Here is a 72,089-nt window from a genome sequence, read left to right on the forward strand (position 1 = left end):
TCAGGCAGATCAAGTTTTCCATCTTAGCTTTGCTGGTCACTTTCAGATGTTAGGAGATGAAAAGACAATGATGGTAGCTACTAGCTCAAAGGTTTCCAAACTCAGCTACACATTAAAATTGCCTTGAAGCTTATAAAAATCCCATGTCCTGCTCTGGTTGCACCTTCACCAATTAAATCAGCATATCTGGGAGTGGAGGCCAGGCCTCAGCAGTTTTTAAAGATTCCCAGTGTACCACACAGAATGGGAACCAATGTTCTAAATGGTGCATTCCTCAAAGCAGTGCGTGACAGGCTCCTGGCTCAGCTGTTTGATAAACCCATATTTACCAACATGGAGTTTCTTTGCTTAAAGTGAGGCACATGTGTAAAGTATTTGATACCACTGCTAATTATCCTTTATGTATGCAAGAAAATGGAGAATCTGGGGCTCCCCCTCACAATTACTAGATCAGAATCTACAACTGAATAAGGTCCCCAGTTGATTCCCTTGGACGTTAAATTTGAGGTGCACCTGTCTGCTTTTCCCTCTCCAGGCTGTAACTCCTGAAAAGCCTGAATGAGACCAGACTATCTTTGCCTTGTGTCTTGTAGACTGAGAAGCTTAAGAACTGTTGACTGAACTGAGCTGAGAATGAGTAATAGTGTTGGTTTAAGGTTAAAGGACACAATGCTGAGGGCATTGTTAGCATCAAAGACGCATAAACATTCCTTAAATTGTTTCTCTAGAGGCCAGTCCTGCTTGGTGGCAGATTCCTTTGAGAATGTAATGAGAGCGAGAATCAGTTTTCTCTCCTTACAAATTCTGCATTTAATACTAGGTGGTTTGTAGAAGCCCAGAAGCCCTGGACTCTCTACGTCCATGACAGATAAAATTCGGGCCTAAGTAGTAACTAAAATCTGGAGGTGTATGTGAAACTTCCCTTGGTCTTCAGAGTGGACAGAGGACAGAAGAGGATTTTTCAAAAGTCCTGATGGAGACCATTGTGTCTCTGTCTCTGTCACCTTCTCTCCTCCCTGAGAGGGACCCACTTCTGTCTCCCTTTGGAAGTGCTCTAAACTTTCTCCTTGTTCTTTGTAAATAAAATCTCTTTGTTACCCTGAAACTCGTGCGGGTTACTTTTACTTTCTACCCACAGTGTCTGTGCAGCTCCAGTTTTCAGTGTCCACTCACTTTTGCTTTTTGGTTACCACTGTGCCTCGGTTGAACTTTCTAGCTCAGTTAAGTAATCAAACTAGGTCACCTGGTTTTGAGAACCAGTACCCCCAACCATGGCTACTGTTGGAGGTTAGACAATAAAAACCTATGGCCTAGTTGACAACAACAATAACAATAATAATAATAATAATAAATAAAAAGTCCTGATGACTGTTCAATTAAAAAGCTAACCTGAGGGCGGCGCCTGTGGCTCAAAGGAGTAGGGTGCCAGCCCCACATGTCTGAGGTGGAGGGTTCAAACCCAGCCCCAGCCAAAAACTGCAAAAAAAAAAAAAAAAAACTAACCTGAAAATATTTTACAAGGACATGGTAAAGATGTTTACTAAGGCCTTTAGACGCAATTCTCAAGGAAGTGTTTTGACTACCACTTCATTTTTCTTCTTTCCTTGTCCTGCGAATTTCTTTAGCAACTTTTTTTTTTTAAAAAAACTTTATCTGTGATCTAGAATGACCATGAACTTTAATAGAAGTAAAGAATCATGCATATTCCACAAATGCCCAGACCCGGTCTAAAATAGATCAGGCAGTCTATATAGAAAAAAGAAATGGAAAAGTTCACCTCTATGGGCTCTACCCTCAAGCAATTACTTCTGTTATTGAGACATAAAGCAAAAAGGGGGAAAGCATGCTGTCAAATGCTACTGTAATGTATGTGGCCTGAGAGTGGGACTGGCGACTGATACATTTGGTTTGGCCTCAAAATCCAATTTAATTAAGATTGGCAGTAAAAAATTTTTCTATGGTTTTGCTGCCTTTACTGATCTGAGTCACAATCCATTTACTACTTAGTATTTTGTCAATAATAATCTTATTTGTTTATTTACATCTTATTTTATGCCATAAAAATTATATAGTGGATTCTATGAATATATATGTGCAGAAAGAAGATGCTATTTTGAATAAAAGAATAAAGAATAAGCCAAAGGAAAATAAGTGGGAAAATGACGAAAAGTCAAAACTGCATGCTATAGGAACTGTATAGCTGACACGTGAGAGCCATTAATTTCTAAGACATGAGGGCTACTAGTTGGGCTGTTAAGTTTTATTATATGTGAGTTTGAGAGTTTATTTAAAGTTACCTAAAATACAAACAAGTCTATTATTCCTGTGACTAAGACTATAGAGAAAATGCCTCATGCATCCTCATAAAGAAGACCTTGTAAAAAATCGAAGAAAAAAAAAATTCTCAACATCTGGATAGCCAAGAGCTTTGTAGGATTATGGCATCAAGTCATCAAAGTATAAATTTCAAGAAAGGGCAACAGTACATGTTTATTTTCTCCACTGCAAACAGGCATTAAACTGCCATGACATGGACCCTCCCGACTCTGACTCTTGTGGGCACAGATTCTGGGTACACCTCAGTAAAGAGTGGTCCATAGCCATCTCGTGAAGCCAGCCCATAGCTGTGGCCTTGGCTATAAGAACCACAACTGTGTATTATTCCTAACATATTTTTCTACAAGTCAATAACAATAAAGATTCATAATGGAATAGCTGTCAGTTCCTTGCCTGTTCCTTGAGCAGACTCAGAAACCCAGACTGGCAATTTTTCAAGGCAAAAACTGTCTAATAGGACCATAATTTATGGAAGAGTTAAAGGTGTTATTTAAAAAAAAACAAAAAAAACTCTTCTACAGGAGAAGCCTTTCAGTGCTGGCAAAGTAAAATATGGGTGAGGATTAGAGCCTATCGTCTTTGATCTGCTCTGCTGGGGGGAAATCTCTGCCAGGTGTTATGTTGAGGTAGAGGTGAGATTTGCGGGGGTGGGGTGTATTGGTTTTTAAGTATTTCCCAGATTCCATTAGCATGTCACTTTTGTTATATTTACAAGCTTTACATACCACTTATACTGCTATTTACTTACTATTTTTTTCTCGACGTTGACTTTTAAATTTTAGTCATCCTAAGCAAAAACTTTTGTGATATCACCCTGGGTAAGATACCCTTTTCTAACACCACAAGCTATGTAAAATTCCCTCTCACATCACAGCCATAGAAATCACAACTTACAGAATATGAAGCAGTTTAGATAAGGCGTGACGGTGGTTTCAAACCACGGAGACTAGAAACAGACTGCCAGGGTTCAAATTCCAGCTCTGTTCCTTATCAGCTGTGAGATATTGAGCAAGTCCCTTAATCTTCTGTGCCTCGACACCCTCATCTGTAAAATGGGAGTAATATTATTAGTATTTCTGTCTTAAGGTTATTGTAAAACTTAAATTAGTTAATATATGTCAAGTGGTTCTATAAAGACTTGGCACATATGTAAATATGATACACCATGTGCCGTTAATATTAGAACACAGTAAATAAGATAGCCTTTGTTCTAGATAGGTGTAAGCTGTTGATTCTGTGGAGGGGAAAGTGAGATTTTTGGGTAGCCCCACGGCTACCAAAAATTCTTTTTTTTTTTTTTTTTGTAGAGACAGAGTCTCACTATGTTACCCTTGGTAGAGTGCTTTGGCATCACAGCTCACAGCAACCTACAACTCCTCGGCCTAGGCGATTCTCTTGCCTCAGCCTCTCGAGCAGCTGGGACTACAGACACCTGCCACAACAACCAGCTACTTTTTTGTTGCAGTTTGGCCAGGGCCAGGTTCGAACCCGCCACCCTTGGTATATGGGGCCGGCCCCCTACCACTGAGCCAAGGGCGCCGCCCTCCCACGAACTGATTCTTTCCCATTTCTCTCAATCAGCTCATACCTGAGATGACTAGAGCTAGGAGCTGTCTGTGGTATCCAATTTGACAGACAAATGCATGTCTTCACACATGGCTCTGTTATACCTACATTTTCTGAGTTAATAAAATACATGTGAGATTTAAAATTTTAATTTTCCCTTGCCGTTTGTTTTTAGTTATAAATTGGCAGATGTAAGGAGTATGGGAAAGGGAGCAAGGAAAAAATAACAATGGAAAGAAAGGCCCAAGGTGGGAGCAAATGGCCAGCCCTATGAACTTCAGGAAAATCTAGTCAGTAAGCTTCAAAAAGTTGTCACACAGGTAAAGTACAATGTGAAAGTGGCCCCACTGGGTGGTGGTAGGATGAATTTTATTTTCTTCTCTTTGTTTTCCAGAATGAAGACACATTGCTTTTATTATGAGGGAAAAAAAAGTTGGTTTTTTTTTTCTTTGTTTTTTTTTTTTATTGTTGGGGATTCATTGAGGGTACAATAAGCCAGTTACACTGATTGCAATTGTTAGGTAAAGTCCCTCTTGAAATCATGTCTTGCCCCTATAAAGTGTCACACACACTAAGGCCCCACCCTCCTCCCTCCATCCCTCTTTCTGCTTCCCCCCCCATAACCTTAATTGTCATTAATTGACCTCATATCAAGATTGAATACATAGGATTCATGCTTCTCCATTTTTGTGATGCTTTACTAAGAATAATGTCTTCCACTTCCATCCAGGTTAATACGAAGGATGTAAAGTCTCCATTTTTTTTAATGGCTTAATAGTATTCCAAGGTATACATATACCACAGCTTGTTAATCCATTCCTGGGTTGGTGGGCATGTAGGCTGTTTCCACATTTTGGCAATGGTAAATTGAGCTGCAATAAACAGTCTAGTACAAGTGTCCTTATGATAAAAGGATTTCTTTCCTTCTGGGTAGATGCCCAGTAATGGGATTGCAGGATCGAATGGGAGGTCTAGTTTGAGTGCTTTGAGGTTTCTCCATACTTCCTTCCAGAAAGGTTGTACTAGTTTGCAGTCCCACCAGCAGTGTAAAAGTGTTCCCTTCTCTCCACATCCACGCCAGCATCTGCAGTTTTGAGATTTTGTGATGTGGGCCATTCTCACTGGGGTTAGATGATATCTCAGGGTTGTTTTGATTTTCATTTCTCTAATATATAGAGATGATGAACATTTTTTCATGTGTTTGTTAGCCATTCGTCTGTCGTCTTTAGAGAAAGTTCTATTCATGTCTCTTGCCCATTGATATAAGGGATTGTTGGCTTTTTTCATGTGGATTAATTTGAGTTCTCTATAGATCCTAATTATCAAGCTTTTGTCTGATTGAAAATATGCAAATATCCTTTCCCATTGTGTAGGTTGTCTCTTTGCTTTCGTTATTGTGTCCTTAGCTGTACAGAAGCTTTTCAGTTTAATGAAGTCCCATTTGTTTATTTTTGTTGTTGTTGCAATTGCCATGGCAGTCTTCTTCATGAAGTCTTCCCCCAGGCCAATATCTTCCAGTGTTTTTCCTATGCTTTCTTGGAGGATTTTTATTGTTTCATGCCTTAAATTTAAGTCCTTTATCCATCTTGAATCAATTTTTGTGAGTGGGGAAAGGTGTGGGTCCAGTTTCAGTCTTTTACATGTGGATATCCAGTTCTCCCAACACCATTTATTGAATAGGGAGTCTTTCCCCTAAGGTAAGTTCTTGTTTGGTTTATCAAAGATTAGGTGGTTGTAAGATGTTAGTTTCATTTCTTGGCGTTCAATTCGATTCCAAGTGTCTATGTCTCTGTTTTTGTGCCAGTACCATGCTGTCTTGAGCACTATGGCTTTGTAGTACAGACTAAAATCTGGTATGCTGATGCCCCCAGCTTTATTTTTGTTACTAAGAACTGCCTTAGCTATATGGGTTTTTTGCCGGTTCCATACAAAACGCAGAATCATTTTTTCCAAATCTTGAAAGTACGATGTAGGTACTTTGATAGGAATGGCATTGAATAGGTAGATTGCTTTGGGAAGTATAGACATTTTAACAATGTTGATTGTTCCCATCCATGAGCATGGTATGTTCTTCCATTTGTTAATATCCTCTGCTATTTCCTTTCTGAGGAGTTCATAGTTTTCTTTATAGAGGTCCTTCACCTCCTTCGTTAGGTATTTCAATTCTTTGATTCTGTCGATATTTGTTTTGTGTCCCAGGATATGATCAATTTTGGAGAATGTTCCATGGGGTGATGAGAAGAATGTATATTCTTTATCTTTGGGGTGGAGTGTTCTATATGCGTCTATCAAGCATAGTTGTTCTAGGGTCTCATTTAAATCTCTTATATCTTTGTTTAATTTCTGTTTAGAGGATCTGTCCAGCTCTGTAAGAGGTGTGTTAAAGTGCCCTGTTATGATGGTATTATCAGATATCATATTGCTCAGACTGAGTAAGGTCTGCTTCAAGAATCTGGGAGCATTTAAATTGGGTGCATAAATATTTAGAATTGAAATGTCTTCTTGTTGTAGTTTTCCCTTGACCAATATAAAGTGACCATCTTTGTCTTTTTTGACTTTAGTTGCTTTAAATCCACATGTATCTGAAAATAAGATTGCAACTCCTCTTTTCTTCTGAATTCCATTTGCCTGAAACATTGTCTTCCAACCCTTGACTCAGAGCTTTAATTTGTCTTTTGAAGCCAGGTGTGTTTCTTGCAGACAGCAAATGGATGGCTTGTGTTTTTTAATCCAGTCAGCCAATCAATGTCTCTTCAGTGGGGAATTCAAGCCATTAACATTTATTGAGATAATTGATAAGTGTGGTAGTATTCTATTCATCTTATTTGGTGAGAGTCCATTGCTTAGTTTTATCTTTTGCATCAGTGTGGAGGTTAGGTTCTGTCCTTTGATTTCTGAGTTCTTACTGTGCAGCTGATCCATTGTGGTGGGCAGTGTGCAGAATAGGTTGAAGTATTTCCTGTAGAGCTGGTCTTGTTGTGGCGAATTTCCTCAATGTTTGTGTATCCGTAAATGATTTGATTTCTCCGTCAATTTTGAAGCTTAGCTTAGCAGGGTACAGAATTCTGGGCTGAAAATTGTTCTGTTTAAGTAGATTAAAGGTAGATGACCATTGTCTTCTTGCTTGGAAAGTTTCATTAGAGAAGTCTGCGGTAACTCTGATGGATTTGCCCCTGTAGGTCAACTGGCGTTTACTCCTGGCAGCTTGCAGAATCTTTTCTTTTGTCTTGACTTTGGACAGGTTCATCACAACGTGTCTTGGAGAAGCTTGGTTAGAGTTGAGGCGACCCGGGGTCCGATATCCCTCTGAAAGCAGTGTGTCAGAATCTTTGGTGATGTTTGGGAAATTTTCTTTTATAATATTCTCTAGTATGGCTTCCATTCCTCTGGGGCATTCTTCTTCCCCTTCTGGAATTCCTATAACTCGTATGTTGGAACGCTTCATAAAGTCCCATAATTCTGACAGTGAACGTTCTGCTTTCTCTCTCTTCTTTTCTGCCTCTTTTACTGTCTGAGTTATCTCAAGAACTTTGTCTTCTACCTCTGAAATTCTTTCTTCTGCATGGTCTAACCTGTTGCTGATACTTTCCATTGCATCTTTAAGTTCCCTAATTGACTGTTTCAGTTCCTTCAGCTCTGCTATATCCTTTTTATATTCTTCATATCGTTCATCTCTTATTTGATTCTGTTTTTGGATTTCCTTTTGGTTATTTTCCACTTTATTAGCAATTTCCTTCATTGTTTCCATCATTTCTTTCATTGTTTTCAACATGTGTATTCTAAATTCCCTTTCTGTCATTCCTAACATTTCTATACTAGTGGAATCCTCTGCAGTAGCTACCTCATGGTCCCTTGGTGGGGTTGTTCTAGACTGGTTCTTCATGTTGCCTGGAGTTTTCTGCTGATTCTTCCTCATGAGTGGTTTCTTTTGTCTGTTTCCTTGCCCTAATTTTCCTTTCACTTCCTCTTGCTCTTTAAGTTCTTGTGCCTGTGGACTAAGGGTTACAGGACCAGAGGGTGAGAAGGTTGAAGAGCAAAAAAAGGGGATGAAAGAAAGGAGGACCGAGTGATAAGAAAAAAAGAAAGATAGAGAAAGGAGAGGGGGTGGGTATAAGGAATATTGACAAAAAGAAGAGAGGCACAGAAAGGGGGAGACAGGGCAATATAGGTGTACAGTAGGGTACTTTGACACAAACTTAAAAAACCCCACCTTCTGGGGGTGCCCAGTTGCGTGGTTCCCTTGAGGTCAGCAGCTCTTTGCTAACCTGATCAGACACAGTACCCCACCTCCACCAAGTAGAGAGGAAAGACAAAAATGCTATAAATCAAACCAAAACAAGCAAACAGAAAACTTTATGGGGATAAAATTGGGTGAAAAACCAAATTATATCGGTAGAAACACTAGCAAAAATGAAGTTGTAGTTATTAAAAAAGGCAGCAATGGGAAATTATAATTAAACTAGGAAAATTGAGAAAGAAAAAGGGATCTGTATGGAAAAGATTGAAATTAAAAAAACAAAAGAACATCAGCAACGTCAAAATAAACAAACAAAAAAAACAACCAAAGAAAAAAATACACAACCAAAAACAAAACAGTTTGTATATGTTATTGAATATTGTCTGGGCAACACGTGGTCTTCTGGGGTATGAGATGTTAATCACAGTTCTGATACGACTGGAGGCTGCTGATTTCTCAAACCCCAGCAGGTAGACACCCTAAATCTCTCTTCAGCCTACTTAAAAGGCACTTTGAACTTGTAAACTTGCTGAGCAGAAGCTTTCCCAGGGAAGTGCTTGTCGCTGGAATCACTGCTGAAGTGGCTATCCACTTACCCAGTGTGCCAAAACTGGTCTCACTCTGCCCCTGAGGGTTAGGGCTGCAAGGCGGCTCAGACCCCACCCTTAGGCTACTTGGTTGCTGGGTTACCAGCTCCCACCCGTTTCTAGCTCTGCGACCCTGAGGGCGGAGCTTGCCGGGGCAGATCACTGACAATGGATCCATGTGACCCACCGCCAAACACTATTAGCTCCGTCTGGCTCAGCGGCTCAGACTGGGGCCCTAGACAACGGCCAAAGTTCTCCGCACTCCCACTCAGGCCTTCCCCAAGGCAGTTCAACTCAGTGCCAAGTCCAAGGACATCAAAACAGTTCACAGGTAAGGCCTTTCTGGTTTGCAGTCTCGCTGCTACTGTACTTACAGTTGTGGGCGGGTTTAGACGGATTAAACACACGCGACCACTTGCCGGTTTTCCACTGTTTTAGTCCTCCTCTTGGGGTCCAGAAGTCTCTCGCTGACTCCCTGTATCCTCATAGGAGTGATGATAGGCAGTTCCCACCAGCCAGAGATGCCTGGAGTCCTATCTCCCCAGACTCACGGTGCCCAGATGCAAGGAAGCTGTTACTCGGCTGCCATCTTGCTTAAGTTGGTTTTTTTTTTTTTAATTAATAAAATGTGTCATTGGAAAACTCCAAATAACAAGATGTTAGGGAATAAAGGAATTCAAATGAATAATAAATGAATATACAATAGAAGAGAAAAATTGTGACAGGGTAAAATTTTATGCTTTTTCACTTGCAAAAGACCACCAAGAACCTTAGGTGCCTAACTTAGTAAAAGTATTAGCATTAAAACAACTTTCTCAGAGTTTTCTACATTATCAACATTACTGTTATTTTAAAAGGAGGGATTCATCCCATGGAGATAGTTTAAAAAGTGAGAGACTGGGGTGTAAAACCCACAAATCTTGGCTCAGTGCCTGTAGCTCAGGAAGGTGGGGCGCCGGCCCCATATGCTGGAGGTGGCACGTTCAAGCTCAGCCTTGGCCAAAAACTGCAAAAAAAAAAAAAAAACTCTTGGCTCGGCGCTAGGGCACCAGCCACATACACCGGAGCTGGCAGATTCGAACCCAGCCCAGGCTTGCCAAACAGCAATGACAACTACAACCAAAAAATAGCTGGGCATTGAGAGGCTGAGGCGTAAGAGAATTACTTACGCCCAAGAGTTTGAGGTTGCTGTGAGCTGTGACACCACAGCGCTCTACCTAGGGTGACATACTGAGAGTCAGTCTCAAAAAAATAATAAAATAAAATAAAGACCACGAATCTTTAAAGATCCACGTTCTATTCTCATAGCATACATGTGGACTCTGACCAGCAGTGTTTAGTTCCCTTGGGAGACCTTTCTTGTAGAATGAGTTATGAGCCCTGCTCTCATGAATACCTGTACATGGGAGTCTCAGGTGCCATAGTTCGGAGACCTGACTTCTTTCAAACTAAGTTGTCATATCCCAAAAGGTGGTATGGTTATATTTTTTGGAATCCTGAAACCTGAATTTCCATAGAAACTATGTTATAATTATTTATTAGGATTCCAGGCTCCTTTAGGCTTTAAAAGATATTTTATATCCTTTTTCTCATTTGAGTCTGGCATAGACTTACTAATTTTTATTTTCTTGATCTCTCATCTTCAAAGAGAGGAGTACTGAAATCTTTTTATAAGCATCTAAGGAAGAATGTTAAAATCTCCCCCCTGTGGGATCAATTTTTTTCTCTCTAAATAACTTTCATGGCTCTGATACAAGGTACCTATAAGCACATGTTTGTTAGAGTTTCTTGGATTATTCCTATTATTATATATAATGTCTCTCTTTATTCCTTGTCTTACAGGCCCAGGGCAGTGCGAAGAAAAAGGGAAGTGAGATAAGGAAAAATGCAAGGCCCTGTAAGGCAGTACTGGCCACTGCTTCTCAACTAGCTCAGAAAGCACAGAACTGTGTTGAGCATAGTCCTATTCTCCACTTTAGGGATATTCCCTACAAGGGTTACGAGAGAAAGAAAGAGAGAGAGAGAGAGAAAGAACAGAGATGTTATCTGCCTGGCTCCCTTCTCTCTCTCACTTACCCTTTGTTGAGTTCCATCCCACTGGATTTAATTCCTGCACATCTCAGAGTGTGTCCTCCGGCCCGTTAGAGGTTCCCAGGAAGCAGCTCCAGAGTGGAGCATGGAAGGGGCAGCTGAGAGCATCGAGAGGGTAGAGGAGGCTCATGCCGGGCACATCCCTGAGGCCGTATGTTCTCGTTGGATAATAATGCCTGGACATCAGTACAGTACAAATGGAAACCTCAAGGGAAAGATGAACAAACTCAAAGTCAATTTACTAAACCTGTGTCAAGAGTACTTGCCATGTCCAGGTAACCGCACCAGGCTTTGGAGGGGAAAGTGACGTGCGAGGCTTGATTCTGGGCTTCCTGAGAGACAGGGAGCATCTGGAGGAAGGATTGGGGATTTAGACAAGCCCGGTTTTGAATTTCCTCTCTGTTCCTTATGCTTCGTGAACCTGAACAAAACATCTGACTTTCTAAACCTTCGTTTCCTGGGGGCTGTAATAGTGCTTGCCTCACAGGATCATTACAAGCTTGAAATAAAATAATTCTAAAGGAGACAATACATTTGAATAAAGCTGTACTGTTAATGATTATTAATCATTAATCATTATTTCCCCCTCGCCAGCTTAAATCAGTGAGTCAAGACAGGTAACTACGAAAACAACCACTGTGGGCAAAGGATGAACAAGGAGCCATGAAGCTCAGAGAAGGGAGGGATAACTCCAGACAAGGAAGCTCAGGGAAGACCTCCAGGTCTGTGGTGAGAGAGAAAAGGCCTTCCTTCCCTTTTCCTGGTGCACATTCCAAACTTATATGGCAAATTTGGTCATTGTCACTCTTGTTTCTTTGCGAACCCCTCTCCAGCCTCGTCACTTCTGTCCATTGTGTCCCTATGTGACTGTCACCCTGCCCACATTCCTTGACTTTGTCCCCCCACTCAACTCCCATTCCTGTGGGGTTCTGCATATGATTTGTTTGAAGGCAAACCCAATATGCTCATTCTAATCAAGTGTGAGTGACTGCTGGCTGTTACCCTCCTAACATTTTGTACTTGTGCCTAATTGGAGCTTACTTCACAAAGCCCAATCTCCAATCAGGTCATTCTCCATGAGAAGATTCTTGTTGAAATGGCTCCCTCAAGCTTTCCTGGCTGTTCAGAGTCTTCCTCTCTTTGTGCTCAGCCCATGCGCCCTCTGAAAGCTGCCAGTGTTTTCATAGCAGCTCTGCTGGAGGAGTTCCAGCCAGCTGAGAGTCACGGGTATCTTCTAGGTATTAGGTATTTACAACCCTAGGACTATTTTTGTTCAGAAACCACAGAGGAAGTAGAGTTTCCCTTCTGCCCTCTCTACATTTTTCCATCATTAAATTTCCTCTCTAGCTCCCTTTCCTTTCTTAGCATTTTCCTCTTTTTCTTAGCACATGTTCTACATATTAAATCCAGCAGCCACATGTCAATTATTTTTCTGGCTAAGAAGAGGCCTAGAACATAGCAGAGGTTTTAATTTCCTATTTAGAATATCATATTAGTCATGTAAGAAACACGTGAAAACAACCTCCTCACTTCATCAGATAAAAGGGTGAGGCATATCGAGAATCATTTTCCTTCAGTTAATCATTCCTTCTATTTCCCCAGCTCACCTGAGTGCTTCTCTACAGCGAATCCAGTGTGAAATAGCCCCTACCTTAATGTCCTTTTCATCTGATAGTTTAAGTCTATTGGTAGGGAGTGAGACTGCAAGCTGCACAAATCTTAGAGACTGCCCTAATTTATGTGGGCCTTCCAGAAATGCTATGGCCGGTTGCTAAATGACCCTTCTGTCCTGCCTTTTTGTGGTGCTGGCAGTGTTAGGAGTAAGCAGAGACCACGTGCCATCCTAGGAGAACCCGGGACTGGCTTTGGGGCAAGGTACGGGCTGAACCATTTGCTAGCTGGGTGATGCCACCAAGTTACTTAACTTGGTGAGGGTTCCACTTCCTCACATTTAAAAAGTTAGTGACAAAAACTATGTAATGAAATCATCAATCAATGAGGTCTTTGACTCATAAAACATTTGAATACCTGTGTGCCAGACACTGTGCTAAGCACTGGGGGTATGGATATGAGGAAGATAAATTGCCTGCCCTCAAGTCGTGCAGAATCGAGTAGAGTCAAATGTGTAAATGAATGTAGTAAGTATGATTGCAGAAGTGTATTCAGCAGCGGTTCATAAGAGGCGAGAGTATATCAGAACACATAGTGAGTTTTGCAAATTACACACAGCCACTCCTAGGAGCAGCACCCAAGACGCAATAATTCTTTCTTTAAAACTGCCATCAGGAAGATGGCAGCCGAGTAACAGCTTCCTTGCATCTGGGCACCGTGAGTCTGGGGAGATAGGACTCCAGGCATCTCTGGCTGCTGGGATCTGCCTATCATCATCCCTGAGAGGATACAAGGAGTCAGCGAGAGACTTCTGGACCCCAAGAGGAGGACTAAAACAGTGGAAAACCGGCAAGTGGTCAAGTGTGTTCAATCCGTCTAAACCCGCCCGCAACTGTAAGTTCAGTAGCAGCGAGACTGCAAACCAGAAAGGCCTTACCTGTGAACTGTTTTGGTGTCTTTGGACTTGGCACTCAGCTGAACTGCCTTGGGGAGAGCCTGAGCGGGAGTGCAGAGAACTTTGGCCTTTGTCTAGGGCCCCAGTCTGACCCGCTGAGCCAGACAGAGCTAATAGTGTTTGGCTCTGGGTCACAGGCGGCAGCCATTGTGAGCGATCTGCCCCGGCAAGCTCCGCCCTCAGGGTCGCAGAGCTAGAATTGGGTGGGAGTTGGTAACCCAGCAACCAAGTAGCCTAAGGGCAGGGTCTGAGCCCCCTTGCAGCCCTAACCCTCGGGGGCAGAGGGAGACCAGTTTTGGCACACAAGGTAAGTGGATAGCCACTTCAGCAGTGATTCCAGCGACAAGCACTTCCCTGGGAAAGCTTCTGCTCAGCAAGTGAACAAGTTCAAAGAGCCTTTTAAGTGGGCTGAAGAGAGATTTAGGGTGTCTACCTGCTGGGGCTTGAGAAACTAGCAGCCTCCAGTCGTATCAGAACTGTGATTAACATCTCATACCCCAGAAGACCACGTGTTGCCCAGACAATATTCAATAACATATACAAACTGCTTTGTTTTTGGTTGTGGTTTTTTTTTTGGTTCGGTTGTTTTTTTTTTTGTTTATTTTGATGTTGTAGATTGTCGTTTTGTTTTTTAAGTTCAACCTTTTCCATACAGATCCTTTTTCTTTCTCAATTTTTCTAGTTTAATTATAATTTCCCATTGCTGCCTATTTCAATAATTAGAACTTCATTTTTGTTAGGGTTTCTACCGCTATTATTTGGTTTTCCACCCAATTTTATCCCGTAAAGTTTTCTGTTTGCTTGTTTTGGTTTGATTTATAGCATTTTTGTCTTTCCTCTCTACTTGGTGGAGGTGGGGTACTGTGTCTGATCAGGTTAGCAAAGAGCTGCTGACCTCAAGGGAACCACCCAACTGGGCACCCCCAGAAGGTGGTTTTTTTTTTTTAAGATTGTATCAAAGTACCCTACTGTACACCTATATTGCTCCATCTCCCTCTTTCTGTGCCTCTCTTCTTTTTGTCAATATTCCTTTTACACACCCCCTCTCCTTTCTCTATTTTTCTTTTTTTTTTCTTATCACTCGGTCCTCCTTTCTTTCATCCCCCTTTTTTTGCTCTTCAACCTTCTCACCCTTCTGGTCCTATAACCCTTAGTCCACAGGCACAAGAACTTAAAGAGAAAGAGGAAGTGAAAGGAAAATTAGGGCAAGGAAACAGATAAAAGAAATCACTCATGAGGAAGAATCAGCAGAAAACTCCAGGCAACATGAAGAACCAGTCTAGAATAACCCCACCAAGGGACCATGAGGTAGCTACTGCAGAGGATTCCCCCAGTATAGAAATGTTAGGAATGACAGAAAGGGAATTTAGAATACACATGTTGAAAACAATGAAAGAAATGATGGAAACAATGAAGGAAATTGCTAATAAACTGGAAAATAACCAAAAGGAAATCCAAAAACAGAATCAAATAAGAGATGAACGATATGAAGAATATAAAAAGGATATAGCAGAGCTGAAGGAACTGAAACAGTCAATTAGGGAACTTAAAGATACAGTGGAAAGTATCAGCAACAGGTTAGACCATGCAGAAGAAAGAATTTCAGAGGTAGAAGACAAAATTCTTGAGATAACTCAGACAGTAAAAGAGGCAGAAAAGAAGAGAGAGAAAGCAGAACGTTCACTGTCAGAATTATGGGACTTTATGAAGCGTTCCAACATACGAGTTATAGGAATTCCAGAAGGGGAAGAAGAATGCCCCAGAGGAATGGAAGCCATACTAGAGAATATTATAAAAGAAAATTTCCCAAACATCACCAAAGAGTCTGACACACTGCTTTCAGAGGGATATCGGACCCCAGGTCAACTCAACTCTAACCGAGCTTCTCCAAGACACATTGTGATGAACCTGTCCAAAGTCAAGACAAAAGAAAAGATTCTGCAAGCTGCCAGGAGTAAGCGCCAGTTGACCTACAGGGGCAAATCCATCAGAGTGACCGCAGACTTCTCTAATGAAACTTTCCAAGCAAGAAGACAATGGTCATCTACCTTTAATCTACTTAAACAGAACAATTTTCAGCCCAGAATTCTGTACCCTGCTAAGCTAAGCTTCAGAATTGACGGAGAAATCAAATCATTTACGGATATACAAACATTGAGGAAATTCGCCACAACAAGACCAGCTCTACAGGAAATACTTCAACCTATTCTGCACACTGACCACCACAATGGATCAGCAGCAAAGTAAGAACTCAGAAATCAAAGGACAAAACCTAACCTCCACACTGATGCAAAAGATAAAACTAAGCAATGGACTCTCACCAAATAAGACGAATAGAATACTACCACACTTATCAATTATCTCAATAAATGTTAATGGCTTGAATTCCCCACTGAAGAGACATAGATTGGCTGACTGGATTAAAAAACACAAGCCATCCATTTGCTGTCTGCAAGAAACACACCTGGCCTCAAAAGACAAATTAAAGCTCCGAGTCAAGGGTTGGAAGACAATTTTTCAGGCAAACGGAATTCAGAAGAAAGCATAGGAAAAACATTGGAAGATATTGGCCTGGGGAAAGACTTCATGAAGAAGACTGCCATGGCAATTGCAACAACAACAAAAATAAACAAATGGGACTTCATTAAACTGAAAAGCTTCTGTACAGCTAAGGACACAATAACGAAAGCAAAGAGACAACCTACACAATGGGAAAGGATATTTGCATATTTTCAATCAGACAAAAGCTTGATAACTAGGATCTATAGAGAACTCAAATTAATCCACATGAAAAAAGCCAACAATCCCATATATCAATGGGCAAGAGACATGAATAGAACTTTCTCTAAAGACGACAGACGAATGGCTAACAAACACATGAAAAAATGTTCATCATCTCTATATATTAGAGAAATGCAAATCAAAACAACCCTGAGATATCATCTAACCCCAGTGAGAATGGCCCACATCACAAAATCTCAAAACTGCAGATGCTGGCGTGGATGTGGAGAGAAGGGAACACTTTTACACTGCTAGTGGGACTGCAAACTAGTACAACCTTTCTGGAAGGAAGTATGGAGAAACCTCAAAGCACTCAAGCTAGACCTCCCATTTGATCCTGCAATCCCATTACTGGGCATCTACCCAGAAGGAAAAAAATCCTTTTATCATAAGGACACTTGTACTAGAATGTTTATTGCAGCTCAATTTACAATCGCCAAAATGTGGAAACAGCCTAAATGCCCACCGACCCAGGAATGGATTAACAAGCTGTGGTATATGTATACCATGGAATACTATTCAGCCATTAAAAAAAATGGAGACTTTACATCCTTCGTATTAACCTGGATGGACGTGGACGACATTATTCTTAGTAAAGCATCACAAGAATGGAGAAGCATGAATCCTATGTACTCAATTTTGATATGAGGACAATTAATGACAATTATGGTTATGGGGGGGGAAAACAGAAAGAGGGAAGGAGGGAGGTGGGTGGGGCCTTGGTGTGTGTCACACTTTATGGGGGCAAGACATGACTGCAAGAGGGACTTTACCTAACAAATGCAATCAGTGTAACCTGGCTTATTGTACCCTCAATGAATCCCCAACAATAAAAAGAAAAAAGTTAAAAAAAAAAAAAAAAACTGCCATCAGGCATATTTAGAAATTGAAGGCATGTGGTTTAAGTCAACTCCCTGCCACTGTCAGAGAGGGAAACTCCCAGGTAACCCCCTTCCTACCTTAGCCCCCCAGAACCTCTGCTCCATATAATATCCTTGGGCAAAGTGGGTCACTTCTTTTCAATTCTACTTGCTTTTTCAGGACTCTGAAATCCATATCATCAATCCAGATTTCTCTGCTGAGCTCCAAAGCAACTGTCCACTGGCAGAAAGTTATCTTCTGGATGATCCACAAGTTCCTCATTTGCAATAAAAGCAGCACAGAACTCTGCTGACAGGCCCGGTCCTCCTATGTTCTCCATTGTAGTAAAAAGACGCACCATTCGTCCAAGCTAACTCTTTCAGTAATCTTGGGTTCCTTCCATCCTTTGCACCATTTCCAGTCAGCCACCAAATCCTGTAAGTACTATTTACAAAATACGTAGTATGTCTCTGACTCTTTATTCCCACTACCCTGATCCTAATTACATTCTATAATAGTCCCCCCTTCCCGGGACCATTATAATGACCTTCTTGTCTACTTTGAAATGTTGTTCTCTCTAAACTACTATGTTTCTTTCCCATAATGATGTGAACCCCAGCTAAAATTCTTCCAGTGGTTTCCTCTCCCTTCTCTTAACTTTAGCACCTGGAACTGTGTCTTACTCACCTTGGGTAGGTATTTTGTCACTGACTGATAATGTGTTGGAGAACCAGGACATATAGCATTAAGAATAAAGAATTCTTCTTATTTGACAATGTGAATGTTACTTCTTCGCATTATTATTATTATTGCTTAATATTTTGATGCAGCAATTGTCTGATTTCTTTTCTGAATGTATCTTTGTTCATTCTTTACAAGGTTTTTGTTTCTAGTCCTTATTGTTCCAATAACAATAACATTGTTATTGTTATTAAATTTTAAGGCAAAAAGTAGAAACCTAATATACACGTGTACATGTAAAACAAAAAAAAAAAAGAATAAAGAATTCTTCTATATAAAGAATTGTAGAAGAAGTTATCCTGCAGTTAAGTAATTTATAGTCTTTTTTGGAAAATGCTAGCAGGGTCAAATAGCATAAAAGTTATTCAGTGACTTTGAATACCTGTGATGTGCTGTTCACCAAGCCAGTGCCTTAAGTTGTATACGATTAAAATCTATGTTCCTGCACTGGAGTGGAGAGAATCACAACATGATGAGTTTGGGGCTGTTGTACTGCTAGCGCACAGAGCTGTGGGAGCTTGAGTTGTGTGAGGAAGGTTGAGGAGGAACTTCACAGGCTGTGATGGGCTGTGTGAGGAGATACAGGATCCAGAAACTAGCGTGATAGGAAGCGTGCATTTTCCTCCCCCCAGTTAAAGACTGAGTTAGTGAAAAATGGCTAGGTTTTATTCATACTTTTTTTTGTTGTTGTTGTTCTCAACTACTTCAAAAGTAATCTACCTCTTAAAATTTGTAGTTTAAAATTTGGTAAATTTATGCCATGTTAACCCTTTTGATATCATTCCCTTCGTACATTTCTGTTACGGGGACTTTATGTTGAAATATTGGATAAAGCGTTTGTAGCAGTTTAAAAATAAAATATTTTAAATTATTTAAATTGTTTTGGATACTTCAGTGGTATTTGTGATTTACATTTTACATTTTTTGAGTTGTTAATCCTGGAGCACATTCCTATATAAAATTTGCTGTTAATTATTTTACTGCTTCTTGTTGGAGAGTGCTATAAAAAATATTCCAATGAAAACATTAAAATGTACAGTTTGACATAAAAAAAGAGGAAACATGATGTTTGAGAAATGGCAAGCAGTTCATTGCCACAGCAGCATAAGGTGCCTGATGGAGGATGAGCAAGAGAGCATAAGAGTGAGGGTTGGGCTGAGGGGCTCATGGTGTGTTCGTTCACTTAGCCACTGCTATTCCACTAATGTTTATCAAATATCCTTTCCAGAGTCTTTTATTAGGTCTGTCAGCCCCACAGAGCTATGCCGGAATCATGGCTTAAGTCAGGACCTTGAAAATTGCCTGGGAATAGATAAAGATTCTAAGGGAAGTCACCATTTATCTATTACTTTCACTCCTAGTCCCCCAAACCAGCCTTTAAACTCTTAAATATTCCTATCTAGTATTCTAGCCATAGATTAGAGATGTCATCCCTTAAACAAGTTAGAATGAAAGAGAAAAAAACACACTTACAAAGGAAAAAAAAGGGGGGGGGGCTTTGAGAGTTGCAAAGATGCCTCTTTCCTCTTTACTACTATAAATATTTAGAACAGAGAGGCACATGGTTTAAGTCAATTCCCTGCCACATTCAGTGTGTGGTTTCACTTCTTAAACTATCAGTATTCAATCATTACTCCTGTGCTGGCAGTCTCTTCTTTTCTGTATGCAAGTTTCTCCCTATTAAATAAGCCTCTCATTTGGAAGAATTCTTACAGCAATGACTATAATTACAACCCAAGGCTGAGCTGGAAAATGCCATGATGTGACAGCTTTTGTGACAGGTAGGGTGGGGAAAGAATGAAAGCTTATAATTTTCTTTGAGATGTCTTGAAGTCTGACAGCAGCCCTGCCCTTATGATGTAAATGGGCAATGACCTAGAGTTTCAGGAGAGAGTAAGGCACAGAGACATGCCCACTCACTGTTATGTGCACCACCAGGCAACAAGCCAGAAGACTGGGAACGAGCTGGATCCTTTATGCCTTCTGTAAAAGGAATATTCTAGAACAGTATTTGTCAACAATTTAGAATACGAGAGCTTCTTTTTAATGTTGAAACATTTCATTCCTCACTTGAGATAGGTTGTTCTTTTTCTATCCATCATTTGAAAAAATACATAACGATAAAAAGCAAAAAATTTGTCAGTACTTTGGAATAAATGACTTTGATTTATTATAATAGCATTTATAGACACTGGAAAACATCATACTTGTTCAAAAAATATGATTTATTCAGTCTACCAACAAAACTTGGTCCCTTATGCATTTGATGACATTTACAGCAGCTCAGAAATCTATGATTTCCTCCTCTCTCTCACTTCAAGGTCATGGACTTGGGACATTGTGTTCCTTCTATTCATTTATTGGTCATTTCTTTGTTTCTTTTCATTTCACAACAAAAGACCTACTATATTCTGGGCATCATGATAGGGGTCATAGATGCAAAAGCAGAGAACACCTGGTACCTGCCATTAAGGAACTTAAGTCCAGTGGAGAAGAAAGAATTATAAACCTGTAACACTAGAACGGACACGAAGGAGGATGCCGTTAATTCTACTGCGCGGGGTGGGGTGGGGTGAGGGCATTCAGAAACTTTCATCTGGAGGTAGCATAGCAGTCAGCTATTGCCATAATACAGCTGTGCAATAAATCACTCAAAGACATGGTAACTGAAAACAATCATCCTCAGGCTCATGGTCTGTAAGTCAACAACCTATCCACTAGGCTGCACTTGGTTTCGGGTTTGGGGCTCCAAGCTCCGTGCTGCAGAGTGGGATCCGATGCCCTCCACATGGCTCTCTTCCTCTATGGACCAGAGTACGTGTTCACTGTGGGTCAGTAAAGACCAAGAGAGCCCAACTGTGCAAAAACAGTTCACGTTTCTGCTCTGTATAGTCACTAAAATTCCATTTGGTCAAAGCAAGTAGTGTGGTCAAGGCCAAAGTGAAGGGACAGGGAAGTAAACTCCACCTGCTGTTAGACCATGTGTGGGTGTGGATGCTTACTAAAGGGAAGTGAGGAACTGGGACCAAAAACTCAATCTACCATAGGAGAGAACCCTTAATCTGTATTCTAAGAGATGATCACAAGTTTATCATGTAGATCCAAACATCTGAAATAAGGATCAAGAGAAATAAAGCAACATTAATGCACAGTATTTGCCCTAAAAGCAATGTTCCACAGGGTCCCAGCTTGGTGTCTGTCCAGAGCACACCAGGGCCATGAGTGTACAGAGATGAGCACAGCCTTACACATGCCAGGCCTAGAGAGATCCAGGGAAAACTTCATGAAAGTCCTCGCCTGATGACTCTAAGGCCAGACTGATTGTGCATGGATAATTTGTACCCAGTGTCCCTAGGGTGATAATAGTGACTTACAAAAAAAAAAAGAAAAATCAGTAATGAGAGAGAGCAAAGAAAAGTGCACCCTTAAATAAGTTCGGATAGGGAAAGTCTTAGAATAGTGAGGGTACGGTTGAATAGCCAATAAGGAGTTACTGCTCTGGTGGGAAGAGCCTGTAGGGTGAGGCCATAAGTTTGAAATTTTCAGTGGGTAATGGAGCTGTAACTTTGTAGAAAGCAGGAAGGGGCTTTCTGGGAGAGGGGCTTTCTCTGGGGCAATTACCTAACACCTTATCCTCAGGGAACTGTCACCCAGGACCCCCAGTGGATACCCGAAACTGAGGGTAGCACCAAATCCTTTATACATGAAGTTTTTCTTTCTATCCATGCATACTTATGGTAAAGTTTAATTTATGGATTAGGCACAGTAAGCGATTAACCACAATAACTAATAATATTATAAAATCACACAGGGGTGCCCAACCTCTTGGTTTCTCTGCACCACATTGGAAGGAGAGTTGTCTTGGGCCACACATGAAATACACAAACACTAATGAAAACTGATAAGCCATAAAAAAATGGCCCCTCATAATTTTTCATGATATCCGCCACCACAGATAAGCAGAAAAGTCCTCACATAATCCATATACAGCCCACAGGCCATGGGTTGGATGCCCTGTAAAGTTAGGTGAACATGGTCTTTTTTCCCCTCTCTCAAAATATTTTCCTGTACTATGCTCACCTATTTTTAGACAGCAGTTGACTGTGAGTGACTGAAACCACAGAAAGAAAACCCACAGATAAAGGCCAGCTTACTGCAATTGTGACATGTCTGTCTCATCACTTGGAAGCAGACATGGAGTCATTTTATGCTCAGTACCTTAGTAGTTAGGGAAGGTGAAAGATGATAATGTTTATCAGCCACTCACATTCATCATGTGCCAGAAGCTCTATGTGTGATTTACAACGTATTCTTACAGGGAGTCCCCGCGGGCCCAGGGCCTCAGAGCTCACAGGTGGAATTCATATCTGACTTCAAGGTGCTCTTTCCCGCTTCCGGTGGGCCGGGGGCTTTTCCTCTGATAGAAGAGGCCACGTAGGCTATTGCATTTGAGCCTCTGAAACCAAGCCTTGGAGACACAAAGGGCGGTAATCAAATACCATTGCTTCTTGCTTGTTCCTTTCTTTCCAAATGACCTATGACTTTTCTAGTGGAGAAAATGTTCGACCCTAGTCTTAGGTCCCCCAAGTGTGTGCTTTGGTCAATTCACAGCCTCTCTGAGCTCGTAACAATCGCCCTTACAATTGGAGACTTGTATTCACATAGGTTAGTACATAAAGAGCTGGGACGGGCACACAGCTTTCTGTGCCCACGACGGGGCAACTTTCCCCAGTATCCCTACTAATGCGGTTGAGTTTTCCAGTTTTAAGACAGAACATCGCTTTACAAAAAAAAAAATTTTTTTTTAATTTAAGAACAAAGAGAAAGTTTAGAACACTTCCAAAGAGACTTGGAAGTGGGTCCCACTCATGAAAGAGCAGAGGTGAAAGTCAGAGACCAAAAACAGAACTTGGAAGTCAGAAATAAATGATTAAATTTATTTCTCTGTAAACACACGTATTCTGGCTAAATAAACTATGATACCTTAAAATGATTTCTATATTTCAAATATACAGTGCACTTCCTTGTGCTATTTTCACTGCTTTTTTAATGAAAAATCATAAAATAATTGAAACACTTTTAAAATGTGAAATAACATGGCGCAGATGTACTCATTAGCCAGGTTTTACAAGTGTTTACATTATATAATATCTGTTTTAATTTTTCATAGAAATGCAACATTATAGGTAAAATCAAAGTTCTTTCTAATCTCATAATCCTTCTCACATTTCCCAGAGGAAAATTACTATCCTGAAATTGGTATTTCTCCTGCCTGGTCAAACGTTTTAAAAACAAAACTGAAATTAGTATTTAAACTTTTCTTCTTTAATTTTAATGCATGCATTTATATTCATAAGAAATTTATGTATTATTGTTTGGAATATTTTTGAAGCTTATATAAATGACATCAAACCATAAAGATCCTCTCATTAATTATTTTTTCACTGAATGTTTTGGTTTCAAGACTTTTTCATGTTAATATGCATAGTTCTAGTTTATAAATTTTCATTGTTGGATTTCATAATATGACTACAATATTTATTTCCTTCTGTGATGATGAATTTAATTTTCAAAAAATACTTAAAACCAGGGTGTTGCCTATGGTTCAAAGGAGTAGGGCACAGGTCCCATATGCCAGAGGTGGTGGGTTCAAAGCCAGCCCTGGCCACAAAAAAAGTGGCAAAAAAAAAAAAAAAAAGACTTAAAACCATGCTGGAATGAACATTTTTTTCTTGAATCTATCTCCTTGTTCCTGTGGGGCTAGGATTATTGAAGTGCCTACGCACTTCTCAGATTATGGACTGCAGCTTGTTACCAGTTTATAATTAGTTAAGTACATAAATTGAGAATAATCATTTATAAACTCTGATAGCAATTAATAGCATGTAAATACTTTTATGTGTTTTGAATCTAACAAAACTATTCAGGCTTGTGTTTTGATGTCTGTTTTAAATTTTTGTTTTACTAATTGATTTTGATTGCATTTCATAAAAATATTGATTCTCAACACATTGAAAAAAATTTTTTAAACTTGCTTTATTTTTTTCTCATAGACAATTTGAGGCTTTCGGCATTATTTCTACCTAAAGGGGAATTTCCGGCTTAATGAACAGGTGCGTATTTAACCCTAAAAACTATTAACAAATTGTACTCTAGTATGGTCAAATTTCCAATCTTGTCTTCATTATAAAAGTTTCCTTTTTTCCATAGTTGCATTATCGGAATTTTAAATCTCAATATGTCATCTGTGAGATAATATTTCATTTTAATTAGCATTTCTCTGATAAATAGTAAGATTGAATATCTATTTGCATGCTTATGAGGCTCCCAGTTGTTTGACTTTCACAAAGTGAGATTTCTCAGCTTGCAAGTACAGAGAAAACATGTCTTTAAAAATCTAGCTATAGGAGGTAAAGTATTACAACAGGTATAACTGGTTTTGAAAAGGAGAAGCCTAGGAACAGCTAGTTTTGACTTGAAGAAGAACAAGAAAAGCTAGTTGTAGCAATGAATGCACAGCAGGCACTTCAGTGTACACTTGTTTTTCCTGGTAGTTTGTTTTTTGAACAATCATTCAGTCATCACCATTAAGACACTTCAGTGGGCAGTTTTCACTGAAAGTTCTGTACCTATTGTTCAGTGCTGATCATCCGGTGATTCTCTAGTGTTAATGAGAACAAGGAGCGGGAGAGGCAGAATGCCTCCGGGAGCTTCATTGTATCCCATGATCTAACCTCGCAGTCTTTAGAGTTGGATGAAGAGAGAACTCTGAAAAGGTGTAGGGAAGTGGACGTGATTGACTGCCCATCCCCAGATCCATTCAGCCTGAGACATTGGCAAAAATGTGGAAGCTGTGTTTCCAAGCTTGGTTAGCCTGTCCTTATCTTCCTAAAGCACAATAAGATCAGAAATACTTTCCGGCCTTTCCCATTTCACCTTATCTTTCCTTTGTCCCAACATGTCATATAAAACTGCTAGGAGGGCAGTGCCTGTGGCTCAGTGAGTAGGGCGCCGGCCCCATATGCCGAGGGTGGCGGGTTCAAACCCAGCCCCAGCCACACTGCAACCAAAAAATAGCCGGGCGTTGTGGCGCGTGCCTATAGTCCCAGCTGCTCGGGAGGTTGAGGCAAGAGAATCATGTAAGCCCAAGAGTTAGAGGTTGCTGCGAGCCGTGTGACACCACGGCACTCTACCCGAGGGCGGTACAGGGAGACTGTCTCTACAAAAAAAAAAAAAAAAAAGCTGCCAGGAGAGCCCCAGTTTATGTCACACTATTTCACATTTTTGTTCCTTGTGTCCAGATGCTTCCCCTTCCCAGGACACCTCCTTGCTCTCAGCTGGCCCGGGGCACCTCTCCTTCCCCTTTCTCACTCAGCTATCTGGCCTGTCCCAGGGAGAGCCCTTATTCCCTTTTGTCTGCTCTACTAAATTAAAATTTTAAAACATGTCCCCTTTTGTAAAATGACTTCTATTCAAGATGCATATTTTTGGCATATTATATAAACTACCCCTGTAGTAGGCACTCCCCTTCGCTGAATTTATATTTGTGAGACTTATCCATGCCGTCATACACAGCGGTTTATTAGTCTCGCTCACATTCTCATTGTAGAGTGTCTCATTTCTGACTATACTACATGTACCGATCTGTTTTAATTGCAGATGGACATTAGGGTTATTTCCATTTCTGGGCTTTACAAATAATGCTTCTGTGAACATTCAAAAACATGTCTTTTGGTGCATACAGGTATGCATTTCTGCGGATTTATACCTAAAAGTGGGATTGCGGGGTCATTAGCTATGTTATTTTCAAATTTAGTAGACACTGACAGTTTCCCGAAGTAGTTGTACCAAGTTATACTCCTCTCAGCAATTTTGCTGATAATTGGCTTTTTATTTCAGTATCTTTTGGAGTATGCAGTGGTATCACATTATGGCTTCAGACATTTTCTCTCATAACTAATGAAGTTTAGCATTCTTTCATATAATATGAAATTTATGGCTATTTAGATATCCTGTTTTCTAAAGTGCCTGGTTATAACTTTTTTTTCCTGTTAGGATATCTGAATCTTGCTGATTTTTTAGTTCTTAAAACTTTGATGTAGTTCAATTCATCAATATTTTCCAGAAAACCCATAGGAAATGTTATTTTAAGCCACTTAGTTTTGGGGGTTTGTTGCAGAGCAATAGACAAGTGAAGCAGAAAATACAGAGGGGCTTTTATTTAAGGAAGTAAGGAAGTTGATTTATCATTTGATATATCATGAAGTTACAATTTTTTTTTAAAGAATTGTATCAGTTTGGGCTGAAGGAGACTGAGACAATTCAAAATGAAAAGAGGCCTCTAAATCCTCCTACTTCTATGAGGAAGCAGGTTGAGAAAGTTTCTCATTTGCAAACTTGGGCATTGCTAATGAAAAAGGCTGGATGTCTTGGAGAGGGGAGGGAAGAACCAAGGATGGAGCTAAGAGCCAGGGAGAACCAATCTCAAATAGCAGGACTGGCGACACGTTCCCAGTGGATTTGGGAACTGCTGTGAGCGGGTGATTGCTCTGTGCCTCTTGGTTTCTCAGCCTTTAGAATGCAAGTGTCGGCTTGGTGCCTGTAGCACAGTGTTTACAGCGCCAGCCACATACACCGAGAGTGGTGGGTTCAAACCCAGCCAGGGCCAACTAAACAGCAATGACACCTGCAACAAAAAATAGCCAGGCATTGTGGCAGGTGCCTGTAGTCCCAGCTTCTTGGGAGGCCGAGGCAAGAGAATCACTTAAGCCCAAGAGTTGGAGGTTGCTGTGAGCTGTGATGCCACAGCACTCTACCACAGGCAACATAGTAAAACGCTGTCTCAAAAAAAAAGAATGCAAGTGTCCATTTTGTTTATCCTATCCCTATCTTAAGAATGTATGGTGTGTGTGTGTGTGTGTGTGTGTTGGAGTGGGGTGGGAGAAAACTCATCTTTTTAATTCACAATCTGCATAATTCAGTATCTTCGCCCAAGGAACTGTAGCCAAGGAATTGTACAAGAGGGAACATGTCTGAAGAGACCCATTTGTATTTGAATATGATTTAGATGATGAAATATTGAACTTGGAGCTGATGGCATAAAGGGTTGAGGCTTCAGGAGTCTAAAGGGAGGTAAATATCCATGTATTTCACCTGTGAAGAATGTATGTCATCACAGACCAGAAAGGGAACCTGCAAGCTAACTTCCCAAGACGGCTCTCTGCAAACCACACCTCCTGCTATTCAAGCCCTTGTGTAGTCCATGCCCACATCAAATCTGGGTTAACTCTGTGACTAACTGTTAGACTAACTGTTAGACTGTGCAGAAGTAACATCATGCCAGTTGTGGGCACAACTCTTAAGAAGGCCAGGTAGCTTCCATTTTTGCACTTTTGGGATACTCAAGCTGCCATATAAGCCCCCTCCTGGAAAGATCCCTATGGAAAAGTCATGTAGAAAGGGAAAAGTCCTGGTCTACATGGAAAAAGAAAGAAGCCCCGTCACCCCTGCATCCCTACTCAGCCCAGCCTCCCAGTGCTCCCCGCCAAGGTGTCAGACAGGAAGTGAAGCCATCTAACTATAGCTGCATGAGTGACCCCAAGTGAAAGCAGCAGAACTGTCCAGCTAAGGCCCAGTCAGTCTGCAAAATCATGAACAATGATAGAATTATCTATTTGTGGACAGTTATCTTCTGGATGATCCTCAGGGATCATTTGCAATAAGACAATTGCCAGCAGAAGAATGGTTCAGCTGAGCCCTAGCTACTCAGAGAGTCAGGAGCAATGATAGAACTGCTGCTTATTTAAGTCACTATTTCTTTTTGAAGTGGTAATAAAACCTAACTTTTTTCTTTTCTTTTTTAGAGACTGGGTCTTACTACATTTGCTCAGGCTGGTCTGGAACTTGTGGCCTCACATCTGTAATTCCAAAGTGCTGGGATTATAGGCATGAGCTACTGCTCCTTGCCTGCCAGCTTTTTTATAATATTAATCTATCTCCTGAACATAGTATATCCATCCATTTAGTCAGATATTTTTCAATTTTTGCCATTAATGTTTTATATATTTCTGTGTATGGATCCTGCACACTTTTTTAGATTCATTCTTAGACACATGATTTTCATATGCTGTTGATAAATGGTATTATGTTTAAAATTATATTTTCCAAATATGTATTACTAATATATAGAAACTTAATGACGTGTAGAAACTAAATGCACAACTTTGTCTATTGACTATGTTTTCAGTAACCTTGTTAAATTCTCCTATTAAGGCTCGGTGCCTGTAGCTCAAGCGGCTAGGGCGCCAGCCATACACGGGAGATGGAGAGTTCGAATCCAGCCTGGGCCCGCCAAAATACAATGATGACAACTACAACCAAAAAAAAAAAAAAGAAAAAAAATAGCTGGGCTTTGTGGCGGGCACCTATAGTCCCAGCTACTTGGGAGGGCGAGGCAAGAGAATCTCTTAAGCCCGAGAGTTGCAGGTTGCTATGAGCTGTGATGTCACAGTGCTCTACCCAGGGACACAGCTTGAGACTCTGTCTCAAAAACAAAAAAAAATTCTCCTATTAATTCTAATGGTTTAATCTGTAGGCCTTTTGAATTTTTCTATATATGCAATGATGTATGAATAATAACAGATTTACTTTTTATTTTACAATCCTCTAATAGCATTTCTTTCTCTTTTTCTTATCTTGTTGCACTGACAGGAATCTCCGGTATAATGTGGGATAGGAGCAACTGTCCTTGCCTTGTTCCCGGAGATGTTAGAAAAAAAGTTTTCACTACTTAAGTATAGTTTTTCCTAGATAGCTTTGGGAAAGCAAGAGTTTCTTATTATAAATGAATGTTGACTTTTACAAAAAGATTTTTCTGTATCTATTAAGATAGTCATCCGATTTTTTCTTTTGTTCTAGTAACACAGTGAAAAAGATCGATTTTTTAATTTAAAGCCAAATTTCCATTTCTGAAATAAACCTAGCATGGAATGATGTATTATTCCTTTTATCTATCACCAAACACGATTGATTGAGTGAGTGATAGAATTTTCTTGCATATATGTTCCTAAGAGGAAGTGGCTTTGTATTTCTTTTCTTTTTTTAATTTAATTTTTATTAAATCATAACTGTATACACTTATGAGATACAATGTGGTTATTTGATATACAATGTGGAATGCTTTAATAAAACTAATTAACATACCATCACTTCACTTACCTATTTTTGTGGTAAGATATTTATAATATAGTCTTAGTTGCTTTGAAATGCACCCTTGCGTTAGGTGAGAGCTCACCAAACACCCTCCCTCTAATCACCTTCCACCCCCCCCTTCTTTCTGGACTCTATTTGTTTTTATCATTCCTATGAATGTGTAAGTGATTATATATTGGTTTCTAATAGTATTTAGTACATTGATACTTTTTATTCCATTCTTGAGATACTTTACTAAGAAGAATATGTTTCAACTCCATCCAGGTAAACGTAAAAGATGTAAAGTCTCCGTGTGTTTTATGGCTGCATAGTATTCCATGGTATACTTGTCAGATTTTTGATATCAATGTTTTGTTGATCTTACAAAATTAGTTGGGAAGTATTTCTTCTTTTTCTATTCTCAGAAAAGATTTGCGAAAGATTGATGTTATTCTTTAAATCGTTTATGAAATTCACCAGGGAAGCATCTAAGGTGGAAAATATTTTAATTAAGGACTTAATTCCTTTAATGGATAAAAGAATAGTCAAATCCTTCTATTTCTCACATTTTCCATTTTGGCACATTGGAATTTTCCTATGAATTTGTCTATTTTATCTAAATTTTCAAACTTATTAGCATTGGATTATTCATGCAGACATATCAGAATTTTTGAGTAACTCTTTTTTCATTCCTGAAATTATTTGTATATCCTCTCTCCCTTCTTTTTCCTCTCTCTCTCCCCCCTTCATCAGATCAACCAGGTGTTCGCCAATTTGAGGTTTTCTTTTTTTTTTTTTTTTTTTTTGTAGAGACAGAGTCTCACTTTATTGCCCTTGGTACAGTGCTGTGCCATCACAGCTCACAGAAACCTCCAGCTCCTGGGCTTAGGTGATTCTCTTGCCTCAGCCTCCCCAGTAGCTGGGACCACAGGCACCCGCCATAAACGCCCGGCTATTTTTTGTTGCAGTTTGGCCGGGGCCGGGTTTGAACTCACCACCCTTGGTTAATTTTACTATTTTTAGTAGAGACAGGGTCTTGCTCTTGTCCAGGCTGGTCTTGAACTCCTGAACTCAAGCAATCCTCCAGTGTTGGTCTCGCAGAGTGCTAGGATTACAGGTGTAAGTCAATGTGCCTAGCCTGAGACCCTGTCTTTAAGTAAACAAACAAATAAAAATATCTTCTTTTTCTATTGTGATATTTTGTTTGATCCATTGAGTTATAAAAAATGTGAGGTCTTAGCATCGGAATTTTGACATTTATTACTGGTTTAATTACATGTGATCAGAAAACATATTCTGTATTATTTCAGTTTTTTGATGTTTATTAAGACTATTTATGGTCAAGCATACAGTCAAGTTTTTGATAATGTTCTTTATGCACTTGAATAAAATTGTACTTTGAAGTTGTTGGGTGTGTTTCTCAACATGTGTGTATCAATTAGATCAAATGTGTTAATCATGTTGTTCACATCCCTTGCATGTTTATTATTTTTGTCTGTTCATTCTATTTATATCCCTTACCGAAAGAGGTGTTAAAATCTCCTGTTATCTTCATGGGTTTGTCCATTTTTCCTTTTAGTTCTGCCAATGTTATATCATATATGTCAAGGTTATGTGACTACAATGGCAGCTGTGTCCAATTTTGGTCACATGCACTATTGAAAAATTAGAGTGATGGGATTCTGAAAAACCACCACTGTGATCTGAATGTTTATGTCCTCCTAAAATTCATATGTTTAAATTCTAACCCCCAAGGTGATGGCATTAGGGTCATGTCATGAAGGCAGTGCCCTCGGGACCCCATAGAACTGTCCCCATTAACGCTCTTCTGAACGGGACCCCAGAGAACTGCCTTTCTCCTGCAGCCCATGAGAATGCAGAGAGAGGGCACCACCACGAACTAGAAAGTGGGCTCTCACCAGACTCTGAGCTGCTTGACACCTGGACTGGGAACTTCCCAGCCTCCAAAACCACAAGAAGGTATGCATCTGTTGTTTGTAAGCTACAGTGTGTGGTATGTTGTTACAACAGCTCAAATAGACACCATTCCACTAGACAAGCCTGCGAGTGGAGTCACCAGAGAGAGGCTAGAGAAGGAAAGAACGCCGGCCTTGACGCTGGCACCACTCAGTCGCGCTCTGAGGGGGCTGACAAATCTCTCTTAGACACCGCAGGCCTCCCTGTGATCTGGCACACGCTTAGCACACTCCTGCCTTGAGGCCTCTTTGTTTTCCAGTGTCTTTCCAAGCTTGCGTCAGAGGTAGACCTAAAGCATATAGAACACGTGGCACACAGCGGTTGTACTGAAAGGAGAGAAGAAATGCTGTGAGTTCAAGTGTAAGGAGTGCTCCGGGGACAGTGGTTAGGGTTCACCTGGAGAAAAGCTGACCTGTGTGGAGGATGGAGAAGAATGTTTTATGGTCATGTAAACAAAGGCGAGGTGGGAGCTTCTCTAGACACATGGTGAGTCCAGGTTCAAGTGGAGAATTGTAGGGTGTAGGCCTTGATGAGGTTAGAAACTAAGTTGAATCACACAATAAAGGGCTATGAGGAGGAGACAAAGGACTTCGGACTTTGCATCATGCCTCCTTCTCCCAGACTCATGACTTCCTGGCTAGGATGTAAGAGCCCCGAGAACACATCTAGAGCAGGGCTCTGCATGCAAAGCACAAGCAAGCAACATTCCATTTACTGGTAATTAAGCAGTCAGGCCCCAGTGAGACTGTCTGGATTCAACTCCTGCCCCCTCCCTCCCTGACTGTGTGACTTTGGCTGAGGCACTTACCTTCTCTACACCTCTGTTTCCTTATCTGTAAAAAAAAAAGGGGGGGGGGAGCTCATAGAGGTACCAGGCTCACTGGGGAGTTGTGAGGATTTGATGAAACAAAACATGTGATATAAAACTTTGTCGCAAAATTGTGTACAATCAAGTGGCAATGGCCAGGATTTTGATGGATAGAATGATTGGAGGGCCTTGTATTTCTGATTATTATTTTGCTTCCAAGAGCTATTTTCCCTTTTCAGTTGTTTGTAACTCCCGGAGTTTAGCTATTCAAGGAAGGTTAGAAACCAGATGTGTGTGATTCTGTAAAAGTTTATTCTCCTGACTGATGTGTTTTGTAGGCAGCTAGCATAGAACTGAATATGTTACTGGTATCAACCTTATCAAAAGAAAAAAAACTGAGTATGTTGCCATCAAGGACTAGAAGAGCCTTAACCAGAGCAAGTAAAACAACACTTAAAATGCAGTGTGGATAAAGGGAGTCCTCAAGTTACAAACATCTGACTGGTGTGTGACTCGTACTTATGAACAGAGGCTATTACAGGTAGTAGGTAAATGTACCTCTTCCAGCTTGCATACAAATCCAATTTAAGAACAAAGCTACAGAATCTATCTCGCTCATAACCTGGGGATTGCCTGTACATGAGAAAGCTTTTCAGTTCTGAGTTTGTGTTTTCAGCTTGTCCTTAAAAGGAGACTGGAAAGAATTTGACAGGATGGGCAGAGGCAACACCATTACTGAGAAAAGTCACTCAGCAAATCCTAATATTGCGAAGAACCACTCTGTGGCTCTGAGATTAAATTAAGCTGGTGCTTTGGGAAAATATAACTATGCTGAGTTCTCCTCCTACTGAACATTTCTCATGTCAAAGCTTAATGCTTTCAACGTTCACTCCAGGTCTATTTTCAGTTGCTATACAAAGGATTAATGGAAATAACTTCATCTAATGTGATTAAGGTCTCAGAAATAATATGCCTTCCTAGAATTCATAAAGATACTGACTTCCTGTGAAAAGCCCTTCAAAACAACAAGGCAAAAAAAAGTAAAATCATATATTATAAGGATAAAAAAGGAGATTTTAATTTTGGTATTGCATTCAGTGATGATCCTTAGTCAATGAACGTTTATTTTAAAAGAAAACATGCACAGCCTAATGGCAGGAAATTACATAGCTATTGAAAATGTTGAATTCATGCAAATTAATGTGCAAATGTTAGTGCTATTCCCTTAGAACAGAGATGGACATTTTACCCTTCATCTTCACATTTTATCTGTTAATCTGTGTTCAGTAATATTTTTTGTTGTGATACCATGGACAAATCAGTCCCTTTTCTGGAATTGCTTTTCTAATCATTTATAAAAGAAAGGAAATAATACTACTTTCTGCACATGATTATTGTGACAAGAATGTGAAATCAAGTAAATAATAATTTTGAAACTATTAGGAGCATGCAGTTATTAGTTGGTAATCTTATAAGAGAAAGAAAAGTCAATAAAATTCAAATAGTTTTCTTCTTGTAAGACCATAATATAAATACATGTATATACATATATTTATGTGTTTGTTGTTGTAAATTTGAAGCAGAGCTATGTGGATCTATACAGAAACATTGGAATTTTACAATTAAAGCTAGAGATTTTTATATCAACATATCAAGCACTTCCTTTGTTTAATAAAACCATAATAGCAAATGTTTAATTTATCACACCAGAACATAATTAGTGGTTATTTGAGTGACCACAGGCAGAATTACGACAGGTGTTAAGAACGCATAGTCTAATTAATTACAGAGGCTCTGAGGATTTATAGCAAGAGATCAAAACTACCCCAGAAGCAGGTGCTCCAGGTATTCCTATGGCTCCTGCAGGCACTCAGATGTGTTTGATGTGGTAGATAACAGCTTGCTTAAAGGCAAGGCCGAACAGGACAGCTGGCAAGGGGATTAGTGGCATGTGAGAGTCTGGGGGTTGAAGAATAGAGAAGTTATGAGCAGATCTCTAACCAGGGTCAGCTCTGGCAAGTTGGTTTCCATGTTCTTGGGACCCTCTCTCACCGGCTTCTAACCCAGGTTCCCAAATTCTCCACCACCTGAATCGCCGACCGCCTTCCTGCATAGGAGCTCCCCCTACTTTTCTCTCTGCTGGCTTCTTCTCATTGTTTAGGATTCAGCCCAATTGTTACTCCTTCATGGACGCTGCTGTTTCCCAGTCTTCATCCTATAGTCCTTTGTTAATTTTTCTGCAACCTTTATCACCGTCTACTACTATTGTTAGGGCAACATGGTGACTGCTCAAGGAAGTTGTGGAAATAATTGAATAGAACAAGCAGGAGTTTAGCAAGAAAGAGAGAGTCTGATTTATTTTAATGACTAGTAAAGCAAGCCGCTCTGTCCTAGTGACTGCAGGCATCACGGAGAGCTCAGTGCTTGGATTTTATACACAACTTTTGAGGAGTACCAGTTGCTTCTTAGAAGCTTCTCAGGATCATAATCATGTTGTTCCCAAAACAACCCAAGTCAGTATGACCACATCTGTCCATGTTAGAAAGTCCCTGAGACATCAATTAGCCTCTATCTCAAGGTAATCCACCTGCAAGTTCTCTGTTATCCCTGTTCCCATGATAGCCCAGGTCAGCCTGACCCATGCAGGTCCTAAATAGCCTAACTGCATTCATTAATCGCCTTGCTCATGTTTAACTACCTACCTAACCTAACACTGTGTTACTTAGTCATTTGTTTACTATTCACTGTGTGTTGCAGAAGATGAGCTTTACCACAGTAGGAACTGCAAGCCCAGCAGTGCAGCACAAGCATGAGTTAAACAGCTGAAAGTGAATGAATGAGCACCTTAATCTCCAAGGCCCCCTTCAGCTGTACAGTTTTCTGCTTGATTATTCCCTCAAAAGGCATTGGTTTTGTCCTATATTCTCTCAAGTTAACCGGTTATCAGTTTTTGAGTTAGTAGCACATTAACCATGGTTAATTCTCCTTATCATGTTAACCAGCTGATATGGCCACCTTTTCACATTAAAAAATAAAAGCTTCAACCTAGTTAAAAATTCCTTCATGATCCGTTTCTTCAAGGGGCTATAAGGATGTACATTTCTTTTTTTTTTTTTTTTTTGTAGAGACAGAGTCTCACTTTGCCACCCTCAGTAGAGTGCCATGACGTCACAGATCACAGCAAACTCCAGCTCTTGGGCTTATGCAATTCTCTTGCCTCAGCCTCCCGAGCAGCTGTGACTACAGGCACCTGCCACAACGCCCAGCTGTTTTTTGGTTGCAGTTTGGCCGGGGCTGGGTTTGAACCCGCCACCCTCGGTATATGGGGCCGGCGCCCTACTCACTGAGCCACAGGTGCCGCCCAGGATGTACATTTCTAACAATACAGAAAAATACAGATTCTCCCATTATAAAACCCTAGAAATGCTGGACAGATCATACCAAACTATTTTATACTAAAAACTATACTTTTAAATTATACCAAAGCTATATTTGTAAAGGCCTAGCTGAGTCTGCAAGATAGTAGGAGAAATGTCCCGGAGCTAAAACAGTCAAGATAACTGAAAACCAGAGCATGCAGAGGAGGTAAACCGTGGTGGTCCTGGAAAGGAGCAGGAGTCAGAGGGGGGGTCAGGATGTGGTGAGCTAATGCTCACGCGGAGACAGCGGCTGAGGCCCTGGGACCACATAAGGCTGAGTGTCGGAACTGAGTCACGGGGGACTCTTGAAGGACTCCGTTTTCAACACTTGGGAGGTCCTTCAATGAACCCAGCTCTTGACAAGGAGATAGTAAAGTAGTTTGTTCGTTTCAGTCAGGGTTCGGAATGAGGAAGGGGGAGCTCTCCTCAGATAACTCATAATCAAGAGTCTTCCCCACAGGCATTTGGGGCTTTTCTCTTATGGCTGAAGAACCCCCCATCTGAACAAGTCATGTCAAAATGGATCCCAGCTTTCTACCCCTGGGGCATTTGGCAGGGTTATGTAAATGTCAAACCTTGCTGAAGGACCACACCCCTCAATCCAGAAGGCACTGGATCCTCACAGATGAACGCTCCTTGTATATGAATTCACAATCTATATTTATGAAACACTCAAGCTACCATGAGCAGGAGTCAGCAGACACCACAAAAAGCATGATTGATGCCTGGGATTTCAACACAGACAATAAAAAGGGCATGTTTGAAATAATGAAAGACATAAAAAATACAAAAACAATAGGAGAGAAGTAAAACTGCAAAGATCACTGAAGAAATACAATGTTTAGAAATGAAAAATACGGGCAGCGCCTGTGGCTCAAGCAGTAGGGCGCCGGTCCCATATGCCGGAGGTGGCAGGTTCAAACCCTGCCCCGGCCAAAAAAAAAAAAAAAAGAAATGAAAACTACATTCACTAACATTGACAACTCAAGACACAGATTAAGAAGAACAAAGTAAGTATCATAAACATTATCAAACCGGAAGATAGATCTGAACATGAACCCTGAAAAGATGAACAGATGAAAATACTTAGAGAAATGAAGAGACAAGAGGAAAAGAAATCTAATAGAAGTTTCAGAAGGAAATATAGAAAAAATGGGGAAGGGGGAATATTTGAAGATACAATGACTAAGAATTTTCTAAAATTTTTGAAACACCAAAATCATCAGATACAGAAAGCGAAGTCCTGATTAAGATGAATGAAAATAAATTCACTCCTGCACATATGAGTGAAATAGCAGAATATCAAATAATAAACAAAAGTCAGATCACCCCAGATGAACAATAAATACATTGATATGAGCAACACTGTAAGTCAGAAGACAATGCGCTTACATCTTCAGGGTGCTGAAAGGAGACATTTATCAACCTAAAATTCTTTTTTCAAAATTTCAGATTAATATAAGGGTGCAAATGTTTGGGTTACATTGTTTTTATTTCTAAGGCAAAGTTCAAGTTGTAGTTGAGCCCTTCACCCAGGGGACGTGCTGAACATCCTCCCATCGTACACATTAGGTGGCATCCTGCCAATCACCCCTCCCTCCCGCCTCTCCCCTCCCCCTTCTTCTCTCCCACCTCTCCCCTCCCCCTCACTAGACTATACTTATGTTTTTCTTTCGTGTGTGTATGTGTGTGTATGTGTATGTTTATATATTGGTTTCATATTAGCATTGAGTACGTTGGATACTTGCTTTTCCACTCTTGTGATACTTTACTAAGAAGAATGTGTTTCAACTCCATCCAGGTAAACACAAAAGACGCAAAGTCCCCATCTTTTCTTATGGCTGAATAGTACTCCATGGTATATATATACTATAGTTTATTAATCCATTCATGGGTTGATGGGCACTTGGATTGATTTCACATCTTGGCAATTATGAATTGAGCTGCAGTATACATTCTAGTGAAAATGTCCTTGTCGTAAAATAATTTATTTTCTTCTGGGTAGATACCTAGCAATGGGGTTGTAGGATGGATCAAATGGAAGTCAAACTAAAATTCTACGCTAAACTGTCATTAAAATAATAACTGAGAAGTCCCCAGCGGACCCTCCTAATTCATGCAATTCAGGAAGAACAAAATTAAACTCAAAAGGAAGGAGTGAAATGCAAAAAGGTGGAGTAGGTAATGAAATCAGTGAAATGAAGATACATTTAAACTTGCCTAAATTATAAGAAGCAACATCATGGTAATGATTGATTTTGTGGTTCTAGAATAGAATGGAATTAAAACAAGATAGAGATTATTGGCTGAGAGCATTCTAAAGTCTTTCTTTTATTTTACAGGTAGATATTTGTCAACTTTAGACTTAGAAAGTCACACATCTATGACCAAATTGTAGGAATCACCACTAATAGAAATGAAATGTGTAATTTTTAGATGCAAAAGGTGCTCTCACAAAGCTGTGGGGCAGTGCAATTGAAAAGGTATTTCACAGAGCGGGAGCTGAAGTTCTGCCTGTTTTGCAAAGCTTCTCCCATTCTCCAAACAGATTTAGAGGTTCTTTCCTCTCTTCTCTTGGGCTTCTTGGACAAACCTCCTTTGGGGAAAATTGTAATCATCAATTTCTGTGCCTTCCTCATCACTGTCCCAGTGCCCAGACAGAGCAGGCATTCACGTTTGTAGAATGGATGCATGTGACTTGCTCAAGGTCACACAGCTATCCAGTGGCAGATAAAGAACCCCTATCACTGCACTCCCAGCCTTGTTCCTTATTTTAAACCAATCTGGAAAAAAAATGTTGTACCTAGAAAAAAAAATGTCATATTTTATGAAAACAGCAGCTGCTTGATCAAATCTCTAAGAAATTGCTCTGATTTCAAAAAGCAAATGAAGACAAAGAAATTTCACGTTGGTAACTGTGGTCAATCTTCTGTTAAAAAAAAAAAAAAAAAAAAGACATACACACTTATGCTGGAGATGGAGCGAAGCCCTAGAACAGGCTTTTGGAACAACTGCCTTTTCCAGGGAGAACTTGTCCACATTCGTCCCAAGGTAGTTCCTACTGGGGAAAGATCCTGGGAACTCAGAAGGCCCTCACCCACCAGCTTGTCACCCCTAGAAATTAAAACCTTCAAATATCCCTTGTTACAATGCAGTCTGCCTCAGGACCCTATTGGTGATCAGCTCAGGGGTGGAAGGCAGAAGGGCAGAGAGCTAGCTGAGAATTTGCTCTTGAAAGATTCTGCACTGACTAAGCAAGAGAGGAAACAGAATTGGAGGGAGGAGAGAATGGTGGGGGGCAGGGGAGGAGCAAGGTGAAGGAAGGAAGGGAATGCCTAGGCCGACTCTGTTCAGGTTCTAGCCTCAGTAACCCCCATTTTAAAATGGGAACCACTTTGCTGTAAGATACTTTTCCTTATCTTACAGCAAGATAAAACAGCAGACAGCAAGTGGATCTTCTGAGATTCTTTTTGCCCAGCCCAGATGCCTGCATTAGAGCCTCCCAAAGCTACATTATCCATGTGATGGTCCCTGCAGCCCTTTCAATTATCAGTCATAGAGCCAAGAGAAGCAGATAGAGATGGAAAATCGTCCCAAAGTCGGGCTTCCTTCAAAAGAAGGAAGGTAACAACAAACAAGAGTAAAGGGAGGGAAGGGGCGAGGTGCGCAGCTGGGGAGTGGAGGCAAAGGCAGGAGCTGAAAGTGGGTTTAGTGTGGGTTCGTGTCCAAACTTACAGAGGTCAGAGCTGTGCTGTATCTAGGTGTATGCCTTTCGCTAGTGGATTCAAGTTCTTAAATACAGCCTGTTTCATCCACTTTGAAACTCTTTTCTCTTATTTACCTGTCTCCCACATAAAGAAACATCAGAAAGGAACTATGCTCTGCAGAAAGTGAGGTGGGGGTGTGTGTGTGTTTAATGTGTTATCAAGAACGGACTGAGGAATTTTGGCAGCAGGAATATGTAGCATTTCTGTCACGCTGAAGTGACTAATGTTAATGTTCTACTCTAGCCTTGAACTTTGAGGTACAAGGTGAAGTTCTCTCTCTCTCTCTTTTTTTTTTTTTTCACTAATTAATCTCCTTTGAGACTTTTCACAGGATCATGGAGCTTTACCAGCAAGGAACTTCAAAACTGTCATAACATTTTAATCTCCCTGGGCCTGGGACAAGGTGAAAGCCTATAGGTTCCCAAGGAAATGTTTTTTTTCATAATTAGCATTACAACCAAGGCCTTAACTCTGGGGAGGAAGAAAAGGATAATGTGGAGCAAGAATTCCCGTTTCAGCCTTTTGTGACTCCAGCTCTCAAGGGCTCTGATTAAGTCAGTTGTGAACTAGCACTGAAAATAGAGCTTTCCTCTTTTAAGCCTGCTGCCATTTGTACTTTCTTAAAATGCTTAGTCTAATACTTGTATCTGTGAATACCTGGGTATTTCCAGAGGCCTCATTGCACATATTCGTTGAGAAAATCACTATTTTCTCCCAACTGTGGGTTTGCAATCAGAAAACCCAGTAACTGAGTACACATTTCATCAGACTGGATTCTGCTTTAATTGCTATCTGTGTATGCCCAATGAACCACTGCTAAAAAGAAGCTCCTTCCAAGATGTTACCTGTGGAACTGCCTTAATGTCTTCCTTAACGACAGACCCTTGGCATTAGTGAATCTACCGCTGTGTTAATTAGAACTCAGATATGCAATCTCTCCTCAGCTCATAGAATAAACACTGTTTTCCTTTGATCTAATTACATGATGTTCTTAAACATCATCATTTTGTAAAAGAAACCATGACTACAAATTGCTTTGTGAGCCACACACATGGTTGGGACTCAAAATGTGCCTGCAGTTTGGAGAAAGTGTTTGCAGTTTGCCAATATAAATGTAGTCCATAGGAGATTGTGCATGGCTCTCCTTGTGGCTAGTATGTTCTTTCCCCTACTTTCCCTAATCTTCCACCTACCCCTATCTAAGAAAAGGTCAGATCAGAATCAGAATGCCCTTTTCTCTTATCGCCAACCGGCCATAAAGTTGCTGGCCTCAGTGATATTCTAGATTAGGTCATCATTTCTTCCCCTTAGTCCCAACTACAGCTTTCTGTGGTCATAATTGATTTTTTAAAAACCAAAGAAAAAAATTGCCACATCCCCCAACATTGTCGTCAACAACAAGACTGAGAAATGAAAATAAGTTTCTTTGAGTCAAAGACTCTTGATTAAATACCTCCAGATGTATTGTGGGTCAGTTGGAGCAGGCTACATGGCACCATTGTTGGAGAATTTTATTTGAATACTCTTGAGGGACTTACTAAGCCTGATCTGCTTAAGTACTCTGGTACCATAGGGGAAAATATCTAGGGAATGAAAGAAAACATTTCAAGTGGCCTGTGGGATGCTGCCAGGACCCACCCCCACCACCCCCCAAGAATTAGAGTGGTGAGGACTCTGTTCTTCGACACACAAACCACCTTCTGGGGAGATGTTCCTGCCGATTCTGACTACAGACTCTTGACCAAAGGACTCCAAATGTTCTCTATAAAACAGCAACAAAAAGCTGAAATAATCAGCTCATACACACACTGGCATTCCAGTAGTCTTCCAAAGAACTTTGACAAGAGTGTATTAATTCCCAAAGGTCGTCTTTAAAACTGTTCTGCAACGTAGCCACCACTAGAGGGCGGAGGAGACCACTTCCGTTTTCAAGAGCCTCCTCCGCCGGGGTAGTTGAAAGTTACCTTGAGGGTGAGCTGAATAGACCTTTGCAATTGCGAGCCTCTCCATGCTTTCACTTCACCCCCACTGTGTAAATCATTTCTGAAGGTCAGGAGCAGACAACTGAGCGGACAGACACGCATTGCATAAATTGCATTGTAATTTAGGATTTTGTTGGGAGAAAAGACTCTTGCCATTAATAGTTCCATTTATGAAAAATATTTCAGCCCTTTCCACGTGCCAGAGGCTGTGCTGGACACTAGGGATATACACCCAAGTAGCTCTATGTTATTTCCTAGGCTTTCAGTCCAGGTGGGCAGGCAGACAAGCGTATTAATCACTTAAAGATAGTTCAAGAGATTATAATGTCCTAAATCCAGTGTGAGCTCAGAGGAGAATCAACTGGGAATTGCAGGTGGGGTGGGCAGATTCGATGGCTGAGATTGCTGGAGGCTTGAAGACCAACTCCGAAATCACTGAGTGAAGGAAAAGACAAAAAAAAAGGTTTGTCTTTGTTTTGTTTTATTTTGTTTGGGGGAAAGTGCCTCAATACAACAATGTACAACAGGGGGGAAAAATACCTAAATGCAAAGTAAAAGAAAAGAAAATAGCCAAGAACTAGTACTAAAAAACTGTTGGCTTTTTTCACCATAAACTTCTAGATTTCATCATAAAATTCTAGATTGGAAAGAAAACAGTTTAGAAAGAAAACAACAGCACAACCACACTGACATGACATAAGCCATTTGAATGCCATTCCCATTACGTGAGCAGAGGTCCAGCGGGGATGCTGCGGGCCGGGCTGAGCAGTCCCCAAAGAAGAATGAAGGCTGGTGGCTGGGGTGTGCGGTGGTCTCCTCACAGGAATCATGTTGGAACATGTCCCCAACTCCAATATGCTACCAACGGTACAGGAGCACTAAATGCCCTTGACGGTCCCCAGTCCTAGGCACACTTTCACCTCACCTGGGGGGGCCTCTAAAAACCACAAATGTCCGCCCCTTTCCCCACCTCCCTGTTCTAATTCAATGTTGGGAAAACTCTCTGGACGATTTTAAAGTATCGGAATCTAGGCCTATAGAGTTACAGATACACTGATGACATCTCATAGGAAAAACATTCGATTCCAATTAAGGGATATGGGGACATTATTCTCTTAGCGCCAGGAAAGAATCAAATCTTCTACTTCTAGGTAGATTTTATTTGCACCTTCAACACTTGAATGCTTTGTAGGTAAATCATGTTGCCATCTAGAAAATAATCTGAAAATAAACATGAAGACAAAGGGTAGAAATGTTGCAAAATATTTATTTATACTTTTCTTATGAGTCACCTTTTAATTTTTAAGACGTCCCCCTATCTGAGGAACAAAGGAAAGGAGGAAATAAGGAGAGGATCTTGGTGTTTCTCTTTTTTCCTCCTTTTAGAATCTTCTGGATGCCTGTCTGCCATTCCTCGAGAGGGGGGTGGGTCTTGCTCTTGCTCAGGCTGGTCTTGAACTCCTGAGCTCAGGTGATCCACCCGCCTCCGCCTCCCAAGTGTTGGGATTACAGGCGTGAGTCACGGTGCCCCGTTGCCCTTTTTTTTTTTTTTTTTTATTCACATTAATGTGAGGGTACAGATGATTAAGTCACACTGTTTGTGTTTCTAAGGTAAAGTTCAAGGTGTAGTTGAGGCAGTTGAGCCCTTCCTCCTGGGGGTGTACTGAACACCCTCAGATGTGTTCATCAGGTGAGAGTTTATCAACTTCCCTCCCCCGTCTCCTTACTCTTTTCCCTCCTCTCTCCTCCCCATTCCCCCCACTTGAATATACTTGTGTTATTCTCTCATATGGGCATGTCATTGTTTTTCTACTAGATTCATGATTAGTATTGAGTACACCAAATACTTGCATTTACATTCTTGTGATACTTTACTAAGAAGAATGTGTTTCAACTCCATCCAGGTGAATACAAAAGAGGTAAAATCACCATCTCTCTCTCTCTCTTTTTTTTTTTTTAAGCTGAATAACATTCTCTGGTATACATGTACCCCAGTGTATTAATCCATTCATGTGTTGAGGGACACTTGGGTTGCTTCCATGTCTTGGCAATTTGAATTGAGCTACAGGAAGCATTCTAATGCAAATGTCCTTGTGATAAAATGATTTATTTTCTTCTGGGTAGATTCCTAGTAATGGGATTGCGGATCAAATGGAATGTCTAGGACACCTGCTGTCCATTAAAGGTGATCCTCTTCTGGCCAGAAAGCTACAACAAGCAAGAATTCTAGCGAGATTTCTACGCACGGGAAGGAGTTGAGAAACCGCGAGGGCGGAAGGATCCTCGCCGGCCACTTGCGGGGCTGGAGGCAGAGCAGCCGCTGCTCTCGCACCCTTCAACCGCTAGGGGGCAGGGCAGAGCAGCCCAACGCACCACCTGGGGCGCGCGGGATTTCAGCAGCACTGGAGGTTGCAGAATGAAGGACCCAGCAAGGAAGGTTGCTTTGGAGTTTTGCCAAGAAAAGATTAGATACTAAAGGTAAAAGGCAACATTCCCTTTTATCAACTTTGAATCATGAGACTTTCCTGCAGTGAACATGGCAGTAGGCTTCTTTAGAGAGGAGGGGAGAAGAGATTTGAGGTTATTTGAAACAGTGACAGGGAAATTATGGCCCATGTCCACTCCAGGGATAGAAAGCTGGCTGATGAGGGGCCACACCGGCCTTCCTAGGTCTCCTGAAAGACTTCCAGAACCTCCTCAGGCTTCCCCTGATGCCATGCTGCAAACTCTCCGGGAGGCTTAGAGCCAGGGGTGGGGTTCCCATGAGAACTAGCCTAAGAAACCAACCCAGCAGGACCCCACAGCATCTCAGCAGCATGCGGGAATGAGTATTCAACCCCCACGCTCTCGTATCCATGGAGATAGTTCAGGCAAGGCGTTCAGCAAGCACATACTCAATATTCACGGTTCATAATGCTGGTATGTCCATCGGCCTTTGTTGAACATTTCCCCCCCGAACACAGAGCACTGTAAAGAGAACCCCAAGCCAGAAGAAAAGTCTGTTTTAACTTTCAAAGGGTTTCCACGGAGTCCTGGAGAAGCTGGAAAGTGTTTTCAGTCAGGGTCTTAAGGGAAAACACCTCACACACCCCAGTTAAGATCATTCCAGGCCGGTTTAGCTACCAATGTGTGGCCAAAGTGTAGGGGACACTCAAGAGACAGTGCAGAAAGTAACATAGAGCCAGGGAGACGTAGGGCCAGGGAAGGGAGTCTGATGGGAATGCTGAAGGACAGAGTCATGGAGAGAAGGCCGACTTGTGAGGAGCAGGGCCTTAGGCTGCCTCCACCCCCCGTGACCACTGCAGGGAGAGGGCAGGGGGGCAGAATGCTGACCGACTCTTCCCTCCCTTACGGTCCTCCCGGGGACTCCATCAGCTGAGTCCAGTGGGAATCTGGAGGGCTCGGGGTCACTTGGTACAGTCCTTTGAGGTTGGACTTCCAGGGGAGACACCACGCTGGACAGAGTCATGCTCCCCTGAACTCAGCTGTGTTGAATGTCATTCCTGTCTTCCATGCAGAGGCCCAGCTAGGAGCACTGCAGGACGGGCCGGGCTGTCCCCACAGAACAAGCCGGCATGTTGGAATTGTTTCCTCAGAGGAACCAGTGGTACTAAAATAACGTTGCTGTCCGACTAACTGTAGTTCTTTGTCAATGTCTGTCGTTCCTCTGGCTGCTTTTCAGGGCTTCTCTTTATGTTTGATAAATATGAAATGTGATTATGATGTGCTTTGGTAAGGATTTCTTTTTGTTTACTTTGCTTGTGGGCCCTTGGAGCTTGCTGAATCTATGGAACATTGCATCATATCAATTACCATATCATTTTTGGAAAATTCTTAGTAATATTTCTCCCTTCTGCCCCATTTCCTTTCCCTCCTATGGAACTTCAGTGTTTGTGAGATCTCCTCATTTTGCTTTTTACTCTATCTGTGGTATTTTCCATTTTGTCTCTCTGTACTTTCTTCAGATAACTTCCACCACACTGATAACTGTCTGCACCCCATCTGTTGTTCAATCCATTCATCTGAATATTATTCTTAATTATTTGGGGAGATGTACAATATGCTTCCTTTGAAATTTACCTAGTCAGTCGATAGTCTCTTCCTTACTCTTTTTTTTTGTTTGTTTGTTTGTTTTTGAGACAGAGTCTCACTTCGTCACCCTTGGCGAAGGGTGGCGTGGCATCATAGCTCACAGCAACCACAAACTCTTGAGCTCAACTGATTCTCGTGCATCAGCCTCCCAGGTAGATGGAACTACAGTTGCTTGCCATAACACCTGGCTATTTTTTAGAGACAGGGTCTTGTTCTTGCTCAGGCTGGTCTCAAACTCCTGAGCTCAGGCAATCCACCCAACTCGGCCTCCCGGAGTGCTAGGATAACAGGCTTGAGGCACTGTACCCGACCCCTCTTCCTTACTCTTAATTCTGATTTCCTAATTTCTTTCTTCAAATATCTAAATCATTTATATTCTGTAACATGAATTTTAATCTGAAATCTTTGTATACCTGATTCTCCGGCAGGCTATCTCAGCTAACTTTCACTTACGGGGCCTTGTTTCTTTTTTTTTAAAGAAAGAATTATGTGGATGTGTGAATTCATAGTTCTTGGAGCACTGTCTGCAGGAATGCTTTGATACCTAAGTCTGCGGTGTTTTCTCCAGGAGGATTTACACCTGCTCCAGCCAGGCACATGTTGGGCAGCAGTGCTATCACCAGGTATTACGTGACATTCTGGCTTGAGACTGTGGGGGACCATGCAGGGAGCTGGAGCCCCAATCCTGCTCAGGAGCTGGCTCCCATTACACATTCTTAAGAGTTTTGATCTGTCTTATTTTTGTTTTGCTTTATTTTCCATCTCACTGAGGGGAATGAAAGGTCATAACCAGCAAAGTTCTATACTTTGGATCTTTGTAAGGGAAGCACCTTTGGAATCTTGGCCTACATGGGGCTCTCGAAGCTGAAAATTCCCCTTGCCGGGTCACTGCCCTGCATGGGGCTTTGCATCCCAACGCTGTTATTAACGTCAAGTTCTAGGTCCCAGCGGATGGAGAGATGTCCTTTGAGCTGCCAGCATCCTGTCCTCACTGCTGTTTCCTCTCCGCTGCCTTTGTGCTGGGTGTGTAGACGTGTGGGCGTACATGTGTGCGTGTGTGCGGGCGGGCGGGTGGCCATCACCTATGAGGATGTGCTCTACTCTTTTGTCACCTTTATCCATTTTTTTTTATCTAGCATTGCAGTTAGGCTAGCAGAGATATTTTCAGGATTTTTTTTTTCTAGGATATTCCTGGAAACTCTCAGATCTGAAATTAGAGGTCTATGTTATTTATTTCTTAATTACTTTGTGCCAGATACTGGCTAAATACAAAACATCTTATCTCATTTAATCCTCAAAACGATCCTACGAGAAAGAGACCATCAATTCCATACTTTGTGGAGGAGGAAAATAAGGCTCTAAACAGTGGTTTCCAATCTTCCTAATGCTGTGACCCTTTAATACAGTTAGTCATGTTGTGGTGACCCCCAAACATAACAAAAATAATTTTACAGTTGGGGGTCACCACATGAGGAACTGTATTAAAGGGTTGCGGCATTAGGAAGGTTGAGAACTATTGCTCTGAGAGATTAACATGTTAACTGCCACATGAGTTGTATTTACCTTAGTATTGAGCCTGGGGCCTCATGAAGCATATGTAACTCACACGTCTCTGGACCTGTTTTGACCTAATAAAACACCATGGCTCTGAGGTAAAAAAAAAAAAAAAATTTCTAGTGTGGCAGTCAATGTCTTAAGCTGCCCAGGATAACACAGTTACTAATTGATGAAGCCAGTTTGTGTGATGGCCAAGTCTGTTCTTTGATTCATAATAAATGCAGTTATTAGGACGCTGTCTTAAAGGTTTAGAGACTATGTAGTAAATATTAACACATCTCTTCTTTCCTATGCACTCAACCAAGGTTTGTTTTTTTTTTCTTGATCAAAGTTAAACTTAAAACAGCCTGTATCAGTCAGAGTTCAGTCAGGAAACAGAGCTCTTCCGAGTCTTATAGGGATGTGGGGTTCCATACTAAAATCGGAGCTCACAGAACGTGAGAGGAGCTGGGGAGGTGCAGGGTGGAGTCTAGACAGAGAGTTGGAGGGTGAGGGAAAGTTTCTAACCACCGTAGGCTGCAGCCCCATCTGGCTAGATGGGTTAAAGCTTGTGGAAAGATGTGAGCAGCTGTGTGTGTGAGCCACTGAGTTGGGACCACCAAGGCAGAGCTCATGCAGCAGTCTGTGGAAACTTCCACCCACCACCATGGAAACTCCCACTGCTGCGGGCCTCAGCTGAGTGCTGGTTGGTGGACTTGGGGCTGCTGTTCGCCTGTCAGACTGCAAGTTGAGAAGACAACTTGCAGAAAAGTAGCAGAGAACATCCAGGGCAAGGGGGGCCACTGGCTCCCCTGGATCTGTAGGTCCTTACATCTTTTTTTTTTTTTTTTTTTTGAGACAGAGCCTCAAGTGTCACCCTGGGTAGAGTGCTATCGCATCACAGCTCACAGCAACCTCCAACTCCTGGGCTCAAATGATTCTCCTGCCTTCGCCTCCCAAGTAGCTGGGACTACAGGCACCCGCCACAATGCCCGGCTACTTTTTGGTTGCAGCCGTCATTGTTGTTTCATTGGCCCAGGCTGGATTCGAACCCACCAGCTCAGGTGTATGTGGCTGGTGCCTTAGCCCTTTGAGCCACAGGAGCTGAGCCTGTCCTTACATCTTAGGCCACAGCCTTCCAAGAGTAGTGGCCTCCTCCTCACATTCACCTGGTCACTCTGATCCAGCACCACAGACCAAAGAGGAGCCTGGGACACAACCCCTAACCTTAGGAGAGGCAATGCCAACTTGCCTGCAGACAATCTAGCTCACAGCTCTGGGGTGTCCAGAATAGGTGGTCTTTTAAATACCTGGGCTAAAATATAAATATCTGTTTAAAACTTAGTACACCCTTTCAAATTAAAAAAATTGATGAATGCATTGATTTTATTGTATTATAAGCAAAATAATTATGACATCGATTTAATACAGCTTTTGAATCTAGGCCTGGTGTTTATCAATTGGCCAATTATCCTTAGCTGTAAGAGAGCCCTGCTGTTGTCTAAAAAACCCCAGGCGATACACATGAGAAGGCTTTTTAATACCGTCATCTGTAGACTCAAGGTGCTCCCATTCTGATAACTCTGAAATGAGTTATAATTCCATCGGATTAGATCTATAAAGAAGTTGCCTCAAAGTAAAATCATATAGGCAGATTTTCTCAACATTCATAGTCTGACTCCGTATGGCCTAGCGTTGTTGACTTTTAGTGCCTTTAGTAATTTGGTCTTCACAGGAACAAGTCCCAAATGATAAATATTATTACCTTAAATGTTTGAGTCAAATTTCCTACTTGCCTGGGTGAAACCATCTTAACCACTATGTGTATCCCAAAATATATACACCTCACAGACCTGCATCTGGTCAGTCAGTAAGAATTGATCCTGTCACGTTCAAAAGGTAAGAAAAACATTGTAGACGGAAAATAGTTCTTAGGTGTCTCCTTAACTTGTTAGGGCCTAAAAAAAAAATCTTTTCTAAGTTAGTAGACACTTCTAATTTATTATCATCTCGCTGACATTTATGGACAAAGAGAAGTGTCTGAGTGTACTGTTTGGGATTTATTTTTCCAGAAGGAAGGCTCATTTTAAAACCAAGTCCATTGGCGAGATGAAGGGCTGAGTAACAGCAGGGCCCAGTCCAATGTTTTGTCTTTTCAAAAACATGAGCACAGTGACCTCTGGTGGACACTGCAGAGCCAGCAAGCTTAATGCTCAACACGGAGGTCTTTCCCTGAATGACAAAAGCTCTTTTTCTTCCCAACTGCAGTCGTTGGCATTCTTCCAAGAATCATAACTGAGGCAGAAGTCACCCTTCTTCTCCATCCTTCCTCTCCTATCTCGTTCTTCATATCCACCAGGAAACTTTATTAGTGAAAACCCTCAAATCCTGCTGGCTGTCCCCCCAGCACGTGCCTCTCATTTCCCTTTACTCCAAGGACTGTGCCAGCACCTAACTCAGCAATGCACAGCCTCAGCCACTATCTTAATTACTGGGATGCTTGCAGAAAAAAAACAGGTGCTGTGTTTGCCCCACGCCCGCTGAATCACAATCTCCTGGCAGGTTCGGGGAATTATTTTTAGAAGCTCCATATATGAGTCTAATTCTCCCTGTATCTCCTGCCTGCACTATTTTTCTTCAGGATAAAAGTATTTTTTATTTTCATTTGTAAAATTTGTTTTGGGGCAGGTAATGTATTTATGTGATTATAAAACCAGAAAGTAAAAACCACAAATATTCATATATACAGTGGAACACTTTCCTAAAATTCTCTGGATCTACTTAGCCTTCACGGACAGATGCTGTAAGCGGCCATTGGTCTTGAGCGCTGCCCTGTCTTGCTAGGGTTTCTTTCTGCAGATACAAGCACAGATTGCCATCTTCCATATTTGTATACTAAAGGGAACGTACAAAGTATATTGTTGTAGACAAAGTTTTTAATACTTTGCTGTAATATATCTTTTAGATCTTTTTATATCAGTACCTAGAAAGCATCTTAATTCTATTTTTTAAAGCTCATTGTCAGTCTCTTTTATGGACACACCATAATTTCTTACCAGTCCCCTGTTGAGAGATATTTTTCCCAATTTTTTGCTATTGAATAAAGCCCCAGTGACTGACATTGCACAGACATGATTTCCCATGTGTGTGCTGGTATATTTAAAGGAAAAAAAAACATTCCAAAGTAGAATTGGTGGGTCAAAAAGAATTTTGTAATTTTGACAGATATGGCTAAATTGCCCTGAATAGGAACTTCCTATGTCAATCTAAAATAATCGGCAAGAATCAAAATCTAATTTAAAGAGAGTTTATTCAAGTGAAAAGTTTGAAGACAGCTAGTCAGAAATACAGTGTCCAAAGACTAGAAGTCAGAGTTCTGAAGGGTGGAAGTTTGGGATTCTTTATATAGATGAAGTTTACAGAAGCAGCTTAACAGAGTTTCAACGTTTTTTTATGTAAGGCTTAATGCATAGTTACAATGATCTGATTAGTCATGGGGCTCTTTTCTTCCAGGAAAGGTATACTTACCTTTCCACTCTGAATATGTAATAGTCATAGGGTCTTTTGCGCTATCTGGTCTGGGTTAGGTACAGGACAATAAAGGAGGCAGGTAATCTATAACAAAGATCAGTGATTGGAAGAAGGGGAGGTCTGGTCTCTGGTCTCTTTAAGTCATTTACAGGACAAGAACAATGAGGAAGAAAGTTAATCTGTAATCTAAGACACAGAATTTGCAAACATGCTGTGTGATTCAGTCTCCAGGACATTTCCTTCTCAGCATAATAAATTTAGAAGGTACTGAAAATTTTATTTCTTTTACACCTACACTTAAAAAAAAATAGCTTCATGGAGGTATAATTTGCAAGCATAAGCTTCATTTAAATGCAGTTTAATATAGTTACTATTCTGCAGTTATCATAAAAAAGATATTGACATCATGTTCCAGGCACAAAGCTTGGAGATTTGGAAATTTCCTAGGTGATGGGAATGTCTTTTGTTATTTATAACAAGCTCCTTTCCACTGTGCCTGAGTTTATGCTAAAGAGGCCACACAGGACAGGCCCCCTTTTTTGCTTCAGGATGGGAGCTGATCACCAGAAAAGCCAACCATGTGATTAGAGGGTGGGAACTTTCAGCCCCTGGCCCTGTCTCTACGGAGGGGAAAAAATCCTAGACATTGAGTTCAATTACATGGCCTATGATTTAATCAGTCAGATCTCTGTAATGGAACCCATGGAAAAACCCTGGGCCTTGAGACTCGGAGAGCTTTCCAATAGGTGCACACATCAGCGTGCTGGGTGGGTGGCACAGCCAGGAAGGGGACAGAAACTAGACATCCCCTCTCCCCATACCTCGCCCTACCCATCTCTTCCACTTGGCTGTTCCTAAATTGTATCCTTTGTAACAAAACGTAATTGTAAGTTAATAGTTAGATAATTGTAACTATCTATTACAATTTAAGTGAATTCTGTGGATCATTCTGGCAAATTATTGAACCTGAGAGAGGTCATGGGAACTCCCAAATTTGTAGTCAGCTGAGCAAAAGTGCAGATAGTTTGGGGATACCTGAGACTTGTGGCTGATGTCAAAAGGGGGGACAATCCTGTGAGACTGAGTCCTTAGCATGTCAGGGATGGGCCCACTCCAAGTATTCAGTATGAGAATTGAATTGAGTTATTGTGCTTCCAGTCGAGAGACTTGGTTTCAGAGCACACACACCATTCTCACAGCCCAGCAGATCGTTTGTTCTTCCCTTACCTGACCTCTCTGTTTGACCCTGTCCACCCCTCTTCATTTCTAAAAACTAAATTTCTGGTCTTCCTCCTACATCTCTTCCCAGCCTCTTCCCTATCTTTTTGTATGCAATATTGTCGTCCAGATAGTTATCTAGGTATCTTTTCCTGGGTCTATTCCCCAGTGCATTGACAACTGCTAAATTTATACCCCAACCCAGGTCTTCCTCCCAGGCTAACAATCAAAATTCCACCCACATTTTGCATGTGTATATGTGTGTGTGTGTGTATGGGTGTGTATGACAGAGTCTCACTCTGGTACCCAGGCTAGAATGCTGTGGCCTCAGCCTAGCTCACAGCAACCTCAGATTCCTGGACTCAAGTGATCCTCCTGCCTAGGACTCCTCGGTACCTGGGACTGCAAGCACCTGCCAAAACACCTGGCTAATTTTTTGTATTTTTAGTAGAGATGGGGTCTCACTCTTGTTCAGGCTGGTCTTGAACTCCTGAGCTCAAGGGATCCTCCCACCTTGGCCACCCAGAGTGCTAGGATGACAGACATGAGCCACCATGCCTGGCCTAGTCCATCCACTTTTTAAACATTTCCCCACAGAGCCATTGAACTCAACACACTAACACAAAACTCACCACCTCCTCACTTTGCTTCCAAATTTCTGTTCCACATCTGCTCTTGCTCACGTCGGTGGTGTACCTGATCACTGTGAACTACAGCCATGCCCAGGCAGACACCCTGCTAGACTCAGAGTTCTCAATGGTTTGCCCTTCAGTGAAGCCATCCTGATAGGTACAATTAATTTTCTGACAAACAAGAGGAATTGCTTCTTATAGAAAGTGTAATACAAGATTTAAATGCAAATGAAGATTTAGTCATGATTGAAGTGCACAGGTTAGGACACTGCTATATTGGGGACCAAAATATCATCATGAACGCTAAAACCATGAAGCAGGGTCTGAAAGGACTTACTTTCACTTTCACAGAAAACTAACATTCCTTTCCTATAAGATGGCATTACGGCTAGTGTTGAAACTGGAGGCTTTCCATGTACCTGCTTTTTATTAAAAATTACAATTTCTGAAAGCTTATTATGTGATGACAGTGCCACATACTTCATATACATTATTTTATCAATGTTTATCACAATCTGACATTCTCAATGTTGTTTGCTCCATTTCTAAGATAAGAAACATTTTGGATTGCTTCTCGGCCTTTTGGCTAAGATCAAGTGTAGAAACATTTTGACTTAGAAAGATTCTTTGCCCAAGGACACATGACTGGTAAATTCTATAGCTTGAATTCGAATTGAGGAAAAGTCTACTTCCACATCCATACTCTGAACCTTGACAGGCTACAAAAGTCTGAGAAGTTACCTGAAAATGCTACAACCCTCTGAGTTTTTCATACAAGGCCACAGTGTCCATCTTTGAAAGAGTCCTAAAGGTTTTGTCCTATTATAAATCCATGATTCATAATCCATGAACGCCCCAGCGCTAAAACCTTTTTTGTATACTGTTAAAATAACAAAAATAACAAGGTGAAGATCACTTCACTTATTTGATCACTTTTGTGCAAAATTTTTTGTTTGTCTATAAATAAATATAAATTTTAAGATATATACTTTTTTCATAATGGAAAATGGGGATAACAAGGGGGTGAGGTTGGGGGAATCCTTTTGCTTTTCATTTTATCTGTTTCTGTACAGATCAAATGTACAAGGAGGTTAAGTGGAGGGGGAGATCGTGATCCATGTTTTGGTTTGTTTTCATAATTCTTTGGATTAAAAGATCAAATTAATATTCATTATTTAAAAAACTATCTTCTAGAACTCATTCTTGCAGTTGTTTTCTGTAAATAGCCTTTCCAATAAACATCTCAGAAAAGGTAAAGAGGGTGGAAAAGATTTCAGGAGGAAGCTTTCCTTCTGGGTCCTGATAAAGGGTGCCATTAAATATTTCTGCCATCACTCTGCACCTGAAAAATGACGGACTGCTCCCAGAGTACGCCAAACAAAGATCTTCTTTGTCCTTGAGCCAAGCCCATATATATTTGGAAACCAGTCATCTTGCTTTGAAAATTTCAGAGGAATGATTGTAATACTTCATCACTGAAAAATGGTAAGACCCTGGTACCTTTCTAAACTTTGCACATGTCAAAGAAAGAGAGACTTTTTTGTTTTTTTTTAGACAGAGTCTCACTCTGCCTAAGACTAGACTGTCATGGCATCAGCCTAGCTCACAGCAACCTCAAACTCCTAGGTTCAAATAATCCTCTTGCCTCAGCCAACCAAGTAGCTGGAACTACAGGTGCACGCCACAAGGCCAGCTAATTTCGCTATTTTTAGTAGAGGCAAGGTTTCATTATTGATCTTGAACTCCTAAGCTCAAGAGATCCTCCCACCTTACCCTCCCAGAATGCCAGGATTACAGGTGCAAGCCAACATGCCCTGCCAAAGTGAGCCTTTTTGATCTTATTTTCTTAAAATAAAGTGGCCTTGCAGCTTCAGAACAGTGTTTTTCTTGAGTACTTCAACTGAGTTTACATTGAAATTTAGAGATTTGAAGAGAGAATAATTCAGATTAGGAAAATAATATTTTTTCTTGATGTTAAGAAAAAAATACAAAACCCCCACTATTAAGTAATGTGACATTTCACTGAACCACATAAGAAAACATTTCACTGGTATGCGGTCTTATCACATGTGCTGAATACTTTCTAATAGCTATTCTGAATATTTAAGTTTCAAGCCTTATCAGTGAAAGGCTATAAATTCTAAGAATCCCCTTCGGTGGAAGGTGGAGGTCAGATGGTGGGCAGCGAAGCAAACAGACACAAAAGCTAATAAATGTCTACTCCGTTTCCTAAGGGACATTTTATCTGAGTCCTGAAGGGTAAGTAGTAGTCGACTGGGTTAAAGGAAGAGAGAAGTGGGCGATATTTCAGACAGAGAGAATGTCGTGTCTGAAGTCCCCAGACAGGAAGGAAGATAGCAGTGTAGGAGACACTGAAAGAAAGTTGCAGACTCAGCCTGCTGCAGGGACAGTGGCTCCTGGAGAAAGTTAGTCCATGACATGTAGGTCTTGTCAACTATTCAGGCCTCTGGCCAGAGCTGATGGGAAACCATGGAAAGGTCTTCACTCTATGCGGGAAGCTTTCAAAGGTGCTGTCAAAAAGCCAGCACCTAATTTTGTTTCTTTGAAGGGAGTCCTCCGTCACCCTGGCTCCTTTGTCACTGTTGCTCGGCCCTCTGTTGTGTGTGGTGTGGATTAGCGTTCCTCACCAGCTGAGGGGAACTCTCAGCTCCCGTCTCTTCAGCTCTCTTCTCTTCCCCATCCTGGTGGGTCTCCACTCCATCAAGCCCTCCACTTGGATGGGCGCAGACCCACCTGGCCTGTCTCGCTTGGCTCTTAACTTCCCCACTGAGTTTTCCGTCTCTTCTTCTCTCTCAGCTGCCTTTGGTTCACTAATTCTTCAGCCTATGAGATTTTATTTCTAGTTTTCATTTCGTGTCTACAAATTCTGTTTGCTTTCTAATTTACATATTCTTCCTTTCTGTAATCCTATTCCTCCTATTCCCAGATGCATACTTTCCCGATTCTCCTTAATTCTTAATCAACTTCTAATGTTGATGTAATTGTAGCCTCACGTGCAGTTGTAAGGAGTGCTTGGAGGCTCCCAGGGCAGCTCTGAAGCCTCACTTCCAGTTACAGGAGCAAATAAATCCAAAGTGTGGATGTAAGCCAGTTGAATGTCTTACCTTTTAACTGGAAGCCTCTCAAATAAGTAATCCAATGGTTAGCCAGATGGTGGATAGTTGCTGGACCCTTCTTTCAAGAAACCAACAACAGGGTCACAAGCGAGCTGCTCCAACATCTCTTCATCTGGTGAAAAACGGCAACAGGCAAGGCAGGTTTGAGATGCTTTAAATACAATTTTGGATTTGCGCTTTCGTTTCAAAAAAGAGGAAATTTTCAAAGGTCTCAAGCACTGAAAATACAAAAAGTACACTTACTGGAGAGTGGAGCGGGAACAAGGATCTTCCACCAGATGGTGGCAGCTTTGTGCTTTATCAGGTATTTCAGGCTGTTTGAGGGATGTTCCTGGTCATGGCTGAAATCCCTGGGAAATGGAGTGAATTCATTAAAATAAGACATGCTGTTTTTCTCATTTCGGTTTCAAATTGGGATAAGCTGTTCTCTTCCATTTTATTGGAAGCATTGGGACAATCAAGTACTTGAGGCCGAGAGTTTGGAATTAGCCTGGGCAACACAGTGAGATCTGTCAGGAAAGAAGGGAGGGAGGGAAGAAAATAAGGATTCTATCCATAAGCGCGCTTGTGCGCTTATACACGTGCAGACATGCGCATCCGGATTCCCTCTCAAAGATACAGACTTCTAGAAAAGGTGCAGAACTGGTACCTCTTGGGTGTTGAATGTAGGAGGAAAGGGGGGACTTTTGTTTTTACTTTACACATTTCTATGATATTCACATTTTAAAATATGAGCATATTTTGTGACAAAGTATTTTAATAGATATAATGAATATAATGTGGATGAACTTACAAAAGAAGTGAAAAAGCAGAAGGTACAACTATACATACAGTTGTAATTACATCTATAACTATTGAAAATCCTATATAAGAACAGACATTAAAAATAATTAACAGTGGTTCTAGGCACAGTGCTAGGAGCTTCCGTATGTAATCTCAAGACTACTCAAATGGAGTATTTTTGATTCTGCTGTTTGATCGGTTACTCCTGGTGTTGATCATCTCCAGTTTACCAAGAGAGAAGGGAAAACTGGAAGCTCACAGAAAACCCAAGAACTCCTAGGTAAGGCCTGAGGCTGTGATTTCGCAGGCCCTGCTGGCATGATGCACTGGGCTAATGCTCAGTTTGTACCAAGTAACACCTCGAAAGCTGAATGTCCCTAGAACAGGTGGAAGAGCTGGCGAACTTGAAGGCTGCTGACCCCATTTTAGAAGCCTGTGGTTTACTCTGAAAACTTTTAAAATTGTGTCCCTAAGGTACTGAGGACTTTGCTATAAACAGGAAGCATCATGCAAATTTTAAAACATTAGGTTGTGTCTAATCTTGGTAATTTTACACATTTAACTTAATCTCTACAGGCGACACAGAACTGTGAACTTGAGCGACTGAGCCTTTTTGTAAAAATCATACCCCAAAACTTCCCCAAACTTTATATGCTGCTCCTCATCTCTCTGGAGAGTACACTTTCATTTCTGAGTCCTCTAGTCTCCCGCACCTCAGAAGAGGCTGTCAGGCAAACCATCTGTTCCCTTCGATTCTAATTTTAGAATGGCTTCCCTTCAGACAAGGCCATTAGAGCAGCTGCAAGAGTTGGTGTCTGTTCATCTGTGTTAAAAAAAAAAAAAAAATCTTCATACATGTGGGGCACCAAAGTTCCCCCAAGCTGCTCGAATGCAGCCCTGAACAGGTGAGCTCTGCTGGTACACAGATGGAGGGGGTTCCCCTTCTCAACCAACTAGTGCCACTTAGGGGTAGTCACAGTAAATTTGTGGGTGTAAGAAAGGAAGAGGACTAATTTATAGCAGTCAATATTAAAAATTACTTTTTTATGATATGTTATCAGATAATATCAAAGCCATAATAGAAGTGAAGAATTTATTTATGTTTGGAACTAGGTTTTAATAAAAAAGATTCAAATATGATTCCACTCTCAAGGAGTTGACAGGTTGAGACACGGAGTAACAAGTGAGAAACCTTGCACGTGGTGCTTAATATCTGTGCACGTCGACTGTGTGTTCTGTCTTTACTAAGCACTTTAACCTGTTTCATAGCATCCTCCCAGCCACCCAGAGAAGTAGGTTGCTGGGAAAACAGGCAACAGGGAGAATCAAACAGTTACCAGTAAAGTAACTGACATTTAAACACTGTCAAATTTCATTTCCTCATCCCCTGGTCAGAGGCTATGTGATCTAATTTTAAACACCAGTTAAATGGACGCTCAGGGGAAAGGAGGACACACTTGCTGGGTGTTTAATAATCCAACCTGCTCCATCCTCCTGCCAGCAGCAACCACAGCAGGCGCTTGGGCCTCTGTAGTCCGTCCATCTGAAAGATCCATAACCATTCCGGGCTCTTCCCTCAAATGGCCACCACCAACAATGTCCGTGGGAGTTTCTAAGATGAGAGGGAGAAGTGAAGAGCCAGTCTGGAGGTAGAAAGGCAGGGAGTCTCTTCATAAGAGATGAAACGTCTGGGCCCATTTCAAAGTCCAGGGTGAGCTATCTTTTATCCCAGCCTACATTAAAAGAACCACATTTCTTCCCAGGGAATTAACTCTAGCATGGAGAATCTGTCTCATGTAATGCGACCTCACTTTATATTAAAATGCTTTAGACTCATGAATGGCTTTAGGGAAGAAAGTTGGCAGGTGATGAAGCTGTCCCTATGACTCCTCACTGGGGATGATCAGGGGTGGGGAATCTTTTCATAACATTTAGCAAAAAAAGAGATAATATTGCAATTTCCCAATCCTCATCAAAAATTTCGTTTTCTTCCTTCAGCATTCTCTTGATCTTCTTTGACATGATAGGCTGTTGAGCAGACGAAATTAAAAAGTACTGTCTAGCTGTGCAACTATTCACAAATTCCACTTCAGACAGACACCCAGTGTCACCACCAAAAACTGGTAACAGACTGGAGTGCGTGATGCCTGTAAACTCTCCCAACCAGCCTCATAGGGTAGTGGCGCCCGTCAAGTGGGGAAGTTAGAACTAGATCATGAGCATAGCAGCCGTCAATTTAGTAAACCTTAAGGTTGTGCCAGTCAATCTGGGAGGATAATTTTGTTAAAATGTATTTTATTCTTTGATATTTAAAATGCATTCATTCTAAAAATAAAAGTATTAAAGATGAAGAAAAATGCATTAATAAACATTTGTTCCATAAAATTTGGATTCAGTCAAAAGGCCACACTTAAGGACCTAGAAGGCCACAGATGGCCTTAAGGCCTCAGGTTTCCTACCCCTGGTTTAGATCCTGTGTCCCACACAAACTTGAGCAGTAAATTAGGGTTAGAGACCCTGCCTTAAGTTCTTGGTATTCTCCATAGCACATGGCAGTGCCGGAACACAGTTCAAGTTCAACAGAGTTGAGTTTATCACCAAATCCTTATCGTTAATTCATTGTGGTGCATTCTGATGTTAAAAGTGAATCACAGACATCAGGGTAGAGAATGTGTTCTATTGATCCTGGCTGGCAGGCAGAGAGCGAACATTTCTCTTTACACTTTCCCTTCACACGTTCCCTTCCTCCGGGCCTGCCATCTGTTCTGGAAGATCTTCATTCATGCAGGGTTACCCCTAGTGAGCCATTTTAGACAATGTTTTGTCATGAGCTGTGAGTAGTAATGATCCAGAAGAGAGATTAAACATGAATTTACTGATCCTTCCCCCCACCTAAGCAGTACTGTACAGAAGTGTAACATTTAGTCATAAAGCTGGAGAACCTCCAAAGAAGAGCTTATGAAAAAGCCCTGCCTGGGAACTCCACCTTGCCAGCTCACATCACCCTTAGAAACATCTTGCAATCTTTACCCACCAACAAAACCCACACATGTCAGTCAGGGGGTGTTTACTGAGCAGCCTTCGGGGACAAGGAACGGGACACAGGATGAGTAAAACACAGACACTCCCCCCACCGAACTCACAGAACAGCATGGAAGATAGAAACGTGTAACCACAAAACAAGCAGGGAGTGATAAAGGCCGAAGGTACCGTACAGAGTGAGGTGGGCACTTTGGCAAGAGACCGATGCCTGTGTCTGTAGGAGGGGGATGCCTTGGAGGCGGCCGAGCAGCTTTCAGTGACGGGGAGGGTTGCATTACATACAGTCAGGACCTGGCAGGGAGCTGCAGAAACAGAAGCACCGACATGGTCGGGGCACAGCGAGCCAGAAACCTGGGACACGTCAGGATGAACAAGAGGAGATAAAAGTTAGACTCCCATCAGATCAGGAGTAAGTCCCTGCTTACGTACGGGCTATAGATTGAGATTTTGTTCCACTGGAAGGTGTCCTGCACAGTAATGATGTTAGAGCCGTGTTTGAAAACGTCTGAACCAGGCTGGGCACAGTGGCAGGCGCCCGTAGTCCCAGCTACCCAGGAGGCTGAGGAGGGAGAATCGCCTGAGTCTGGGAGTTTGAGGCTGGCCTGGGCAGCACAGCAAGAAAAGAAAAATGTTTCAAAGTCTGCACCAGTGTGTGAGCTGGCCTCCAGGTACTCCCCATACGGAAGCCAGAGGGCCAGGGAGCCTATTGATGCCTCCTGAGTCACAGGACAGGGTGGAAAGGTGGAAAGTGACGTCCGGCAGAGGACATGGATGATGTCCAGCCCAGCACAGAGTGCAGCGTATTTGTCAAACGAGCAAACTGAGACATAGAGAAGCCAAGAGTTCTACGGCTGTGTAACTGTCAAATCCCAGACCCGTACTGGGCACAGAGGGTCCTGTCTATAATCCCAGCACTTTGGGAGGCAAAGATGGGAGGACGACTTGAGCCTGGAGTTCAAGACCATCCTGGGCAACATAGACCTAATCTCTAAAAAGCATTTTTTAGGGCGGCACCTGTGGCTCAAGGAGTAGGGCACTGGCCCCATATACCGAAGGTGGTGGGTTCAAACCTGGCCCTGATCAAAAACTGCGAAAAAAAGAAAAAAAAAATTTTTTTAAATTAGCCAAATATAGTGGTGCACACCTGTAGTCCTGGTCACTCTAGAGTAGCGGTTCTCAATCTGTGGGTCACGACCCCTTTGTAGCAATGAAAATACATCCTGCATATCAGATATTTATATTATGATTCATAACAGTAGCAAAATTACAGTTATGAAGTAGCAACGAAAATAATTCTATGGTTGGGGCTCACCACAACATGAGGAACTGTATGAAAGGGTCGTGAGATTAGGAGGCGTTAGGAAGGTTGAGAACCATTGCTCTGGAGCCTGAGGTGGGAGGATTGCTTGAGCCTAGGAGTTTGAGGTTGCAGAGAGCTATGATTGTGCCACAGCACTCAAGACCAGGTGACAGAGGGAGATACTGTCTCTAAAAAAAAAACAAGAAAGAAAGAAAGAAAGAAATATTTAAAGAGTGCCAGGTTCAGAATTTGAATCCAGGGCCAACTGACTCCAGAGCTGTTGCTCTCAAATAATATTAGCTTCAACATCATTGCAGAAAGGTTGGCATCTTGTTGGAAGGCACAGACAAGCAGTTTAATTCTCTAGGCACCTGCTCACTCCATTTCAGTCACCAGTCTTTGGGTCATGGTGGCAGAGGATCCAGAGTGTTCGAGGATGTTACTATGAAACAAAAGACTGGGCCCCAGGCTAGGTAAGGAGAAAAGAACCCAGGAGGGTGCTCAGTAGCGATAAAAATAGGAGGGTGAGGTACTGGAGAATAAGTGAAGAAATAACAGTACAATAATAGCATTTTGGTAAGTGCTAGTCAATGTCGGAACACTGTAGTTTACATAGATTATCTCAGTTTTCACAGCAGATCGGTGAAGTTAGTGGATATAATCGTGGCTATGTACAGAGGACTTCTTCCAAGGTGACCATTTATCCTTTATGTCGAGTCAAAGTTTGCTTCCTTCAAGGTGGCTCCTACTAACTCTCCCCTATGCCTTCCCATGGGAACAATGTTGTTAGACCCTGCCACCCCTATCCCCATCCCCATAGTGGCCTCCTTCCTTTCACGCCTGTGAAACAACCAACAGTTCTGATTCTGATTCTGATTCTGAGCTTTTGGTTAGCAATAAACAGATTGGGTTGATTGATGCTAGAAGTTCAAGGTCAGACTTAGACTTGTCTCCCTTTTTTTTCAATAATAGCATTTTTCTCCCAGTGGATTAAAAACATCTTTTAATTCTGCAGTTCCCAGCCCCCAGGCTAGACTGGTACTGGTCTGTAACCTGTTAGGAATAGGCCTACTCAGCAGGAGATGAGGATTGGGCAAGTGAGCCAAAGCTTCATTCGTATTTACAGTCATTCCCCATCGCTCACTGATTCAACATTATGGTGACTTGCCTAATTATTTCATTATGTGTTACAATGTAATAATAATAGAAAGAAAGTATGCAAGAAATATGGTGCACTTGAATTATCCCCAAATCACCCCACTTTGATTTGTGGAAAAAATTTCTTTTGTAAAATCAGTCCCTGGTGTGAAAAAGGTTGGGGACTGCTGTTTTAATTTGGAAAACACTTATCTCCTGTAGCACCTTTCTATTATAAATAGGGGTTGATATTCAAGGCTTGTGGTGAGCCAGGCATGGCTCTTAGTTTCTTATCTCTGTTAGCCCATTTCATCCCCATAAGTAACCTGATTCAATGATACTATTATTACATGCAATTCACAAATTAGGAAACAGGTTCAGAGAAGTTAATTTATCTCCAGTTTCCTAGTTAGATAAAAGTTGGACGCAAACAGAACTTATATTTTTGGATCTTAGGGTTGACTTGGAGCTCATTTACGAGCCCTGTTAAGTTCTGCAATGATAAAAATTAACATGGTTGTATCTACTAGTGGTGGATAATATTAAAGGCAAGGAAATACATTTAAACCACTTTTAAAAGTCAGATTTGTAGACATGCCGGTTTTTAATCCATCTGCAGGTAGCACCACATCTTATTTATTTTATTTATTTATTTATTTTTTTGGCCTGGGCTGGGTTTGAACCCACCACCTCTGGTATATAGGGCCAGTACCCTACTCCTTGAGCCACAGGAGCTGTCCCAGCACCACATCTTAGATGCCATAGGCATCCCAGTGGCCAAGCTGCCATGTTGCAAAATCATATTACTTTAAACAGTTGCCTCAGATAGACAGTGATTTGTGATCGTCAAAGAGAATTTTAAATAACAAGATCTCCTGTGACAACTGGTTTGATTGGATTTATTTAATTTTTTGTTATTGTATATTCTTAATAAATGACCTTAACATATTAGGAATCAACTCAGATACTGACCAAACAGTGACATATTTGTAGTGAAGAGGAAGGCCATCAAGCCACAGCTCCCCAAGGGAACCAAGTGATTTAACATTGCCTTTACATTGCCTTTCCAGTGGCATTAAATTATGGGATTATTTTAATGAAATGGAGGTGCTAGGATCTGAATATTTGTGACATCCCTCCCCCCCCAAAATTCATATGTTGAAATTCTAATTTCCAAGGTGATAATATTAGCAGGTGGAGCCTTTGGGGAGGTGATTAGGTCATAAAAAAAAAAATTAGGGCCCTTAAAACATAGACTCTAGGAAACCCGTTCACCCCTTCCACCATGTGAGGACACAATGAGAAGGCACTATTTCTATGGACTGGACACCATATCTACCCATGTCTTGATGCTGGACTTCCCAGCCTTCAGAACAGTGAAAGATAAATTTCCGTTGTTTTCAAGCACTCAGTTTATGGCATTTGTTACAGCAGCACCAAAGAACTAAGGCACAAGAGAATGTGCCCCTACCCCACAAAAATAAGTTGTGAGATTACAACACTTTGTTACAGATATGGGCAGGAAAAACTCTATTCAGATAAATTAATTTGCATATTAAGAGAAATTCCTTTAAGAATTAAAAAAAAAAAAAGTAACAACTTTCCATTTGTGGAATTCTATTCCGTGCAAAGTCTTACAGGACACTATCCTGGTGCCCTCTTCTGATTATTTCCTTAGTATGAGTAAGTTCCTAGAAGCGGAACTCTTGTGTCCCACAGTATTACTGGAAGGCTTGTAATACATATTGACAAATGGGCCTCCAGGAAGACGTTCCCCAGCTTTGTATAGGAGCCCTGATGTCCCGCCTCTCATCCTGGCTGGTAGTATCCAGATGCTTGTTAGTTTTACCACTGGGAAGTATGCTTAAATTCTGCCTGGTTGTTTGGGTTTGTGTTGCACAGATTCTGGACCCACCCACCTCTCCAACCTCATTTCACATTCTATCCCCATCAGGCTCTCAGCGCTCAGGTCTCAACTCCTCCCACCATGTAACCTTTAGAGTGCTGTTCCCTTCCCCTGGAATCCCTCCCCAGGCCCTGCATATCTGAGTCTGCCCAGCCACCTCAGGAAGGCAGCCTCTGAGAAGCTCCCTTCAAAGCTCTCTGCAGCCACCTCGGTTAAAATGCATCTCGTCCATTCTCTTCTCAAGGTTCTGTCTCCACAACTCAACTGTAGCTCCGTCAATTTAGGGACGAATCAGTTGGATTTGAGCATGCTACACTGTATTTCAAATCATCATATTGTATCCCATAAATGTATACAGTTATGATTTAATAAAAATTAAGGTAAAAAAATAAAGTGCAATGACACCAAAAAAAAAAAATTTAGGGGCTACTTGTGTTTTGTATTGTTCTCTATTGTATTCTCAACCTAAAAATGCCTAGGACATAGGAGATACCTACCAAATATTATTCAAAAAAACTTATCAGTACATATGAAGAAAAAAGAAACAAATTTTCCTTTGAGTTGCTCATAGACTCAGAATGAGAAACAAATACAAAAACAAACAAACAACAACAAAACCCTCTCTACTACAATGTTATATACTATATGCTACAACAGAAACACTCAAAGGCCAGTACAAAGAAAAGAAGGGGCAAGTGCCCAACTTTGCCTGGAGCAAAGAAGGTAATTCTAGGTAGGGCCACCCTAGCTGAAATGCATGGATTGAGCACTTACAAGGTAGAGGAAGGAGCAGATGTTGAGACCCAGCTTGGGAGAACCCGGAATGTACAGGCAGTGAGCGACACCTTCCAGGACTGGAGCACAGAAAGCACAGGGAGTGACGGAGCTGGAGCCAGGCCAGGCTGGATCTCACAAGGACTTGCTAGGCTGGAAGGCGGGTTGCTGAAGCTTTAGTATGCACTTTCCACAGGGCAGAGAAGACCCCAGGAGACTTCGCATGTTGAAAGATTACTTTTGCAAACTGGTGAACACAGGAGGCAGCAGGGCACTAAGATGGGAGGCGGAGAGATGGTGAGGAGGCTATGGGACCTGTCCCTGAGGCAGCTTTGGGCCTGGACTAGAGGAGGTAGCAGTGGGGATGGGGACGAAGATGCTGAGACAGGGTCAGCTACATAATTTGTGGGGCCCAGAGAAAAATGAGAATGCAAGACCTCTTATTCAAAGCGAAAAGTGCCCATAAAAAGTATATGTCATTTAAAGCTTTTCTTTTTTTCTATGCTCTCTCTTGACTTGCCTTGGTATTTGTATGTTATTTAATGTCTTTTTCAGTTAAAAAAACAAATAAGATGAAGTTAAAAAATCTACATTGGTAGCATGAATTTTGCCCTTCCACCTCAGTACGTTCTCCAGTTTGCACTATTGAAGGGAGTAGAGCAAGAGGGGGACGTTCTCATGAGGTCGAGCTCCTCCTCTTTCCACAAAGCAATTACTCTTTAACTTTTTGCCCTGCCCCCAGTTTATTAGTGACATTCATCTTCTATTAATCAAATTGAAATTTAACTAACAGCAGTGATCATTAGCAACCAGTGCATAAGTTAAAGGAAGTTCTATTGTACTCCAAACATTTTTCCACTAAAATGTAAGCCAGGTCCTAGCATCATGTGATGCTCTTCTGAAGAAAATTCCTCTGGGGTCTTTGCAGGTTGGTATGTAAATTAAACAAGTATTACTACAATGGGACCCTTGCAAAGGTTTTTTGCTTGGTTGGTTTTATTTTTATCTGGAATGCTCCCCACATAGAGAGAATGAGTTAAAACTTACTGAAGTAGACTGATTGCTGGAACCCCAAGAGAAGAGTAATCTTCTCACCTTCCCAAGATCCTTTCATATAAAGCAGTCTTTTCATTGATTACATTCTGTCCTTTTGATTCCTCTCACTGTACCCATCCTTGATAATAATGCCTGAGAACCCTTGACCTTGACTTTTTCTGTTGACTTTGCTCTCCAATCTAGTCCTGGATTTCCTTCAAATTTAACCACAGATTTGGGGATTCCACCCCAGAGACCATGGATGACGTCTCTCTAGCCTGTTTGACAGCCTTCAAATCCCAGACATAATCTCTCACAGGCTGGAGCCCATATGGAGAACAGTGTGAGCGTGTGAGTGTGTGTGAGTGTGTGTGTGTGTGTGTACAGCCCATGGTACATAGCACTAGCCAACAAGCCGGCCCTCTCCCCCCACCCAACCTCCTCCACCCGCCCCCAACCGTTGCCTGAATCACTTTCTGCCTGAATTGTCACTTATTTGCCAAGTTAGATGGGCACGACTTTGGGGGAAAGAGCACATGACTTAGATTTAGAAGTCTTTCCTGCTCAGCACTGGAGTACAATTTAAGTTCATTACAGATTTGGTATAACCTAAGATCAACCAGAATTCCGAGGGCTTACATCAAGACTCTCTAACTGGCTGTCAGGGCTGAATCCAACCGCATAAAAGTTTGCATTTGGCCCCAACCGCCTTCCGGAGGTGAATGTGGATGTCTGCAGGCAGGGCGCGCCCCCTCACCCCACACGGCCTGCTCAGCACCTCGCAGCTCAGCAGCCACCGCGCCCGCCCGTCCTGCACACACGCTGCCCTTGGCAGGGCACCTAGCGTGGAGCCTGCCGGACTGTACTCGTTCCCTCCGCGGCTGAGAGTAAGGGTTGCTCCCCACCCCCACAGCTTCTTTCACTTATTACAGGACCTTTCCACCCTCCCCTGTTGTTTTCAGAGATCTTACAACGTTTTCTTCTCTAACTTTCCTTCCACCCTTCGTCATAACAGTCCGTTTTACTGTTCACTCAGCTACAAAATCCAATTGTCTTGGAGCCTGGCTCTGTTCATAATTTTTGTGGAGCGGAAGCCAGACGGAATCATGAGACTTTATTCCGGACTCTGCCCGGGACGAGCCAAGTGACGCTGGGTGAGTCCCCTGGAACTCCAGCCTCTCCTGCACCGTCCCAAAGTGAAGGGGTGGGGCGATGATCTCAGTTTCTTAGCAAGCGCCGCGTGGTACACCTTCCTGACATTTTTTGGTCACAATCCAAATAAAAGAAAATGGCAGGGAAAAGCAACCTCTATCCCATTCACTCGACAGTTAGCTGCGACCAGACTAGGTGCTGGGGGTACCGGCGAAGAAGATGGATTGGGTGGCGGCCTCGGCTGGACAGGGACAGCACTCAGGCGAACAGAGAAGGCGGGATGGCGAGCACTCTGCGGGGGGGACAGCAGCCTCCAGGAAGGGTGTAGTGACCCAGGAGGCATCCAGGGCATCTCTAAGGAAAGGACGTTTGGCTGTGACCCGAGAGAGAAGTAGCAGCGAGACACGCAAGCAACATCCACAGCCCAGGAAGCAGCAGAGGCCACAGTGCACGTTCCAGGGACGTAAAGCAGGCCCGTGTGTCTGAGGGGTCCTGGCAAGGGGAAGGGGGAAGGTACGAGAAGAGGCGAGCCGGACGCAGACCCTGATGAAGGAACTCGGCCGGAGAGTGGCACGCGGAGCAGTAACAGGGAGCTTTCTATGGTTGCTGATGGTGCAAGTGGCTGCAGACTGTTAGGAGCTACTAGAGTCGCCTGCCACAGTGGAGATAGAGAAAGTGGGCAAATCCGATTGTATTTTGGAGCTGGACCTGGCAGGACTTGCTGAAAGATTGCAAGGCAGGGTAAGAGAGGGAGTCCAAAATCACTGTTGCAAACTAGGATGGAGGAACTGAATGGATGCTGGTGTCACGAGAGCTGCAATTAGCAAACCCTCAAACCACAAGCATTTAATCCAATAGCCCTCCCAGTCTTTCAAGTCTCCCTGCTCATCTCATAATCATCAGTTAAGACAGCTTTATTCTTCCATGTGACATATATTTATTGACTACCTACCATGTTCCAGGCACCATTTTGAAGTAACATAGGTATTTGGTTAATTTTTTGGATGGTTGTTTTAAACAGCTTAACTTGAAGCTTACTTAATCAGTAATCTAAGCTACCAATGAAATGGATTCCTTTGCTAGTTTTGGCAAACCATTTGCAACCAGCGAAGATGCCTGAGCTCTAGTGCCAGCTGTGAGCAAATAGTTGTGGTCTCAATTTGTACTATTCTAGAAATTCGTAAGAGATGGCCGGGATAAGGCTTGAGAATGTCTGGCCCTTGTCAGACTCTGTCCAGCTGCATAGCTCAGCCCTCTCAACTGAAAATTCCATTTGCTAGAGAGGAAAGGCACAGATTCAAAAGACTTTTGGAGTTTGTCACCACGTCTATTAGTAGGGGATGTATTCAAAAGACTTTTGGAGTCTGTCACCATGTCTATTAGTAGGGGATGTACTCAGTCTGATCAGCTGCTCAGAAATGATTAACCCTCGCTGCTGCTTTTGTAGGGCACAGGTCTGAGTAAGCTCTAGTGCTTTTAGATACGCAAATCTGATGCAGAGATCAGCACTTATTAAACCTCCAGCTGCTTAAAGTTACACTAATGAATTAAATGAGACTTTTTATAACTGAAGCAAGAGAAAAGTGAAGCTTGTTTAACTGGCTAAAAGGAAAAGAAAAAGAGGAACTACACACAAACCCTGACTCATTCAACCACAGAAATATTTCTTCTCTCTTGGGATTACCATTTTAAGATGCTTCAGATAAACAGGTGCAAATCCATGCATGGAGGTTGGCTCACTTCCAAACAGCTAATGTGTCTTCAGACTTTGAATATTTTAGCTGCTGTTTGCAGACATTTCAGCTCATCTCCCCCAGAGCAAAGGCAGGGGCCACGCTCCTGGCCCAAGTTTACTCCTGGCTTCGATCCCTGCAGCCACACTGGAAAGGCATCTACTTCCCACAGTTGAATGGCTCACAAGTGCCTCCTCACACCCCAGAGCTCTCCCTGCAAAACTCCTAGAGTGGTAGCCATTACACCAGAGTAATAAGATTCCAGTAAGATGTCGGATATCAGATATCAATAAAATATCAGGTATCAGGTAAGTGCTTTCTCCTGTTGTAGGGAATTTTGCTAAGGCTCAAAGAGGAGGGGAAAAGGTACTACTACTGGCAGTAGGAGCCAGCCACAGAATCAATGGAGAAACACCACTTCAAGAACCAGGTGTTTTGTGTCCAACCCATCCCTTACCCTAGTCATCATGGGAAGGCAACCTGGTAGCAGAAGATGGTGGATCTCCCCAAAATCCTGGAAAGAAAGTTTTGCTTGCCTTTTCCTGATGTCCATAGATCTCTGCAGCTGAGCAAGGGAAAAGAGAACTGAGAGAAGGGGCTGGGAGGGATAATAGCTGAGCACCCCACACGCCCACCATTCTCCAGTATCCTTTGAATGGAGGGGAATACGGAGTTTACAAGGATTGACTTCATTCTGGTGGCACTTCTAAGAGAGAGCCACCCCCTGGGCAAGCAGTAGCAAGGTGCCAAGTGGAGTAGGGCATTGGAAAATTTGCCTTTGGAGTTAATTTTAATACAATACAGGTAGTCCTCAGTAGCCTCAAAACACATAAATATTAGAATATTTGACTTCCTCTAGCAGGTAGGAGGATGGAGAGTGATGAGGATAAAGGAAGTACTTTTTGATATTTCAATTAGATGGTTCAAATAATTTAAATGCTAAATAAAGTGGGGGAAATTAATTGACAATCCACAGATAAGGACATCTCCATATCCACCCCAATGGTTTTGTATATGGGAATGAGAAGTGATATTTTCTGCTAAATTTTTTTTTTATTATGAAGAAATTGAAGTCATCTTTACCAGGATAAAATTATTCTTGAAGCTTATTATTTTGAGACACCTAGGATTTTCCCTTACGACTCTGTTGAGAACACATTAGGATTAAAATATGCACTTGGAAGTATTTTCAGGCCCCAATCTTCCAGGTGACAATGGCTTTGTGCTATTGTAATTTTAACATTCAGCATCAAATAAAAGACTAGGTAAGTCCCATTGAAAAAGATGTTTTTCATAAACGTGATCATCTCTCCATCACGTGTGTACAACTTTATGTACATGTTGATGTTTCTTTATATCATGTCACTGACATGATCTTGACACCTTAGTCCTCAAGGCTAGTCACATTCATTGCATGGTTTCTATGAACAAATTAAAGTAGTTTTAATTTGGATGTCACTTAAATTGTTGTGAATTGGAGCCAGGAAGGCAAGCCATATTCAATATGTGAAAATCATGTGAGTGTGTATGCATGTGAAAGAATTTTATATACAATGTTATATATTTGCAGAAAAACAGATTCTAGATTTCCAAATACAGATTTGAAAATAACATATACCAAAATATTGAAATTTGAACCTTGCAAATGGGTATGGGCCAATATGATGTTTGCTTGACAACACAATGCCTGCTCTGTAAGTAAGGAATACTTTAGTCTTTCTTTTTTGTTTTTCTGAGATAGAGTCTCACTTTATCACCCTTGGTAGAGTGCTGTAGTATCATTGCTCACAGCAACCTCAAACTCCTGGGCTCAAGTGATTCTCTGGTCTCAGCCTCCCTAGTAGGTGAGACTACAGGCGCCCACCACACCTGGCTATTTTTTATTTATTTTTTTATTTTTTTATTAAATCATAGCTGTGTACATTGATATAATCATGGGGCATCATTCACTAGCTTCACAGACCGTTTACCAAGTTTCACATATACCCTTGTAAGATGCACCGCTGGTGTAATCCCACCAATCCCCTTCCCTCTACCCACCTCCCCTCTCCCTCCCCTCCCTTTCCCCCTTCCCCCTATTCTTAGGTTGTAACTGGGTTATAGCTTTCATGTGAAAACCCTAAATTAGTTTCATAGCAGGGCTGAGTACATTGGGTACTTTTTCTTCCATTCTTGAGATACTTTACTAAGAAGAATATGTTCCAGCTCCATCCATGTAAACATGAAAGAGGTAAAGTCTCCATCTTTCTTTAAGGCTGCATAATATTCCATGGTGTACATATACCACAATTGATTAATCCATTCGTGGATCAATGGGCACTTGGGCTTCTTCCATGACTTAGCAATTATGAATTGGGCTGCAATAAACATTCTGGTACAAACATCTTTGTTATGATGTGATTTTTGGTCTTCTGGGTATATGCCCAGTAGAGGGATTACAGGATTGAATGGCAGATCTATCTTTAGATCTCTAAATGTTCTCCATATCTCTTTCCAAAAGGAATGTATTAATTTGCATTCCCACCAGCTGTGCAAAAGTGTTCCCTTTTCTCCACATCCGCACCAATATCTCTGGTCTTGGGATTTTGTGATATAGGCTGGTCTCACTGGAGTTAGATGGTATCTCAAAGTAGTTTTTATTTGCATTTCTCTGATGATTAAAGATGATGAGCATTTTTCATATGTCTGAAGGCCACACGCCTGTCTTCTTCAGAGAATTTTCTCTTCAAATCCCTTGCCCAGCCTGTGATGGCATCCCTTGTTCTATTCTTGCTAATGCGTTTGAGTTCTCTGTGGATTCTGGTTATTAAACCTTTGTCGGAGACATAACCTGCAAATATCTTCTCCCATTCTGAGGGCTGTTTGCTTGCTTTACTTACTGTGTTCTTAGCTGTGCAGAAGCTTTTTAGTTTGATCAAGTCCCAGTAGTGTATTTTTGAAGCTGCTTCAATTGCCCTGGGGGGTCCTCCTCATAAAATACTCGCCCAGACGGATTTCTTCAAAGGTTTTCCCTGCACTCTCCTCTAGTATTTTTATAGTTTCATGTCTTAAGTTGAAATCTTTGATCCAGTGAGAGTCTATCTTAGTTAATGGTGAATGGTGTGGGTCCACTTTCAGTCTTCTACAGGTTGCCAGCCAGTTCACCCAGCACCATTCGTTAAACAGGGAATCTTTTCCCCACTGAATGTTTTTAATTGGCTTGTCAAAGATTAAATAACGGTAAGTAGCTGGATTCATCTCTTGGTTCTCTATTCTGTTCCAGACATCTACCTCTCTGTTTTTGTGCCAATACCATGCTGTTTTGATCACTATCGATTTGTAGTATAGTCTGAGGCCTGGTAGTGTAATTCCTCCTGCTTTGTTTTTATTTCTGAGTAATGTCTTGGCTATTCGAGGTTTTTTTCTGATTCCATATAAAATGAAGTATTATTTTTTTGAGATCTTTAAAATATGATAGTTCAGCTTTAATAGGGATTGCATTGAAATTGTATATTGCTTTGGGTAGTATGGACATTTTAACAATGTTGATTCTTCCCAGCCATGAGTAAGGTATGTTTTTCCATTTGTTAACATCTTCAGCTATTTCTTTTCTTAGATTTTCATAGTTCTCTTTATAGAGATCTTTCATGTCCTTTGTTAGGTAAACTCCCAAATATTTCATCTTCTTGGCACTACTGTGAATGGAATAGAGACCTTGACTATTTTTTCAGTTTGACTGTTGTTGGTATATATAAATGCTACAGATTTACAAGTGTTGATTTTGTAACCTGAGATGCTGCTGTATTCCTTCATCACTTCTAAGAGTTTTGTAGTAACAGTTAAGATTTAATTAAAAAAAAAAGTTACCTCTAAGTCAGTGGTTATCAACTTTCCTAATGCCACAACCCTTTAATACAGTCCAAAGGGGTCGTGACCCACAGGTTGAGAATTGCTGCTCTAAGGGTACATGTTGGATCTATTAAGTATAGCGTATAAATGTCTTAATGCAATATTTAAGTAAATGAGGTGATGGATATATTAACAAATACGATATAAGCCTTCCAAATTGTATATAAAATCAACACATTGTACCCCATAAATGCAATAATGTATACATGATCTACCATTTTATGATTTAATTTAAAAAGTTACCTCTAAAAAAAAAAAGAAAGAAAGAAAGTGGGCATCCTCA

General features: G+C 41.5%; 1 long non-coding RNA gene across 1 annotated transcript; it reads right to left on the reverse strand.

Annotated features, from left to right (window-relative positions):
* Positions 1 to 40,510: 40,510 nt before the first annotated feature.
* LOC128594074 (uncharacterized) lies at positions 40,511 to 55,408 on the reverse strand. The gene is made up of 3 exons (XR_008382484.1): positions 55,300 to 55,408; positions 55,045 to 55,168; positions 40,511 to 41,345 (listed from the first exon to the last, which is right to left on the reverse strand). It is a non-coding gene; the product is annotated as an uncharacterized LOC128594074 (long non-coding RNA).
* Between the last annotated feature and the right edge of the window lie 16,681 nt (positions 55,409 to 72,089).

Source organism: Nycticebus coucang, chromosome 9 (genome assembly GCF_027406575.1).
Source record: "Nycticebus coucang isolate mNycCou1 chromosome 9, mNycCou1.pri, whole genome shotgun sequence".
NCBI lineage: Eukaryota > Metazoa > Chordata > Mammalia > Primates > Lorisidae > Nycticebus > Nycticebus coucang.